The following is a 72,089-nucleotide window of genomic DNA, read 5'->3' on the forward strand; positions in this document are numbered from 1 at the left end:
GAAACATAGAAACATAGAAAATAGGTGCAGGAGTAGGCCATTCGGCCCTTCTAGCCTGCACCGCCATTCAATGAGTTCATGGCTGAACATGCAACTTCAGTACCCCATTCCTGCTTTCTCACCATACCCCTTTATTCCCCTAGTAGTAAGGACTTCATCTAACTCCTTTTTGAATATATTTAGTGAATTGGCCTCAACAACTTTCTGTGGTAGAGAATTCCACAGGTTCACCACTCTCTGGGTGAAGAAATTCCTCCTCATCTCGGTCCTAAATGGCTACCCCCTTATCCTTAGACTGTGTCCCCTGGTTCTGGATTTCCCCAACATTGGGAACATTCTTCCTGCATCTAACCTGTCTAACCCCGTCAGAATTTTAAACGTTTCTATGATGTCCCCTCTCATTCTTCTGAACTCCAGTGAATACAAGCCCAGTTGATCCAGTCTTTCTTGATAGGTCAGTCCCGCCATCCCGGGAATCAGTCTGGTGAACCTTCGCTGCACTCCCTCAATAGCAAGAATGTCCTTCCTCAGGTTAGGAGACCAAAACTGTACACAATACTCCAGGTGTGGCCTCACCAAGGCCCTGTACAATTGTAGCAACACCTCCCTGCCCTTGTACTCAAATCCCCTCGCTATGAAGGCCAACATGAAAACGTTACTGCCCGTCACACCAGGGATGCCCTCATGCATGCCAACTTCAACTAGCTTTGTGGAGGTCAAACAATTGACTGCCACAGACGTCCGCATGTTGGCATGGCCCCACAGCAACAACATAAACCAGAGAATCGCTTACTTGTCCCCTGTTTTCATCCTCACCACCACTGCTGGATGTCAAATGAGCCCTGACTGTCCACTCTTCCACCTCCATTCCATCTCACACATTTGTCTACGACTGCAAAGTGTGATAAATAAATGATTTACTCACATTGGTACATAAAGTACAAACATCATAGTGACAATGAGAAAAGCACCCGAGTAACTACCCTTGTGACTACTTGTGTGGGATCATTCTTTCCTGGATGCTTCTACATGGCGCTACCCCTGTGGCTTCAGCAGACATAGAAGCAGCCTCCTCAACTCCCTGCTGTACTTGCTTAGACACCTTTGGCAGACATCCTCTGGGTTTTGGGGCCTGTGATGGCCCCGTCAAAGTCTGCTCCTCCTGCGACAGTGCAGGGGCAGACTTGGCCATCAGAGTCCGGGGAGGCATCTTGGGCTCTGACTGAGGGGTTGGCAAAGGGGAAGAATTGTGAGCACAATGTAACGGAGCCCCGACTTCCATGTCCCCTCTCACCATCATCCTTCTCATGGGCCTCCCACACTTTCCTGCGAGCAAGGAGCTGGAGAGCACCTTGCTGCACTTCAGTGGGGCCACGAGGGTCCACATCTATACTGACATCCCTGAGCCTCTGGTTTGTCTCCTCCATAGAAGCCCATCTATTTAGAAGTGAAACCATGTTGTCATTGCACTGGCAATATAATTCCTCCTTGCAGGTGGCCATCCTATCCACGGAGGAAGCGACAGCTGCCAGTTACTGTGCCATGGTGGTGCTCCTGTTGGAGAAAGACTCCTCCATTCTCTGCACACTCGCAGTCACCCCGGTTGCAACACCAGCCAGAGGCTCCTGCACTTGTTGCTGCAGCTCCAGGATCGCCCTATTCCTGGATGGCCCCCCCGAGACTCAGTGTCTACCTGCAGCTGAGCAGAGCTGGGTGCGTCCTGCACCCTCCAGCGAGGAGTCTCCACTGCTGTCCCTGTCTCCACCATCTCCTCTTGCTCACTTGTGAGTTGTGAGACACCAGCTGACAACACGACTCTATCTCGCATGGGACCCACCGAGGTCTGCATATCTGCGCTGGCGCTGGGTTGCAATGTCTGAGGTAACGTTGCGCCCTCAGAGGCAGAAGGCCCCTCTGAGGAGTCTTGTTGCTATTGCGCCTGGACAGTGAGGGTGGGGGGGTTCCTGATGGACCTGTGGGAGTGTAAAGACCTGAGTTACATAAATGTGATGTCAAGTGCAGGCACCTACCATTATATACATCATGACCATTCCTTTTCAGTTCACATCACACCCCATGTGAGTGACTGATGAAAGACATGCAACTATATGAAAAATAATTCTGTCACCAGCTTCTGTTGAGCCCCTCTATCCATCTCCCACTTCAAGAAGCTCCACCATTCCAGCTATGTCGAGTGCTACCTCCTCCGTGTGGGTCAAATAATACATGGCTTGAGGGCCTCCTCCAATTCTCTCCCTCTCCCTCTTATTGTGCGCAATCTTTTGTGCAAGGAGGGCAAGAAGAGAAGGTTGAATGAGAGTCATTATAGAATGGGATACAGCTTTACACGGCGATTTTGATAGAGTCGCTTGGCGATACCAAGTTGCCTCTTTTTGTGCTGTTACTTGCTGTCCTTGCAATACAATGAGGCTGAGGATGGGTGGTAGAAAGTAAGATGGGGACCTGATGATGTCAATGGAGATAGAGGGATGGATGTAGAGGGATCTTGGGGTGAGTAAAGTTGGGTGGGAGTATGGTTGGCAATGCACAGTGGTGGGCATGTGATGACAGGTACAGCAGCATCAAGGGAAGTGCAGTTTTATTCTCACTTTTCCAGAGCTCAGAAGATCATTGAGCCTTTTGCAGCACTGGACCCAGGAGCGAGGCACCACTGACGTCATGTAGCCACGCTGCCTTTGTCTGCTGGGGAGGCCTCATGCTGCTGTCAACAGGGAGAGAACCTCCCTATGTCCTCTCACACCCTCCACAAGATGATGGGGGTACTCGTTGCAGAAGTGATGATATGGTGCACTCCCTCACACCAGTTTAACACCTGGAAACTGAACCGACAGCAAATGGGGCCATGGCCCCTTTAAATATACCGGCAACAATCGCGCCATCCGGTGGCGTCACCAGACACGCTCCCATTAATTGAGCCGCAAAATGCGCAGGGCGGGCCTAACAAGGTCTAACATGGGAAGATAGCATTTTTGGTTGAGAGCGCCGCAGGAAGGGGTTCGTCCCAAGCTGCCGCCGTCTCCCGCCTTCATCCTGCCCAGGTTGGTGAAATCTCAGCCTTTGTGCATAGAAGTGTTTCCAAATTTCACTCCCAAAGGTCTGGCTCAAATTTTTAGACTATGCCCGCTAGTCCTAGACTCCCCAACCAACAGAAATAGTTTCATTCCGTCTACCCTCTCTGTTCCCTATTATACCTTGAAAACTTTGATCAGATGAGCCCTTAAACTTTTAAATTCTAGGGAATACAACCATAATTTGTGTAATCTCTTGTTGCAATTTAACCCTTGGGGTCCGGAGGGGGGGGAGAAATTGGGGCCATTTGTACCTCCCGTTAGCACCACGGGCGAGGTGACACCCACGACTCCCGTTAAATTCGGCGGGCGTTCAGCAGCGATGCTATGCCATTGCACCCTGATCTCCTGCGCCCAGAGATCGTGACGTCATCGCCATGCCCAGCACCCCGTTAGCACCCAAATGGGAATCGGCCCCTGAATCTGCGCCGGGCGATAACAGCGACAGCTTCAGGGAACGCGTGGTCGGCCACTAGCGGGACGAAAGTTAAAGCGGAGGTGGCCGCACCGTTGCCACTTTGGACGCCGGGTTGGTCCAGCGACCGTTCAGCCCTGCTCCCTAACTGTGCACCCCACTATCACCCCAGATAGAAAGTGCAGCTCTTGATTTAGCGCTCCACTTTCTTTCGGGGGCGGTAACACCAATTTCTCGTGAGAGGCGACACTTCTGCATCTAGCGCAAAATCTCGCACCACGTGTTACCCCCCAAACCGAGCGCTCCTGAATTTCTACGCCTGGGTATCATTCTAGTAAATCTACACTGCACTACCTCAATGGCAAATATATCCTTCCAAAGGTGCGGTGCCCAGAATTGCTCATGTTACTCCAGGTGTGGTCTAACTAGGGCTTTGCACACCTGCAGCATAACCTCTACCCCCTTGTATTCTCGTCCTCTCGATATAAAGGCCAGCATTCCATTAGCCTTTTTGATTATTTTCTGTAGCTGTCCATGACTCCTAAGTCTCTTTGGACCTCCACTGCTTTTCACCATTTAGAAAGTGCTCTGTTCTATCCATTTTAGATCCAAAGTGAATTACCTCGCATTTTCCGACACTGAAATCCATTTGCCACAGTTTTTCTCACTCTTTTAATCTATTGACCTCCCTTTGTAATTTTATGTATTCATCTACGCTACCCACAATGCCGCCTATCTTTATGTTATCGGGAAATTTGGAGTTTCGATGCCATCATCTAAGTCATTAATAAACACTGTCAATGTTTGAGGCCCCAACATAGATCCCTGAGGGAGACCACTAGTCACATTATAAGAACATAAGATCATAAGAAATAGGAACAGGAGTAGGCCATTTGGCATCTCGAGTCTGCCGCCATTCAATAAGTTCAGGACTGATCTGATACCTGCTCGCTCCCCATAACCCTTTACTCTCTTCTCACTCAAAAATCTCTCTATCTCCGCCTTAAATATATTCAATGACCCAGCTTCCACTGCTCTCTAGGGCAGAGAATTCCACAGATTTGTAACACTCTGAGAGAAGAAATTTCTCCTCATCTCAGTTTTCAATGGGTGGCCCCTTATTCTAAGACTATGTTCCCTAGTTTTGGTTTCCCCTATGAGTGGAAATATCCTCTCTGCATCCACCTTGTCGAGCCCCCTCATTATCCAATAAGTTCCAATAAGATCACCTCTCACCACCTCTGAACTCCAATGTGTAGAGGCCCAACCTACTCAACCTATCCTCTAAGTCAACCCCCTCACCTCAGCAATCATCCTAGTGAACCTTCTCTGAACAGCCTCCAATGCAAGTATATCCTTCCTTAAATACGGAGACCAAAACTGTAGGCAGTACTCCAGGTGTGGCCTCACCAATACTCGGTACAGTTGTAGCAGGACTTCTCTGCTTTTATACTCTATCCTCCTTGCAATAAAGGCCAACATTCCATTTGCCTTCCTGATTATTTGCTGTACCCGCATACTAACTTTTTTTGATTCATGCACAAGGACTCCAAAGTCTTTCTGTACTGTAGCACTTTGCAATTTTTCTCCATTTAAATTATAATTTGCTTTTCTATTTTTTCTGCCAAAGTGGATAACCTCACATTTTTCCACATTATACTCCATCTGCCAATGTTTTGCCCACACTTAGCCTGTCTATATCCCTTTGCAGATTTTTTGTGTCCTCCTCACAATTTGCTTTCCCACCCATCTTTGTATCATCAGCCAACTTGGCTACATTATACACGGTCCCTTCATCCGAATCATTAATATAGATTGTAAATAGTTGAGGCCCCAGCACAGATTCCCACTAGTTACAGTTTGCCAATCGGAAAAGGACTCATTTATCCGGACTCTGTGTTTTCTGTTAGTTAGCCAATCCTCTATCCACGCTAATATATTACCCCCAACCTCTTGAGCTTTTATCTTGTGCAGTAACCTCTATTATGGCACCTTATCAAATTAGAATATCGATCCCTGCTCTCTGGGGGCGAAATTGCCCTTTTTTATAGTCCCATCGGCGCGTCCGGCACAACTAGGTTATCGCCCAGGGGAAGGGGTCGATAGTGCCTCTGGGGAAATTGCCCCAGAGGTTTGGGGGTGGGGGGGGCGGTGTGCCGGTAGCGGAGCGTCCCGCGATTTGCACCTCAGGTTACGAGCATGCACACTGATGACATAATCGCCATGCCCGCTAGCACCTAGCCGCCCTGCACGACCACTTTGTGCCCTGTGAGTTGCGAGGATGGTGCTGGCCGATGTCACTGTTAGCTTCGCGTGTCGGCTAACATCCGCCGCCGGGATGCCCCTTAAAGTGGAGACCGTTTGCGCCATTGGCCGCCATATTTTTCTGTCAGTCGACGCTTCTGTCGGCCCGTCAATGGCAGTCCTCGTCATAACTGGGGTCATAACACATCCTCCAGCCCGGTACTCCATCTTGGGTGCGGGGCTGTTGACCCGGTCGAGGACATCCCTGGTGGCTCAGTGGTGGTTGCCAAAGGGACTGCAGAGCGTGCAACGGCCCTCCCCTTTAATTGAAGAGGAGGGGCATTCTTCCGCGTCAAAGCTACGTGGACCATCCGCGTACTACTGATGTTGCCGACGGGGCGCTGAGTTCAGCAGCGCCATTCTACTACCTCGGGAGACGCCTCCATGGTTGCAGAGCACCTCCAATATCGCTCCGCCTCCGTTGAGGGGTGGAAGAGCTGAATTCTGTGCCGGAGGTGGAACTTCCGGGCCAGGTGATAAATATCCCGGCCCCGGAAGGTTGCCGCCTCCAAACAGGACGTGGGGTAATTCCACCCCCTCTATCTCCTGCCGCTCAGCCAATTTCCTAACCAGGTCAGTAAGTCAGTAATTTGCCTTCAATTCCATGGCTTCTGCCTTAGATAACAGTCTCTTATGTGAGGCATTATCAAATGTCTTCTGGAATTCCATGTAAATGAGACCACAGGCATTCCTCTATCCATATTTTACTCACTTCCTCAAAAAATTCAATCAGGTTTTTCAGGCTTAACCTACCTTTCACAAATCCATGCTGGCTCTCTGTGACCAGCTGAAAATTTGCAAGGTGTTCAGTCACCCTATCCTTAATTAGAGATTCTAGTAATTTCCTGACAACAGATGTTTGGCTAACTGGACTATAATTCCCTGATTTCCTTCTCTCGCCATTCTTAAATAGCGCAGTGACATGCGCTATTTTCCAATCTAAAGGAATGATTCCTAAATCGAGATAACTTTGGACGATTATAGTTAGGGCATCTGCAATGTGTTCACCTACTTCCTTTAAACCCCTGGGATGGAAACCATCTGGCCCTGAGGATTTGTCTCTCTATTGTGCCATTAATTTCTTCATTGCTAATATTAATTTTATTGAGTCCCTCTCCCTGATTCAATATTAGTTTCCTCGGGATATCCGGCATGCTATGCACTTCCTCTATGGAAATACTGACGCAAAGTAATTATTCAACATGACCGCCATTTCCTTATTATTATTGACAATATCACCAATATCAGTTTTTAAGAGGCCAAAATTACTCCTGACTACCCTCTTTTTCTTAATATAACTGTTTAAAAAAAAAAAATTCCTGAACCTTCTCTGCCAGCAATTCCTGCACATCCTTGCAAATACATTGTGATTCAGCTGGTCTTCTTCAGGCTCATAATCGGCGCTCTGCATTCTCCAAGCTACGACTCACTATGCTGGTGCTTGTCAGTGCTGGTGAGAATGACACAGGATGTTGTAAGGCTCTCATTATGGAGGGCTCCTGCCAGTACTGACAGGCTGATCTTCAGACCCTGCAGCAGCACGAGGTTTATACTTTACAATCAGTTTATACTTTACAATCAATTTACGCCAAGGGAACCTTCAAACAGAGCTCTCCTTGCAATTTGCATGTTCTGACTTTTGTGTGTGTGCATGCCTATGTGTCAATGAGTAAGCAGAGGGATTAAACACAAGTGCAGAATGGCACTGAGCTCAGGAAGGCTTTTGACTTCACATTCCTCTATTTGCTCTAATCTCTTGCAAGCAAAGCTGGAAATAACTTGTAACTTCCACGTCTGCCTCCAGCTAGGGTTATTCCCTTTTACTATGTGGCAAATTAAAAAGTGAGGGGCAATTTCGAACATGGTCTTGCAGCAGTGCAGCTTGGAAATTAAGACACTTACTGTGCAAAGTTGAAAAATGACCTCTGTAGTTTAACAAAAATGTAGTGGCAGACTTGCAACTCCCATCTTATTTTCCTGAACATGCACCATACAGTTAGGGTGTGTCGGAAAGATTTAAGGACTGATGCCTCCTTCAGTGTGATAAAACCCTCATGTCTGTGTGATATGGTACTACAGATACAACCTCTCAAGTCCGGCTGTCTGAAAATCGGACTTGTCCAAAAACCCCATTCGATAATCAGTAAATTAAAATCCGGAATTATTGTCCAAAAGCCGGCGGGCCGGACTAGTTATCGGCTTCGTTGCTATGTTTTAAATGGCGTGTGATCGGTCTGAGCCTTGCCGAGCCTTGCTGAATGACCCTCGACCCGGCCTGACCCGACCTGACCCACGCCACCATTCGTACTTTGGCTGCCTCGGTAGCATATGTACGCTCCTGATTTTCTTGTCCGAAATCCAGAAAAATCTGAAAATTGGCATGGTCTCGGTCCCGCGGTTGCCGGATTTGAAACACTATACCTGTAAATGACATTGTATGTGAAGCATGCAAAGGACTAGAGGGGAAATCAGTAAAATAGTAACAGAATCTGAGGACGCAGTTTGTGATCGGTATACTTGGGACAGATAGCTGCTGTAGGAAACCCCTTGGTAGCATTAACTTGGCAGCTTTCCTTCGGTCTGCCATCTTTTTCTACATTAGGAACCACGTCCTACCAAAGCTGCAGAGAGTAATCACCCTGTGAGATGACTTCTTCCAGGCGTTCTGTGTGTCTCTTCTCTCGGGAGGATGCCCTTGACTACAAATACAACCACCCTGCTTTGCCTCATTACATGCAGCAGGAACTCAAAGACACATGGCTGTGTGAAGTTTGGACTAAATTACTCTGTGTGAAGTTTGGACTAAGTTACTGTTAAACTTTTTTCTGTGTCCTTTCCGTTTCTGTAAATTGGGAACTATGAAAAATGGCTGCTGCAGCTCTTTAAGTAGCTGTTGACATGTTTTAAATATCTTGCTCCGTGTCACAAGCTCCCAGATGCACCCTGCTGTGAGGAAGGGAACGCACCACGAGGAAGTTCAAACCCGAATATTCTGCCAGGATTGGTCATGTACTGCATGTCAATGGGATCTCTCAGAGCAATGAACACAAACAGGAACCTTGAACTTAAAACATATTGCTGCAGTATTGTGTCATTTAAATTGAGCAGCTAAATGCAAATACTGATTAGAAACTTTCAATTTGCTCAAGTTCTATATATGGTGCAAGTCTACAGTTCATTCAGCATTAACTCTCAAAGGAATGTTATGCCAGATTAATCAAATTACCTTCATTTTTTTCTTCCTTCGTGCCTCTGAATCACCTTGGGATCTGTTCTGACATTAAAGGAACTGTATAAGTGCATGTTGTTGCAGTTATTATTATTTGTTCATTCAAGCAGATTTCAAAGCAGAGATGGTCTCAAACCATCATCAGCCCAGTCATCTGCAGCTTTTTTTAAATTACTTTTGCTCTGTGTTCACATTTGCACAATGTCAGTGAAAGGATGCAGCTCAGGATTTGGACTGAAGCCAATGTGGCATTTAAGTGGAACTTTCAAGAGCTAACCCTTTCAACAGGATTTTTCAGAGCAGTGCATAATTGACCTGTAATCTGACAATGAGAGAATATTAATGCAGGGTACATTTTAACCCTTTGAATGCTAGTTGCATTTATTACGCAATACTTCTGCATGTTTTCTTCATACAGGAAAACGATTAACAACGATATCCCAAATAAAACACATGTGGATACAAACGGGTCTCATCTGTCTTCTATTTTGAGCTCAGCTGTAAAGCTGAGCACAATGGCAAAGATTTCCGAATGTTTGGACTTGCCACTTGCTGATTGAAACCACAGTCAAGAAAATTAAGGGCAAGTCCAGTGGTCCCATGCATCCAGCTGGGAGCTGCACTCATGGGAAGCACAGGTTGGAGAATTGGTGCTACACATTCCCTTTTGAACATGGTTCCCTGAGAATTTGTGAATTTACCATTTAAAGCAGTGGGATAAAGCCCACGGGCCATGTCCGGCCTGCCAAATCATTCTATCCAGACCGCTGGATGGGACAGAAATAGAACACAAGCCGGAACTCACGCTGCACATTCGTCTATCCACTTTCCCTTTTCATGGGTCAGAGACAGACCCGAACTGCAGGCAAGGAAAAACCATAGTAATACTTCATTCAAATTAATCATTTTCTCTCTGGCCTGAATTTAAAAGGACCAGTTCCTTGATTCTGGGCCCCAATGGCGGACATCCGCACCCAGAATGCACTGCATGCTCGATTACGCCCTATGCATTTTAGAGTGGAGTCATGGCTGCTCATCTCCACAACTCTTTTACTGAAGAATGTGACCGACGCTGAATCTTTATTCTCCCCCAGAGTACGAGGGCAGGGGAGTTTTCATCTGGCACCAATTGGGACGGCATAAGGAAGTTTTGCAGAGGGGCATAAGGATGACTGAGGTGGGAAATTGATGCTGACACAGGCTTTAAAGTGGTGTCAGTTCTATTTCACAGCGCTGATTTACAGAGACCAGAAGATACCACAACATATTCAACGTTTATCTTTGATTCATTTCTAAGCAGTATGGAATACATGCTGAGTATGTAAGATAGCAGCTGATTGGAGCGTGGGCAGGAACAGCAGGAGCGGCGTGGTTGGGGTGAAGGAGCAGCGAGATAATGTAGAAACATAGAAACATAGAAAATAGGAGCAGGAGTAGGCCATTTGGCCGTTCAAGCCTGTACCACCATTCAATAAGATCATGGCTGATCATTCCCTCAGTACCCTTTCCTGCTTTCTCTCCATACCCCTTGATCCCTTTAGCCGTAAGGGCCATATCCAACTCCCTCTTGAATATATCCAATGAACTGGCATCAACAACTCTCTGCAGCAGGGAATTCCACAGGTTAACAACTCTCTGAGTGAAGAAGTTTCTCCTCATCTCAGTCCTAAATGGCCTACCCCTTATCCTAAGACTGTGTCCCCTGGTTCTGGACTTTCCCAACATCGGGAGCATTCTTCCCGCATCTAACCTGTCTAGTCCCGTCAGAATCTTATATGGTTCTATGAGATCCCCTCTCATCCTTCTAAACTCCAGTGTATAAAGGTCCAGTTGATCCAGTCTCTCCTCATATATCAGTCCAGCCATCCCTGGAATCAGTCTGGTGAACCTTCGCTGCACTCCCTCAATAGCAAGAACATCCTTCCTCAGATTAGGAGACCAAAACTGAACACAATATTCAAGATGAGGCCTCACTAAGGCCCTGTACAACTGCAGTAAGCCCTCCCTGCTCCTATACTCAAATCCCCTAGGTATGAAGGCCAACATACCATTTGCCTTCTTCACCGCCTGCTGTACCTGCATGCCAACTTTCAATGACTAATGAACCATGACACCGAGGTCTCGTTGCACCTCCCCTTTTCCTAATCTGCCGCCATTCAGATAATATTCTGTCTTCGTGTTTTTGCCACCAAAGTGGATAACCTCACATTTATCCACATTATACTGCATCTGCCATGCATTTGCCCACTCACCTAACCTGTCCAAGTCACCCTGCAGCCTCTTAGCATCCTCCTCACAGCTCACACCACCACCTATCTTAGTGTCATCTGCAATCTTGGAGATATTACACTCAATTCCTTCATCTAAATCATTAACGTATATTGTAAAGAGCTGGGATACCAGCACTGAGCCCTACGGCACTCCACTAGTCACTGCCTGCCATTCTGAAAAGGACCCATTTATCCCGACTCTCTGCTTCCTGTCTGCCAACTAGTTCTCTATCCATGTCAGTACATTACCCCCAATACCATGTGCTTTGATTTTGCACACCAATCTCTTGTGTGGGACCTTGTCAAAAGCCTTTTGAATGTCCAAATACACCACATCCACTGGTTCTCCCTTGTCCACTCTGCTCGGTACATCCTCAAAAAATTCCAGAAGATTTGTCAAGCATGACTTCCCTTTCATAAATCCATGCTGTCACTGCTTTCCAAATGCGCTGCTATTTCATACTTAATAATTAATTCCAACATTTTCCCCACTACTAATGTCAGGCTAACCGGTCTATAATTACCCGTTTTCTCTATCCCTCCTTTTTTAAAAAGTGGTGTTACATTAGCTACCCTCCAGCCCATGGGAACTGATCCAAAGTCGATAGACTGTTGGAAAATGTTCACCGATGCATCCACTATTTCTAGGGCAACTTCCTTAAGTACTCTGGGATACAAACTATCATGCCCCAGGGATTTATCAGCCTTCAATCCCATCAATTTCTCTAACACAATTTCCCGCCTAATAAGGATATCCTTCAGTTCCTCCTTCTCACTAGTCCCTTGGTCCCCTAATACATCCGGAAGGTTAATTGTGTCTTCCTTCGTGAAGACAGAACCAAAGTATTTTTTCAATTGATCTGCCATTTCTTTGTTTGCCAATATAAATTCACCTGAATCTGTCTGCAAGGGACCTATGTTTGTCTTCACTAATATTTTTCTCTTCCCATATCTATAGAAGCTTTTGCAGTCAGTTTTTATGTTCCCGGCAAGCTTCCTCTCATACTCTATTTTACCCCTCTTAATTAAACCCTTATTCCTCCTCTGCTGAATTCTAAATTTCTCCCAGTCCTCAGGTTAGCTGCTTTTTCTGGCCAATTTATATGCCACTTCCTTGGATTTAACACTATCCTTAATTTCCCTTGTTCGCCACCGTTGAGCCACCTTCCCCATTTTATTTTTACTCCAGACAGGGATGTTGAAGTTCATCCATGTGATCTTTAAATGGTTGCCATTGCCTATCCACCATCAACCCTTTAAATATCATTTGCCAGTCTATTCTAGCCAATTCACGCCTCATACCATCGAAGTTACCTTTCCTTAAGTTCAGTACCCTAGTTTCTGAATTAACTGTGTCACTCTCCACCTTAAGAAATATTTCTACCATATTTTGGTCACTCTTCCCCAAGGGACCTCTCACAACAAGATTGCCAATTAGTCCCTTCTCATTACACATCACCCAATCTATGATGGCCAGCTCTCTATTTGGTTCCTCGACATATTGGTCTAGAAAACCATCTCTACTGCACTCCTCCTCCTCTGCATTTCTACCAGTTTGGTTAGCCCAATCAATATTTAGATTAAAGTTTCCCATGATAACTGCTGTACCTTTATTACACACGTCCCTTATTTCTTGTTTGATGCTGTCCCTGACCTCACTACTACTAGAGGGAGGTGATTGGGGCCCAGAAGAGCCGAGGGTCCAGGGGCAACACGGGCCTGCCCACACTGCAATATGTGCGCGTACTAGGTCCGTGCAGCAGAGCTGGTCTCCAGTCGTCTTGGGTAAGCCTTGCCGCTGGACTAAGACCTAGCTCTGAGAAGCCCGTGTGGTGGCTGGTGTGCAACGACCACCACACTTTAAAAAGATCCACGCACAGGCATCTTCCACCCTTCAAGATTTAGTTTGGGACCTGGAATATTAGGTCCTTCATTGATACACCTGTGAACTTTTTGGTGTTGAAGCTAGTCATCCTCGACATGAGGGACTGCCTTTGATGATGATGATTATCTGAGTTGTGATTATGCAATGTATTTGTTTACGCAATGATCATTCTAATTTTTTTTTGTGCACTGTCCCTTTAAATTTGCTGTGCAGCCAGCTGCTATACAGCTGCGCATGCGCAGTATCTCTTCCAGCGGCAGAAGCTGGGGAGCGCCCTGCCACAGGACCGCGAGATTGTTGCGTGATCGTGCCTTCGGGGAAACATTGGTGGGCGGTCCTCAACAGCTTGCCAAAACTTGTTCAGTGGCCCTCCAGCCCAAATAATTGCCCACCCCTGCTTTGAAGTAAATACATTAATGCCTCAATCAACACAGAACATTTCTTACTGTTGTACATCAATATTAAATAGCATTAATTTCTATTCTGATATTCTTGAAAGTCCATTTAGCAATTGCCAACTTTCACAATTTTATTCAAGATTTATCAATTTTATTCTGTATGCAGTGTTGACTAGAATTGGCTCTACTGAATGATTTATTCATTGTGTTTTTGTTTTATTCGACATGATACATGGTGATAGAGGGAGTCTCTATTCTGCTTTTTTTTTAAATCACTCTTTACAAAGAATTGCAGTTGCCATCATTTTGTTGTGTTCTTTCTATTTTTGCCATTTAACAAATACTTTTAATAGTAACTTTTAACAGTGGTTACATCATTGAGACATTATTGCCTTGAAATAGTCACTTAGCCTGACAGTGTGTGGGAGCTGAACTGACAATCACGGGTGATGCTGACTTATTTTTCTATTGATGTTAATTCTGCTCCCTTGCAGTCAGACTCAGTGGAACCAATTTTTGTGTCCTTGAAACTGGCAGGAGGTGGAAATAGCACCTGCCTGAGACAAGGAGCACTGAGTACTGCTGTGTTCCTGGTTTAAGCCAGTTATCATATTATAGGTGTGCTTTAGGATTCACTCCTTGAGAGCAGGAAATCACACGCAGCTTAAAGGGGAACTAAACATTTTCTCGCCAAAATGGGAAAACTATTTTCAGATGCTTTGCTAACATGTCCTTCAGCAGTTGAAGGAGTGGCACGGAGCCTTGACTTTCTGGCAGCCTATAACGAGTCAGTTAGCTGCTTTATACTACTGACTGGCTGATGTTATGTATGCCCCCTTCAGTCACCTTGAAGGAACCAAAGGCAAAATAGTTCAGACTTGCAGTGATCTCCCCTGCAACAGGCAGTACTGAGTTTGACTCCGGGTTGACTGCAGATTATCCATGCAACCCAAGTCTCTCACTGCTTTCGTGGTGAAACACAGGCCTCGATTTTATTGGGGGAATGGGAACTGTAAGGGCGTGCGCAAGCCCAGTTGTGGGCGATTAACGCGGCCAGGTCGGAGACATTTAAATAACAGTTCCTGAACTACCGCCTGACAACTGACCAGACCCGCAACTTAGCCGACAGGCAGGAGCAGAAATTTGGCCACAGAAGGCCATAGTTCGAGACCCATGGGAATGGTCCCTGGCAGCCAGTGGGTGGAGGAGATTCCTTCACATTGCGATGGGATGGTGAGGCCGGGGTTCAAAAATCGGGAGGATGCCCTGAGTGGGGACAAATTTCCTAATGACACATTGCTTTTCCAACACTGCTTTACTTGTGTTAGGGACTAAAAGTATTTATCTATTGGAACATTAACACAAATCCTTCACCTTCATTGAGATAAAGGACAAAACCCCTAAGGGCCTATTTTGCGCACCCCACCCCACATTCCCATCCCCTCCTCCCGCCCACCCACCCCAACCCCTCATTCTTTGGCACAAGTCAGGTGGAGCACACCCAAATTGCACACTGCTGCATTGACCATCTAGATTCCGTGTTCAGGTCATTAACCTAGCCCAGATGCTCTCTACGTGTAGGTCCCCTCTCAGCAAAGCTTTGTGCCTGGAAACGTGAGCAGAAATTTTACTGTTGCTGCAAACATGAGAGCCCGACAGCAGCAGAAATGGTTGCTGGCAAGCGAGACCTTCTGGCCACGATCTGAAAGCAGCAGTCAGAAGGATTCCAGGCTCATCAATGGTGACCGCATGCCCCTTTCAAATTCTCCACCTGTCTGTCCATGCTGCTAATCTGGCTGTGGTCCTCCTGAAGTCTTTTTCAGTCCTTCTTGCTGATTTATTAACTCTCTACTTTCCTCTGTCTCACTCACAGATGGTTCCACGGCTGGTCCTTCGGAGGTTTTGAGGTACAAATTCCATGCAGTCATGGCAGAATTCAACGCTTAGAGAATGGTTACAGGTAGGTAATCCTGATGGAGGGATTCCAATACCTCAGAGATAGCCACCGCTCTATGCTCACAGATATCAGTGAGCATTGTGAGGAGATGCCCTCCCTCAGTGGTACCTGATTGACTCTCATCAGTGCCAGTTCTGTGCCTTCAGAAGTTACAGTAAATGCCACCTCAAATAACACCGAGCCAACAATGACTACAGCAACATGGCAGTCTTGCATTCAGTCCCACAAGGGTTAGTTGCCTTCTGTATCCCTGCAGCCTGCCAGTTGGCTGTACAATTATACAGCCCAGGCTAACATCCCCAGCAATGAAGCACTGACCACACTCGATCAGCTTCGCTGGGCAGGCCACATAGTTCACATGCCAGATACAAGACTCCTGAAGCAAGTGCTTTATGCAGAGTTCCTTCATGGTAAATGTCATGTATCTTACATTATTATATATAACTATATCCTAACATGCTATACATGACTGTAATAAGATATGGCCTGTAACCACCAGCATACCTTACCACCGGGGGTGCACTTGCAAGAGACAGGTATATAAGGACAGGTCTCAGGCAAGTGCACCATTCCAGAGCTGTGAAATAAAGTTGCAAGTCCAGAGTGACCTTGACTTCACTACATGCCTCATGTGAATCTGTACTGAGGGGACAGGACTTTACAGTGGCGATGAGTTACGGGATTACAGAATCCACAGAATGGCGAACAACGGATCAGATGAAAAGTACAATGCGGGAGACAATTGGGAGGACTTTATAGAAAGGCTCCAGCAAAGCTTTGTAACCAAGGACTGGTTAGACGATGATAAGGCAGACAAGAGAAGAACCCATCTCTTGACCAGCTGTGGCTCGAAAACATACGCTTTAATGAAGGATCTGTTGGCACCCGAGAAACCAGCAAGCAAGTCGTTTGAAGAATTGAGCACACTGGTAAGAGACCACCTGAAGCCAGCGAGCAACCTACACATGGCCAGACACAGGTTCTACAACTACAGACGTTGTGTGGGCCAGAGCATACCCGACTTCGTGGCGGAACTTCGGAGGTTGGCTAGTTTATGTGAGTTCTCCGATGAACTGAGGAGAGAAATGCTGAGAGACTTTTTCATTGAAGGAATAGGCCATGCAGGCATATTCCGAAAGCTCATAGAGACCAAGAACCTGACCTTAGAGGCAGCAGCACTGGTTGCACAGACATTCTTGGTAGGGGAAGAAGAAACGAGCTTGATTTACAATGCAGGTACGACAACTAACGAAATATCGGAACAAGAAGTTCACAGCATTAAACAAGCTGCTACCCCCACACACAGACAAAACCGGGAGAACAGGCTCTCAACAGCAGGCAGAAGCCATCAAGGGCCACAGGAACGGTCGTTCACACCTCATCAAACCACAATGCGAGCAATCAACAACAAACTGAGAGAAGCTCAAGAGAGATCAGCCAGATGCAGCTCATTCTTTGGGAACACTTTGAACAATAGAACAGGTCTGTGCTGGAGGTGTGGGGGTGGGCACTCGTCAAGGGGATGTCGATTTCAGCAGACTGTTTGCAGAAATTGTGAATATACAGGTCATTTGGCCCGCATATGCAAAAAAACGGCAGCTCGGCTGGTATACGAATCGGATGGGTCGGAAAGCGGACCAGAAGATGGTGGGGACAGTACCAGGGACACCAATGTACAGCGGGTCAACACGATCAATGGCCGCTGCTCCTACAACAGGACGCCTCCTATAATGATGAGGATCCTACTCAATGGGATATCTGTCAACATGGAGCTGGATACGGGAGTGAGTCAATCTCTCATGGGCGCTCAACAATTTGAACAACTGTGGCCGCATAAAAGAGACAGACCAAAACTCACAAGGGTCGACACCAAACTAAGGACCTATACCAAAGAAATCGTACCAGTCCTCGGCAGCGCCATGCTCTCTGTCACACACAAAGAGACAGTGAACCGACTTCCCCTCTGGATTGTCCCCGGAGACCCCCCAGCACTGCTGGGGAGAAGCTGGCTGGCAAAACTAAACTGGAAATACGATGATGTCCATGCCATGTCATTAGAGGAATTGACCTGCTGCTCAACAGTTATAAAGCGATTTGAACATCTCTTTCAGCCAGGTGTGGGCACTTTCAAAGGGGCCAAAGTCAAAATCTACATCACACAGGATGCTAGACCGGTCCATCACAAGGCCAGAGCTGTACCCTATGTGATGAAGGAAAAGATTGAACACGAAGTAGACAGGCTTCTGCGGGAAGGCATTATATCACCTGTGGAATTTAGCGACTGGGCAAGTCCCATCGTCCCAGTCATGAAACCTGATGGATCCGTACGAATCTGTGGGGACTACAAATCAATGGCTTTGAGTCCACAGGTTCGCCCATGACGGCTCGCCAAATCAGAGCCTGGATGGCCAGCGACCCCACGTTATCCTTAGTAAAAAGATGTGTCCTAACCGGTGACTGGGCAGAGGCTCACGATGCCTGCCCCGAGGAATTAAAACCCTTTCACAGGCGCATGCATGAGCTATCACTACAAGCAGACTGCCTGATGTGGCGCAGCTGTATAGTCATGCCTCTGCGAGGCAGAGAGGCATTTGTCCGGGAGCTCCACCGTGATCACCCGGGGATCGTTCTCATGAAGGCCATAGCCAGATCCCACGTCTGGTGGCCTGGTATTGATGCAGACTTGGAGCTCTGCTTCCGAAGGTGCGCCATTTGTGCCCAACTCAGCAATGCCCCCAGGGAGGCTCCACTGAGCGCCTGGCCATGGCCTACCAAACCGTGGTCGCGGGTGTACGTTGGCTATGCGGGCCCATTCATGGGCAAAATGTTCCTCGTAGTTGTAGATGCATTTTCAAAGTGGATCGAATGCACCATTTTAAATTTGAGCACAACCTCCTCCACTGTGGAGAGCCTCGCAACCATGTTTGCAACGCACGGAATCCCTGAAATATTGGTCAGTGACAATGGTCCATGCTTCACCAGCGCAGAATTCCAAGACTTTATAATTGACCACGGCATAAATCACGTCAAGACGGCACCGTTCAAGCTGGCCTCCAATGGTCAGGCGGAGAGAGCAGTGCAAATCATTAAACAAGGCATGCTTAAAATCCAAGGTCCCACGCTGCAGGGTCGCCTGTTGCGACTGCTGCTGGCATACAGATCTCGTCCGCACTCATTGACTGGGATCCCACCCTGCGCAATTGTTGATGAAAAGGACTTTAAAAACAAGGCTCTCATTAATCCTCCCAGTCATGCACGAAATCGGTGAGGCAAAGCGCCATAAGCTAACTGAATACCATGACAGAAATTCGAGGGGGAGATGGAATGAGATAGGGGACAAAGTGTTTGTACTAAACTATGGCAGGGGTCCCAACTGGCTTGCAGGGATAATGGACAATGGCAAAACCTGCCGGAGGCATGTAGACCAAGTCAAAAGCAGATTTACCAACAACACTGCAGAACCAGAGGCAGACTACAATGTGGAACTTGCACCACACCTGGTGGACAGATAGAGGGAACAACCTGAGGAAAGGGCAATCCCAACAGACAGCCCAGGCGAGTCAACAATAATCACACCAATCAAAACAGCCCAGGCGAGATACCAGCAACCACACCCAAAGTAAAACAGACACCAAGGCAAACAACTGAACCAAAACTCAGACGCTCCATGCGAGAGCGTAGACCACCTAAGAGACTGAACCTATAAAGACAATAAGACCTTGGGGGAGGGTGATGTCATGTATCTTACATTATTATATATAACTGTCTCCTAACATGCTATACATGACTGTAATAAGATATGACCTGTAACCACCAACATACCTTACCACCAGGGGTGCACTTCCAAGAGACAGGTATATAAGGACAGGTCTCAGTCAAGTGCAGCATTCCAGAGCTGTGAAATAAAGGTGCAGGTCCAGAGTGACCTTGACTTCACTACGTGCCTCGTGTGAATCTGTACTGAGGGGACAGGACTTTACAGTAAACAAGCCAAAGCTGGGCAGTAGAAACGTTACAACGACACTCTCAAAGCCTCCCTGATAAAGTGCGACATCACCACTGACACCAGGGAGACCCTGGCTGAAGACCGCCCGAGGTGGAGAAAGTGCATCCGGGAGGGCGTTGAGCTCCTCGAGTCTCAACGCAAAGAGCATGAAGAGGTCAAGCGCAGGCAGCGGAAGGAGCGCGCGGCAAACCAGCTCCACCGACCCCTTCACTCGACGAATGTCTGTCCCACCTGTAACAGGGTCTGTGGCTCTCGTATCGGACTGTTCAGCCATCAGAGAACTCACTTTGGGAGTGGAAGCAAGTCTTCCTCGATTCTGAGGAACTGTCTATGATGATTATACAGCAGTACGACTCCCTCAATTAAATAAGCAATTTGGAGCAGGGCACAGAGGAGTTCACAACACAAAAGGAGTAATTGCGGCACCAAAACACATTGAACATGTACGCTACCGGCACTGTGCAACTCATTAATTCACTTTTAATGTTTCTTCAGCCTGTCATTCCTGCAAACGTCAAAAATTAAGTACCAGTTGTCCAAAAATAACAAAAACACCTGCATCAAAAAATAAAGTGGGATATAAATGGCAGGTCTGTGATTTTAAGAATGCTCAAAATAAAACTTGGGCCGGAACTTGCTGGAAAAATAACTAGGTGTTAACGACATACACCGTTATTAGTGTGCAAATCAGCCAGCAAGTTCGGGGGATTAAGGGACACGCCATGATTTACGAATTTCGAGAGCTTGCTGGTCGATTTACGCCGCTCCACTATTTGCTTCACACAAACAGCCTCTCACCCTCGGTCTCCTCTTTGTTTTTAAGAACTTGCTGGATTTGCATATTAATTGTCCATTAAACTCATGGCAGAAAATTAGGTCTGGTAATTCAGAGTGTCAGTACCTTTTTTAACAATGTTAATAATTGTTAATGCAACTCCAATCAACCTCTCCCACTCTAAAAGGAAACAATTTAAACTGTTCACTCTCAATCTTGAAGTTACTCAATTGTTGCTGGAGAGTTTACAAACGTCAAATTGAAATGTTTTTCTTAACTTGTCCTTTCTGTCTCTTCTCTCTCTCTTAATCCAATATTTATTTCCCTCTCTTTATTTCTCTTTCTGCACCTGATTTGATTCTGACAGACCCTCCTTCTCTGTGGTTCCTCTTGTTTCTTTCTCAATCCTTAAAATCTCATTGGTTAAGGAGATACTCTGTGGTCCCGCCACTCACTAAGGCCCCAGATGTCCCATTACCCTCACGGTGGCATTATTAGCTCACACTTCCAGCAAGTTACGGGCCAAAGGTTTCTGAGTTGAAGGCTGTAGAAAATGTCTAACTGACAGTCAGATGCCCTGCCCCATATATATATATTTAAGGCGGAGATGGACAGATTTTTGAATGACACGGGTGTCAAGGGTTTTGGGGAACAGGCAGAGAAGTGGAGTTGAGGTCAAGACCAGATCAGCCATGATCTTATTAAACAGTGGAGCAGGCTCAAGGGACCAAATGGCCTACTCCTGCTCCTATTTCTTATGTTCTTATGTTGCCCCAGCAAGATCTGGCCGAATAGTTATTTAGTCTTGCTGTTTAGTAAGGTATGTGATGATACAAGGCTTAAGTAAAATTTAGCTGGGCTATTTTTCAGGCGGCAACCTAAAACAGGCCTTAGGTCCTTTAGGTATGTAAATGAGGGGCCGAAAGCCTGTTTTAGGCAAGCTTCTCAAAATGCATCTGCAATGAGTGGGGCAGGAGTCAAGAGTAATTTATCAACAAAAGGGAAGTATTGCTTAAAATGTTAAAAAACATTCTGCTGGAGCCTGGAGGATCAGGAAGGCCCTTCCCAGATCCACAGCCCTCTCTTGGGTAGTGGCAGACCCACATTCCACTCTCAATCCCCTCCCTCTCCCCAGCATTTGCTTCAGGGCCAGTGCCGGCAAGCCAGTGAAATATGACCCAGCAAAAAATATAACTGGCTGTGGAGGAACAACAGACGCTAGCAGCTCGTCCAGTTTATTCAGATGCGGCCCACGGGTCAATTTCAAGCCAGTCTCAGGTCTCCCGGCCTGGGTGCATGTTGCAACCTTCGTACCAGAAACCAGGAGCCAGCCAACTTCCTCCCCTTTGGCTCTCAACACGTTAAGTAATGCGACCTTTTCAGCATTTAAGAGCCAAAGCATCACTTTTGAAGCACCTGCTTCAACATTCACTCCCTCCACCACCGGCGCACCGTGGCTGCAGTGTGTACCATCTACAAGATGCACGGCAGCAACTCACCAAGGCTTCTTCGACAGCACCTCCCAAACCCGCGACCTCTATCACCTAGAAGAACAAGGACAGAAGTTCCACTCCAAGTCACACACCATCCTGACTTGGAAATGTACCAGCATTCCTTCATTGTTGCTTGGGTCAAGATCCTGGCACACCCTCCCTAACAGTATTGTGGGAGTACCTTCACCACACGGACTACAGCGGCTCGAGAAGATGGCTCACCACCACCTTCTCAAGGGCAATTAAGGGTGGGCAATAAATGCTGGCCTTGCCAGCGACACCCACATCCCAGAAACAAATTTTAAAGAGTGAAACATAAGCATTATTTACCTTTGCAGAGTCTTATTGTTTTGTGTTTCATGGGTGGTAATTCTTCCAATACTGACTCAGCTGTATGTTCAGTCGGCAAGCTCAGAGTGGGTGTTGCAGAGAACACCTTGTTCATTGTAACTGTCAGTCGAGCATTGAAATCATTGTAGATCAGGTCAATACTGTGAGCTTGAGTCCTCTCTTCCTTTCATATCTAAGATAACTTTTGCAATATTTAGCAGACATTATTGAGTAGGATTAGCAGTACACATGGCATGAGTGTTCAGAACAACTGCGAGAATAATAGGCCTGGCCCCTTAATGCTGTGAATCCAGACTGTATTAACCCCCTACAGTGCTCCGTCCCGGCTGACTGGAGCCCCACAATTTTACTATTATTCCCAACTTCCCTTTGCCACACATTCTGATTGACCTTCTCCAGGCCTATGCCAATGTCAGACTGTAACAATATGCTTGAACCTCCCTTATCCAGAACCCTCGGGACCTGGCTTGTTCTGGATAAGGGATTTTTCTGGACAAGGGGTGGTCACGTTAAATTGGATGGTACTGAGCGAGGGGATATCGGGGCCAGCTGGTTTGGGGCTGGGAGTGCGGCAGAGAGATCATGGGGGGGTCGGTAGATCGTGGGGTCAGGCCAGCGAATGCGGGAGTCGGCAGCTTGGAAGGACTTCAATTTGTTCAATATGTTCATGTCCGAGTTCTGTGCATGCGCCACCCGGTGGCCGGGAATGGTTCTGGTTGAGTTGGAGTTGTCCATGAGGGTCCTGACCTTCCAGGTCCCGAACTTCATGTTAGAGGCCTTTCGGTGAGATGGTAAGTGATCCGAGGTCAGCCTGGGGGCAGGCATGGGGAAGGTCAGAGGTCCATTTTGTGGAAGGAGGAGAGGTCAGGGTGTTCAGAGTGGAAGGAGGAGATGTCAGAGAGGTCAGAGTGAACACAGCCATTGTGCTCACCGTGTATTGGAGAAAGGGGGCCATCTTTAAGATGGCAGATGGGACAGCAGCTCCCTAGGGAGCTCTCCCCAAACAAGTCCTCATCTGACCATCTTCCACCTCTCTCTCCCTCAAATCTCCTCCCCACCCCCCCCCGTACTCACTGTCTAAGCCCCCTCTGGTCCGAACTCCAACACTCAAAGTATTCTACCTCCCCTTAAACCCCTTAAACCATGCTGCAAGGGCACACTGCCCGCCCCCCACCCCCCAACTGTGGCCTACCATCCAGGCTGACCTCCTTGCTGCCAAGTCCCTCCAGTTGGACCCTCGTTTACCGCACCGCACTGGCCCCTGGCAATCTCAACAGTGGTGAGCCTTCGACCAGCCTGAAAAACAGGTTTGGGTCTACCTCACGCATGAGCCTTCCCTCCGGGCCTCGCTTCATCCATCAACGACCTGGCTTCTCTTCCTCCAGTGGCGACCTGGCCTCTCTTCTGGATGAGAGGTGGTTCTGGGTAAGGGAGTTCTGGATAAGGGAGGTTCAACCTGTACAACAGAACATAAAACAACTCTTTCTATCCAGTTCCTTCCCTCTCTCAGGGTCAGAGCATAACCTTAAGTCAGTAACTCTTCACACGAAAATAGCTCAGATCAGAAACCCATTTTGGAGAGAATTCATGGGTCCTAAACTGTGCCCTGCCACCACATTGTGCAGAAAGTTGTAGCTCCAATGGGACATTGACTAAAAAGATGAACGACTGAGAATGCTGCATCATAAAAATACTGTGAAGGCAAGAGGCAGCTGAACGGTGAAGAGAAGAGAATTCAAGCGACAGCGGTGATAAAACAAAACGAAACGTCAGGAAGATGGATAAAGAACAATAAAACCAAAGAACACTAAAGAAGAACCAAGGGAAAGGGGAAAAAAACCACATTTAGAGCAGAGACATAGCACAGAGGCAAGAAGGGAACGAAAGAGACAGAGAAAAACGAGAAAGGAAATAAATAATGGACACCAGAAAAGGTTGATTTTCCAAGTTCTCACCTGTAACAAGATACTTCACCTGTTGCCAATACGTATCAGAAAATCATTTTGTGTCTATTCATTTCAGTACACCCACAATTTCCTGATATGCCCTGGAGGCAGGAAAGTTGTTACACTATCCAAAAATTTATCATAGATGTCCGTGCGTGAGTTCTTCCAATGCGGGGTGCCGGTTGCACACCGGCTACCACACGGGCTTAGCAGAGCAAGGCCTTGGTCCAGTGGCAAGGGGGTCCAGGACGACTGGAGACCAGGCACTATTGTATGGGCCGAGGGTGGGATGTGAGCCGTAAGCTCGGAGCTGAGCAGCGCCCTTCGGTGAGTTGGTGAGAAAACCGAGGCCTGGCTGGGGGCAGGCATTGGGATGGTCAGAGGTTCAGTTTGTGGAAGAAGGAGCGGTCAGAGAGGTCAGAGTGACCACAGCCACTGTGCTCACCGCGTGCTCGACAGAGACTCCGCCGTTTAGTGGGGCCAGCGATCGGGGGGAGGCCAGAGCATTGCTGAAGGGGAGAAGGCCCGGACGCCGCCGGTGGAGTGAAGGCCCGAACGTCACCGTAGTGTACGAAAGGCAGATACAACAACAACATAACAACAACATCAACAACAGCACAACACCACAGTGAAGAAGGTAACAGAAAAAGTAAAATAACACTGTGTTTTAAATATTAAATGTTGCTTTTAATAATGCCTGAAATTGTATTCTAGTAGAATAAAGAGCTGATGGGGAAATCAGCTCTTTAGCTCATCTGAAGCGAAACAGTCGGTTTATGACAGAAAGCTTAACCAAAAATGCCATTTGAATATACTCTGAGGGTGCGTCAAATCTATACATGTATATAACTCCTGAACATAATGAAAACAATTTAAAGATGAATCATAGAAGGCACTTGCTTGGTGTATATTTATACTTTTATCATTCTGAATGAGTTGGGGAATTGGGATTATTCTGTTGTTACCCTATTTCTGATCTGCACACCCTATGAACGTGGCTTCTCAGTGGGAGCACAGGATTGCAGAATTTACCATTTATTGTTTTAAGTTTAATTTTAGATTTTAGGTTTTTGAAATAAATGGACAGAATTATGGACTATGTTCCAACGATTTCCTGAGAGGCATTCCATTGCAAGCATTTCTTCCAGATGTGAGAACCAGCTCGCAAAATCACGCCATAAAGAATTCTTTCTATTTTACCTTTCTTTTCAGTGTATAAAACATTGCACCTACTGATTTCCCTCTGCTCCTGGTTCCCACAGTTCATTTTGGAAGGGAGAGCAACTTTGACTAAGGTTGGCTCAAAGGGGCCAAGTTTCGGCCTGAGTTGCTCCTGTTTTTTTTGGAACAACTGGTTTAGAATGGAGTATCTTAGAAATTGCAATTCTCGGCATTTAGTTTGTTCCAGTCTAGTCAGTTAGAACAGTTTCAGTTTGGAACAGATTTTTTTTTTTCAAAAGGGGGCGTGTCCGGCCACTTACGCCCATTTTGAAAGTTTTGGCAGTGAAAACTTACTCCAAACTAACTTAGAATGGAGTAAGTGTAGATTTTTGTACGCTCAGAAAAACCTTGTCTACACTTAGAAAATCAGGCGTAGGTTACAAATCAGGCATAGGGAATGGGGCGGGGGGGTTTAAAGGGAAGTTTACAAATATTAAACACTTCAGTTTTACAAATGAAGAGCCATCAATCAATAATAAATGATAAAAACATCAATAAATCAGCCAATAAATCAATCCAAAAAAATTAATAAGGAATAATTTGTTTTTAAAAAATCAATAAATAAAAAATTTTCTACTTACGGACTGCAGAACCGGGAGCCCTCCAACAGCGTGCTGGGATGCCCCCCCCCCCCCCCCCCCCAGTGTGTCTCTGTCAGTGTCTCTATCTCTCTGTCTGTCTGTGTGTCTCTCATTCTCTGTCTGTCAGTGTCTGTGTTTCTGACAGCGAGGGGAGGGGGAGGAGGGGGGTAGAGGGAGAGAGCGGGGGAGCAGAGGGAGGGAAGGGGGAGGGATGGGGGAGAAGGGGGGCGAAGGGTGGGGTGGGGGGGGAGAAGGGGGCGGGGAAGGGGGAGAGGGTGGGGGAAGGAGAAGGAGAAGGGAGAGGGAGGCTGAACGGGCCGGGTCCGGCCGGGCCCAAGACTTCGGGCGGGACCCATCCCCAGCAGAGGATTTACAAGTAGGTGGCGTTGGGTCTGGTCGGGTCCGGGGTCCGGGGACGGGAGCGCGGGTCGGGTCGGGGGGAGCGCGGGTCGGGTCGGGTCGGGGGGGTGGAGGGAGGTCGGATCAGGTCCGGGGGGGTGGGGGGGGCAGTCGGGAGCACGGGTCGAGGGTGGGGGTGGAGGAGGGAGGTCGGGTCGGTTCGGGTCGGGTCCGGGGGTGGGAGGGAGGTTGGGTCGGTTTTGTTCGGTTCGGGTCGGGGGGGGAGCAGAGGGAGGTCGGGTCACGGTTCGTGTCGGGGGCGGGGGGGAGGGAGGTCAGGTTGGGTCAGGTCCGGTCCGGCTGGTCGGGGGGGGGGCGTCGGGAGCGCGGGTCGGGTCGGGGGGGTGGTGGGAGGGAGGTCGGGTCGGGTCCGGGGGTTGGGGGGGGCAGTCGGGAGCACGGGTCGGGGGTGGGGGGGGAGGAGGGAGGTCGGGTCAGTTCGGGTCGGGTCCGGGGGTGGGAGGGAGGTCGGGTCGGTTCGGTTCGGGGGGGGAGCAGAGGGAGGTCGGGTCAGGTTGGTTCGTGTCGGGGGCGGGGGGAGGGAGGTCAGGTTGGGTCGGGTCCGGTCCGGCTGGTGGGGGGGGGTCGGGAGCGCGGGTCGGGTCGGGAGGGTGGTGGGAGGGAGGTCGGGTCGGTTCGGTTCGGGTCGGTGGGTGAGGGAGAGGGAGGTCAGGTCGGGTGGGGGTGGCGAGGGAGCGCGGGTCGCGTCCAGTCCGGGGGGTCGGGTCGGGTCCGGGGGCGGGGGAGGGGGGGGAAGCGGGAGTCGGGTCGGTGTCGGGAGGAATCAGGAGCTGGGCGTGGGAGGCAGCCTTATGCACGCAGCCCCAGTGAGGACATTCAGCCAGGGCTAGGGGCTGCATGCTTCAGGCCCCTCCCACACAGTTTTGGGCACCTGGAGCTACTGCACATGCGCGCATGTGCAGAGGTCCCGGCACTGTTTTCAGCGCAGGAACCTGGCTCCGCCCCCTACAGCTCATGCTGCACCGCGCTCAGCTCCAGAGGGCCTGCAGGGTGCCGGAGAATAGGTAAATTTTTTTTAGGCGCACTTTGTGGCGCGGAAAATGGGTGTCCAGGTCGGGGCTGCGCCATTCTAGGCGCGGCCCGAAACTTGGGTCCAAAATATGTTTGATTAGCCTCTTAGAACATAATAACATAAGAAATACGAGCAGGAGTAGGTCATTTGGCCCCTCGAGCGTTCTCCGCCATTTAATAAGCTCAAGGCCGATCTTCTTCCTCAACTCAACCTTCCCGCACTATCCCCATATCCCCTGGTTCCCTTAATAACCAAAAATCTATCGATCTCCATTTTGAATATACTCAATGACTGAGCATCCTCAGCTCTCTGGGGTGAAGAATGCCAAAGATTCACAACCCTTTGAGTGATGAAATGTCTCCTCAACTCAGTCCTAAATGGCCGACCCCTTATTCTGAGATTTTTACCCCTAGTTCTAGACTCCCAAGCCAGGGAAAACCTTCCCTCAGCATCTACCCAGTAAAATCCTTTAAGAATTGTATACAGTTCAATGAGATCACCTTTCATTCTTCTAAACTCACAGCAATATAGGCCTAGTCTACCCAGTCTCTCCTCATAGGACCGTCCTCCTATTCCAGGAATCAGTCTGGTAAACCTTCATTGAACTACCTCTAAGGCAGGTAGGATCCTTCCGTAGGTAAGGAGACCAGAAGTGTTTAACATTACTGCGATTGCTTCAATCAAGGAGCTCACTTGGGTGCACACATTAAATTTGTACAATGTTAACAAATATCTGATTGGATTGCTTGATTTTTCCTCAGTATAAATGCAGAGGCCTTGAAAAGACGCATTAACTGGTTCAATGTAAACTGAGTGGAAATAATACTGAGCAGCTATCTAACATTTATATACATCTGGCAGCTTGAACACTCCCCCTCCACCCATTGAGTTTGTATGCAATATAGAGGATTATTTCCTCTGGTTACTGTTTGCAGCACAACGGCTAACACATGTCTAAAGGTCACTTTGACAATATCTCCACAAATAACAGAGGAAACCTTCCTAATAGTTGTTAACATTTTTCCATCTGTAATAACTTGCAGTTTTGATTTGTGTTCTGTTTTTAACCTGGGCACCTGATAGCTCCCCCGAGGACAATCTTATTGAGCAGCAAGAATTCCCTTGCAACATTAATGTCCGTTGGAGAAAGGGGCAGCATATCTGAAATATTTCAAGAATAATAAAAGGAGCCAGAGTTGGACAAAATGATTAATTTCATCATTGACTGTGGTAGAGTTACATGTTGGAGTTTAAAATTATTAATGAGGCTGCTCTGTTATCACAGTAATGATAACAAGATGTGGGAATTAGTGTTGATGAGCTGTATCAAAGCATTTTAATTCCAGGACAGAGCTGGGAGATGGAGAGGACAAAGCAACAAGGACAGGAAAGAGCTGGGATTCTGTGAGGGGAGAGGTATGAGCTGCATGCTTTCTGATAGGATTTTTCCCGATGTCATCATCATCATAGGCAGTCCCGCGGAATCGAGGAAGACTTGCTTCTACTCCTGAAGTGAGTCCTTTGGTGGCCGAACAATCCAATACGAGAGCCACAGACTCTGTCACAGTTGGGACAGATAGTCATTGAAGGAAAGGGTGGGTGGGACTGGTTTGCCGCACGCTCCTTCCGCTGCCTGCGCTAGATTTCTGCATGCTCTCGGCGTTGAGACTCGAGGTGCTCAGCGCCCTCCCGGATGCACTTCCTCCACTTGGGGCGGTCTTTGGCCAGGGACTCCCAGGTGTCGGTGGGGATGTCGCAATTTATCAGGGAGGCTTTGAGGCTGTCCTTGTAACGTTTCCGCTGCCCACCTTTGGCTCGTTTGCCGTGAAGGGGTTCCGCATGGAGCACTTGCTTTGGAAGTCTCGTGTCTGGCATGCGAACTATGTAGAAAGCTGAAGTAACCACTTTTATCCGACCTGCCTGTAAAGCAACTTGAAGCCATCACGCAGCATCTCCAATTCCCTGGGGTTTACTCTCTCTCATAGATGGAGACATCCTGATATTAAACAAAAACAATCATGTTTTTGCTAAAATAATTGGCTGTGCTATTATCATGATTAACAACGCTCTGTCATGTTGATAATTATTTAGTGCGCAATAAAGTGCATTAACCATAAGCAATTTAATTATTCAAAATCCAGATGGATGACAGGTTTTTCTGATACCTTCATTTATAATTATCCACATGGCTTAACTCAAGAAATAATTGTCTGTCATGTCTGCACTGTTTGTATTATTGTAAATCATTTTTCTTTAGTTGGTTCTTTCCTATAGAACAACGTTTCCCATGAGCAGATAAGCTTTCAATCTTTAATTTTTTAATTTTTTTTGTCTTTTCCTATTACAGATTATCTGCTCATCAAAGCTGGGGATGTTGGTGCTGGGGATTGGAATCTTCCATTTTGAGCACCAGGTAGCAGAATCTAGCATTCCCAGGTCAGGTATTGTTAAATATGTGCACTATAGATATACTCTCTGTGTAGTCACTGTCTAGTTACATAAGATGGAGACTTGTTTACCGGAGGTACCATCAACAAGGTTCACATTGTATACACTATGCTGGCACCACCAGAGGGTGCAACTGGTGGAGGCGCAGGGGTCACCTGTACACCACAGGTATCCAGGTATAAAAGGGAGTCCACCATATGGTAACCTCACTGTGGAGTTACATTAAATGGACTAAGGTCACTACAGTTCAAGTGCAATACTTTGCCTTCTGGAGTCATTATCAGAGCATCTAAAGACATAACAATTGGCGACAAGATTACGGACTTTCACGCGAAAATGGCTAACCTTGGTACGTTGCAGCAATTCACCAATGGGGATGATTGAGACGCCTTTGTGGAGAGGCTCGACCATTTCTTCACAGCAAACGACCTGGCAGTGATGATCCGGCCACACTGGCTGATAAGCGCAGAGCTAACCTGCTCACCAGTTGTGGGCCCACCATCTATGGCCTTGTCAGGGTCTTGCTGGCACCAGCAAAGATAATGACCAAGACGTATGAGAAGCTTGTAACATTGATGCAAAAACAACTCAAGCCCAAAGAGAGCTTCCTCACAGCCAGACACCGGTTTTATACGCGGCGACGGCCGGAAGGCCAGGAAATTACAAAATATGCTGCAGACCTCAGGAGGCTGGCGACACTGTTGATTTCGGCGAACACCTCACCGAAGCGCTGCGAGATATCTTTGTCATCGGAATCGGCACGAGGGCCTTCTTCACAGGCTACTATCTGCGGCTACCACAGTCAAACTGCAGAAGGCCATCACCGTGAGCCACGCATTCATGGCCTCGACCTGCGGCTCTAGGCGGATGACTCATCCTCAGGACTCAAACCCGGCAAGTACTGGCAACTTTTAGAAGCAGGACTGTAGAACGTGAATCTCCTCAGGGGAGAGAGAACAGGCCCCCAAGTCCCTTAACTCTGAGTCTGCCAAGGGGGGCTAATCGGTTAGCACCATGCTGGCGTTACAAAGGAAATCACCGGGCTCACCAGTGCCGTTTTAAGGACTATGTGTGCAAAGAGTGCAGCACAAAGGGCCACCTCCAGCGAATGTGTAAAAGAAATAGGACTCACCATGTTGATGAAGAGTCTGCAGATAGCCATGAATCCAACGCGGATTATGAAGAAGTGATCGGAGAGGCAGCTCAGCCCCATGATGAGGTGTACAGAATGTTTACCTGCACCACAGAATGTTCCCCGTTGAGAATGGAAGTTGAGATAAACGACGCTCCAGTCTTCATGGAAGTGGACACGGGGGCGAGCCAGTCAGTAATGAATCAAGAAACCTTTGAGAGTCTATGGGACAATCAGGCTGAGCGACCCAAGTTGGTCCAGGTTCAGGCAAATCTGTGCACCTACATCAATTAACTTATCCCAGTTATTGGTAGTGCGGATGTTAAGGTACTCCATGATGGCACAGTGCACAAGTTACCCTTGTGGATTGTTGCAGGTGATGGACCAACGCTACTCGGAAGAAGGTGGCTGGAAAAGATCCATTGCAGCTGGGAAGATTTCACCCTTCCAGCGATCGATGTCCCCCATACTCAGAGGCAAAGCAAGCCCCCACCTAAGGTTGGATCTGGCACCAGAGAGCAGACCAGCACAGCACCCGAGGCACAGACTATTCAGCATGACTGCGCAGAAATGATCCAGCTGAGATGACCCAAACGCATCTTCCAGGCCCCAGTGGCAGGACTCCAGAGGAAGAAAATCGGATCCAAAGGCGACTTCCCAGCCTCGGTGGCAGAAACCGGGGAGAAGACAATCACTGCAGTTAACATCGTGGATGGAAGAAAGATGGCGCCCAAACCACGAGGTGAAGCACTGAAGGAAAAGATGGCGGCTGCCGGACCACGAGGTGCAGCATTGATGGAGCAACACGTGGTACCAAGCGAAGAAGGGGATTGGGGTAAAGATAGCAAGACTCTCTTAAAGGAGGCCAGCAACCCACCACACTTAAAGGGACAGTCCCACATTCTCAATCAATGTAATAACAAATATGAGCTAAATATAAAGCTTGCAATTGATGATCAGAGTTTTATACATGTAATAAGCAAAGAAAAGTCAGGTGATTGCAATCGGAGCTACAGTTTATCTACAATAAGCAATGAAATGTTGTGCGATGCAGGATTTCAACTGTATTCTGATAATGTAGCGGGCAAACACTCATCGGAAACACACAGGTCCAGCGTGCTACCTGATGCTGTAGCCTGCACCCCTGGGACCAGAGTGATGCACCATGGAGTGTGGCCACATGCAGCTAAAATAGACAAGCTGCAGAGCAACTGACCTCAGGAGGGCAATGGCACCGGTATCGATACTCTGTCCCTGATCGGCTCCACCTCTCAGGCACCCGATGGCACCAACCGCCACGAGCCAGAAAGAGCAAACTGTGCTAAGGCGCAGCCCCCAGACCCTATCGCCATCAAGGCTACACCCGGGAACGAAGGGTCACCCGCAACGGTTCTCCCAATTAGGACCAGGACCAGCCAGGATCCCAAACCAAATAACATCCAGGCAAGCGAGTCAGTGGTTCCCTGTGCACTGCTAGACGACTGCTCCCTGGGAGCAGCAGTGACCCGTGGCGCAAGGAGCGGGCAGGGAGTTCACAGGCATCTGTGAACCTGCTCGACGCTAGGAGCAACAGCAAACGCCCTGAGAGCGGGCAACTCGAGCCAACCAGGTTCCCACTGCCAGCACCGGGCAACGCTCTGCCACCAGGCTACCTGGACACCATCCAGCAGCTCTGGAATTAGCTTGTCCTCATGCACCAGTGCTGACCCCAGCACTGATCCCAAATATGTACCATCAATGTATCTCACCAATCAAATGTACTTGCCTCACAACTGTGCCACAAATGCAATGATGTAATTGCAAATTTCCTTTTCTGGACTTGACTGTATGTGAATGTATATGAATGTGTTGAGCCACCGGCATGATCTACATGTGCGGGCGAAAATGGATGTATGTAGCCATGGACACCCACATGGATCACACCCAGAACCCACTGAAGCCTCATTGCATCATCAAACCATCCCAACTGGTAACCACTACCCAAAGTTGTGGCAATAAGGACTTGGGGGTTAACAGGGAGAGAGCCTCGCCAAAGTACAGCCAATGTGCAAGGGCTATTGGCACTTAAGTCTGGGGAGAGCTAAGCCAGAGCAAATAGTGCAAAGATATTGGCACAAAAGATTTCGGGGAGAGTGATGTTTTATATGTATACTATAGACATTCTCTCTGTGTAGTCACTGTATAGTTGCGTAAGATGGAGACTTGTTTACCGGAGGTACCATCAACAAGGTTCACCTGTATGCTGGCACCACCAGAGGGTGCAACTGGTGAAGGCCCAGGGGTCACCTGTACACCACAGGTACCCAGGTATAAAATGGAATCTACCATGTGATATCCTCACTCTGGAGTTATATTAAATGGACTAAGATCACGACAGTTCAAGTACAATACTTTGCCTTGTAGAGTCATTATCAGAGTATCGAAAGACATGACAGGTATAGCGCCGTTAGATGTTAAATAAATGCTCCCTCTATTCTACCCTGTTAACGAGTTACAGCGTCAAACTCCACACCTCAGGGGTAGATATTCTCTGCAGGTTCTCCTGCCGGTCAAGTCATAATTTTGGCGGAAGAACGAGCCACAGAAGTGGCAGATGAATATAGTAATCCACATTCGCATCATTTCTCTGAAGGTTCTTCGGCTCTTCTGCCAAAGTTACACCGGGTGGGAGAAGTCATGCTGCAGCAACTCAGCCCAGCACCTCCTCCTGCACCCGAGTGACATCCTTCCATTTGCCACTGCAGTTATTGTGCTGTGCTCCTATGCTTACTGAATTGAGGTTGCTCAAATTAATGCAATGCATTATACGATGAATCAGCAAATTGCAAGATCTTCATCCCATCAAAGCAAGCTGAATTTGAACTCAAACTTCCCATGGTGAAAGTTTACATTTCAACGCTTGCCATCACTGAGTGTTTTTTTTTACTATTAAATCTTTCTGAGACTAGTCAACGCGCTATTTTCTGTCAAGTGCCTGCCCTGTATTACCTTTACGCAGGACTGAAGGCAAAAGCAGAAAGCGATTGCATGCAGCTGCTTTTTACACCACTGAGGAACTCCCCAGATATGTCGAGGAAATGACGTTTGTTGGTATGGTTGGCATGGGATTCTAAGGATCATTAAATGATCTAACTTTTAACGGTCTCTATACTCATTTTACATCTTATTGGCTCCCCTAGAGTATATGAATAGTTATGTTTTACTTTTATATATTTTATCTCTAATTTTCCCCAACTTCTCTTTGAACGGGTTATTTTATTTTTCTCGCTGGTCCACTTAAAGACATGTGATTACAAACTCAAAGCAGGAAGTTCTTAACGTTGTGTTAATGAACCCTGCTGTCTTGCTGCGATGATTCAATTTCTGACGCAGCTGCCTTCCATTTTAGAACCAGCTATTTCTTTCTGTTATACGCTCCCGCCATCCAAGGCTGCATCGTTCCCATGTGGCAGTTCATCGTAGCCAAGACTAACACCCACCCCCTTCCCCTGATGAATGTCTGTCCCATCTGTGACAGAGTCTGTGGCTTTCGCATTGGACTGTTCAGCCACCAAAGGACTTACTTTAGGAGTGGAAGCAAGTCTTCCTCGGATCCGAGGGACTGCCTATGATGATGCAGACTAACAACTCAGTAGTTTGTGGAACAAGGCTGATATTGTCCTCTGCTGGGGTGAGAAATGGTCAGCAGACATGTGGCGTCTGGGCTGCTTAATCTGGGAGGTTTTCAACGGACCGCTGCACAGAACATCCTCCCTCTGCTCCCTTGGAAAGGTCTGTATTTGGTCCTCTTAAATGCACGCACGTTCAAAACCGGAGTGGCGCTCCTCCGACCAACTGGACTTTATATACTCGGGAATAATGGAATTGTTTCCAGCTTGGTTCGATGGATAGCACACTCGCCTCTGTCAGAAAGTCGTGCTTTTTATTTTTAATTTGTTATTGGGATGTGCGCATCGCTGGCAAGGCCCAGCATTTATTGCCCGTCCCTAATCGCCCCCGAGGAGGCGGTGGTGAGCCACTGCTTTGAACCGCTGCAGTCCGTGTGGTGAAGGTGCTCTCACACAGTGCTGTTAGATGCGTGCGCTCTAGGTGCGTGCAGCAGAGCAGGTCTCCAGTCGTCCTGGTTCAACCCTTACCACTGGACCAAGACCTAGCTCTGTCAAGCCCATGTGGTGTCTGATGTGCAATGGCCACCCCACGTTAAAATAATCCACGCACAGGCATCTTCCACCCCTTTCAACTGGAGTTCAGGACTGGAATATCAGGTCCTTCATTGAAGCATCTGTGAACTCGAGTGAAAGCAAGTCATCCTCGTTCGAGGGACTGCCCATGATGATGATGATGATGATGGTGCCCAAACATGCCAAAATTGTGCCATTTCAAGTTAAGTTGTGAATTTTATCATTTGGATTATTTGCGGTTGAGGTTGGTGTGTCCACATTAGGGGGCATTTACACCATGACTTCAGCATCACGGTGAAGTGGCTTAACCTTCACACGGATGGTAAAGTTTTCATGTAAATCTGGAGGCTGGGCATTACCTGACTGCGAAGGGAAAGGGTATGAGACTCTTAAGTTAACACTACATTCAGTGTAAATCCCATGCAGTATCAAGTTGCGTTGTGAAAAATGCTCACCTGGGCAGAAGAATGACTGGCCCCGATTTTAACATACCCTACTTGGCGGTAAACGGTCAGTTAAAATAACGGGGGTGACGGTTCCCCCCCATGGCTCCCCCTTCCATCCCAGCGTGTCCCAATATTAATCTTCTCATTTTAAGCAGGCAAGCAGCTCACCCGCAGGAAGGAAGGAGGGTGCTGTTTTAAATATGCAGATCGGATCCGTCGATGACATCAGAACCCGATCTGCAATACCGACCAATGGCCTGACCCCCCCACCCTCTGCGCGGCAAGACATCCCTTCCCCCAATCCCACCCTTTTGGATGGGACATTAAACCGAGGCCCCGCCTGGTCCCAGCTGGATGTAAAAGATCCCATGGCACTATTTTGAAGAAGAGCAGGGGAGTTATCCCCGGTGTCCTGGCCAATATTTATCCCTCAGCCAACAGTACAAAAAACAGATTATCTGGTCATTATCACATTATTGTTTGTGGGAGCTTGCTTGTGCGCAAGTTGGCTGCCGCGTTTCCCATGTTACAACAGTGACTACACTTCTAAAAAGTTCTTCAATGGCTGTAAAGCGCTTTGCGACGCCTGGTGGTTGTGAAAGATGCTATATAAATGCAAATCTTTCTTGTTGTCCAGTTGCCGGGCGGGAGGCCTCCCAACAATATTCTAATGAGGCTTTGCCATTAAGATTGGCAGTGCTGCCTCATCCCCAGATATGGCGAGTTCGTCGGCTGATTACGTGCTCCACATGCTCTCTCCCCAGCTCCCCGTTAATACTGGGGCCAAAGCTCCAGCCAGTAACAGAAAGAATGTACTGTCAGCTGGTCAAGTGTGAGATAGGGCACACACAACCCCTCAGTATAGGGATATCTTATTTTTTCTTGCTGATGTGGTCATACAGAGGTGACTGCCTGTGCATCGAATGTCTTGAGGTGAGTATGGTTCCATTTTTTCCCTCCTTAAATATGTGCATCTGGATCCCTCAGTATTCTCGGCAGACGCATGCACCGGCAATTTGGAACGGTTAACATTTTGCAGGTTCAGAATTATATGTGTCCAAATCACTCCCCAGACACAGTGCTGAGGTTCTGATTTTTTTTCTGAAACAGAAATAGAGAAGCTGTTGGCTAAAAGAGAAGCAAGTGAATATGTTATGAATGGGAGATGTTAGTACATCTACAAAGGAAATGGTGGGCTTAGGCTTTGAACAGGGTATATTAGATTCAACAGTGACCTGGCATTGGTGGGCAGGATGGAGACACCTAGTAAAAGATGCTTGTCATTAGAGAACTAGTGGGGAATGTACAAAGGACATGGACTATGTACAGCAGGCACCTCAAAGCACTGGAGAAGTACCACCAACGCTGCCTCTGCAAAATCCTGCAAATCCATTGGCTGGATAGGCGCACCAACATCAGTGTCCTCTCTCAGGCCAACATCCCCAGCATCGAGGCCATGCTCGATCAGCTCCGATGGAAGGGCCACATAGTCCGCCTGCCCGACACTCGACTCCCAAAACAAGCGCACTACTCCAAGCTCCGTCACGGCAAGCGAGCCCCAGGACGGCAGAGAAAACACTTCAAAGACACCCTCAAAGCCTCCTTGAAAAAAATGTAACATCCCCACTGACTCTTGGGAATCCCTGGCCCCAAGACCACACAAAGTGGAGGGGAAGCATCCGAGAAGGCGCCGGACACGTCGAGTCTCTTCGTCGGGAGTACGCGGAAGCCAAGTACAAACAGCGGAAGGAGTGTACGGCAAATCAAGTACCCCACCTACTCGTCCCTCCAACCTGTGACAGAGACTAGATCCCGCATTGGTCTCGTCCGTCTCCTTGGAACTCTTATTGGTGTGGGAGTAAGTCATCCTCGACTCCGGGGGGCTGCCTAAGAAGAAGAAAAACATGGGGAAAGCTGTATGAGAATCCCGTGCAGACGGAGAACAATACGTAACATAAATGTCTATTAGTCGGCTGAGCTGAAGAGCAACAACAGGAAATTAGGAAATATATGAAGTTCAGGAGAAAGGACGAAAGCTGAAGAAAGCAGCACACGGATGCATAAAACATAGGGGTGTTGAAGGAATAAGCAGAGGAAAAAGCAACAATCAGAAATAGCATAAGAACCAGCTGGTGTAAATAGGAGAAATAAAGGAGTCACGAAGATGTAACAAAAAGACAATCCGTGTGAAAAATTAAAGGACAGCCACACGAGCCAGAAGCAAGGAAACAGAGGAAACCCATCAAGAACCTGAAGTAAACGTGATAAAGGAAGATGAAGACTGATTGGAGGCAAGACCCAACTGAAAGGAAAGATAAAGATCAAAAGATCTTGCTCTAGCCTGAAGAGAGGGACCACCAGAGTGGAAGAAGGAAATTTTCACTTCTGATTAAATCAGTTCCATTATGCGAACCTCTGTTTATCGACTCATGAAACATGTAATAACAAAGTAAAAGAGAACTTCCTCTGTGTTTCTGCCTTCTCTGTTCTCAGGATCCCATTTTCTAAACCTTCACAAATAGCTGCTCTATACCAGGTTAATATTAGCTCCTTGATAAAATGCAACATTCCCACCGACACCTGGGAGTCCCTGACCAAAGACCGCCCTAAATGGAGGAAGAGCATCCGGGAGGGCACTGTGCACCTCGAGTCTCGTCACCGAGAGCATGCAGAAAACAAGCGTAGACAGAGGAAGGAGCGTGCAGCAAACCAGATTCCCCACCCACCCTTTCCTTCAAGCACTGTCTGTTCCACCTGTGACAGAGAATGTAATTCCTGTATTGGACTGTACAATCAACTGAGAACTCACTTCCAGAGTGGAAGCTAGTCTTCCTCGATTTCGAGGGACTGCCTATGATGATGAATATTAGTTCTGTAATGTGCTATAATTGTATCAGATTTAGAAATAGTATGCAACACAATTAAACATAGAATTAAAAAGGGCCCCACGTGTTTTTTCTTGGTCTAATCGTGCTGAATTTGTGTGATTTTGAATGTTGAAACACGATCAGTTACGTCACATTCCCATTGCTTTTCCACTCATCAAACCATATGGGAATAATATCATTTTTACACTTGTGCTCTTAGCAATGGACAGCGCAAGGAACACCTGTGCAACTTTGACTTTCAACATTGCCATGGTATCACAGGTCGATAACATTGAAAAATCCCATGGGCCTGAATTTTTACCTTTCAGTGGGTTGGGGAGCTAGGGGTGGGGGTGTGGGGGGAATTGGGGAGGGAGAGAGGGTGCCGTGTGGCAGGCTGCCAACACGAATGGTCTGTTAGCGTGCTCTCCACTCCATGTTTAACTTCATTAGATCACCTGACTGACTCATGCGGGTTTCCAGACCAATTAAATGGAGCGGGTCTGATGACATCACGGATGACTCAACTTCAGCTCGTCTATTTAAAGGGACAGTGGGCAGATGAGAGTTGAAGTTTATTGGAGGTGGTCCAGAGGTGCTTGCAAGAGGTGCCTGTCGGTGTTGTAGACAATAGTTGACTTTGACTGTGAGGGTGCAATCGTTTAGAGGCAACGATGCAGCCTCAGCACCAGGAATCTGCGCCCAGCTTTTCACATTGCTCCCTGGACATCCTGCTCCAGAGGGTGAGAGCGAGGAAGGAGGTCGTCTTCCCTGGTGACGGCCGGAAAAGGCCATGAAACCAAGCGGGCTTGGCTGGAGATCACACAAGAAGTGGGCAACAGGAGTGTTGTCAGCCGTTACCTGGATTCAGTGCAAGTTGAGATTTAATGACCTCCTGAGGTCAGGAAAGGTGAGTGCAGTGCCACATTCAACTACATCCTGATGTGCATGTCAGTGCAACTGTATCACTCTGCCTTCCCAAACCTACTCCTGCACAACACTCCTCACACCAACCTACCTTGCAGGTGCTACCATCCCTCTCTGTCTATGCCCCCACTCGCATCTGACTATTCAGCACTGTCACTCACCCTCAACCTAATGCAATCATACAAAGTAATGCCACGGAAGGAAGCCATTTGTCAATGTCACGCCACTCTCTCGTAGTCAGCCTCTACAGATGTAGGTCACACATCGCCTACTCATTCCACCACTCTCAGTCAACGTTCTCTTCTTTGTCTCCGCACAGGAGAAGGGAGCACAGAACAGCAGAGAGAGACTGAGAACTGGAGGTGGCCCTCCAACTTAAACTTTATTGATGCCAGCAGAGGAGGAGGTGCTGGAATTAAGCGGAGTGGCAGAGCTGCTAGGCGACAGAGAGCGGGGGACCGCCCAGCAATCTGGTGACAGAATTATATCTCATACAGCCGCTTGACATAGAACAGTCACTCATGGTGACTGATGTCAGCAGCCAGAGAAATATCATGATGTGCATAATGGTGATGTTAAACATTCTTATCATAAGAGTTCTAACATGTCTCCTACAGGTCCATCAAGTAGTGATGATGTGCTCTTCCATGGAAAGGGTGCATGGAGCAGTGAATGTGCCAGTCAAACGAGAACATTCGTGCTGAGAACAACAGCTTGCAGACTCTTGTTGAACTCATCTCTCGAATGGGATACCAATGTAGACTTGGGTGCTCATCACCCCACTGACGTGCAGCACCAGCTCCTTGCAAGCAGGGAAGTGCAGGTGGCCCATGAAGAGGAATGATGGTGAGAGGGCACATGGGAAGTGGGGGCTCTGTTCAAAGCGCTCCCACTTTTGCCCCATGGCTTCCCCGTCAGTCAGAGCCCCGCCTGCTGCCTTGGATCCCGATGGCCAAGTCTGCCCCTGCTCAGTTGCAGGAGGAATAGTCTTTGGCGGGGCCCTCACAGGTTCCAAAACCCAGCAGACGTCCGCCAAACGTGTCTAAGCTGTCAGAGCAGGGAAGTGAGCAGCCTGCCTCTGCATCCTCTGAAGCCACAGGGAGTGCATGTCGTAAAAGCACTCGGAAATGGAATAAGACACAATCGTAGATGCACAAGGGTATGCACATGGGTGTTTTAAAAATGTAAGTGTTAAGTTTCAGTTCTATTTATGGCGCGCATACATTTATTTGCTTGCACCATCTTCCCAACTTGTCCTTTTTTGCCTGCTACCTGGGACGTAGCCTTGTCAGCTGGAGTGAATGGTGAGACATTAATAACCTCGAGCAATGGGTGTGTGTGTGTGACAGGAATGCTTTGGTTATTTTAGGACTGCTTTGTGGTGTTGGTGCGGGGTGGGGGGGTGGGGAAGTTACGACAGCATCTGGGAGCCAGATGAGTTCACTGGTGCAATTTAACTAAATCGGGCCATTGTGAGGTCATCCTGGGACTCCCAGACAGCAATGTGCTGGTGTCATCTCCATCTCAGGTTCCTCCTCCTGCTCATGCTTCACCTGCTCCTCCTCCTTCTCCAAAGAGGCTCTGCACTCTGTACCTTGCTCCTCCTGTAACTCCAACCCTCGCACTGCACTATTTTGTGTGCGACGATCATTCTGGACACCCTGACTTGTGCGTACTGAAGGGCTCCTCCAGATCTGTCAAGACATCTTCAGCATGCCTAGTACTTGCTCTATGACACATCTGGTCATCGTTTGGCTTTCTTTATAGCACTCCTCAGCCTCATTGCTTGGCCTCCTCAAGGTGGTCATCAGCCACGTCTTCGGTTGCTGTCCTTGTCACCAAGCAGCCAGTTTGTTCGAAGGTGTGAAGAGCTGAGGGAGGATGGACTGGCGCAGGACAAAAGAGTCATGACAGCACCCTGGAAAGCTGACACACACATGCATAATGATCTTTTAGTGGTTGCAGACAAGCTGCACGTTGATGGAGTGATCTGGGAGTGCCTTGATGGGCACGTATGCAGTCGATGATGCCCTGCACCTGTGGGAAGCCAGCCAGAGCTGCAATGTCGAACACCCGCTCAGTAACATTTGCTTCATCAGTGGCAATGTGTACATAAGTGCCTGACTTGTGAAACAGGGCATCGGTCACCTGGGTGAAGCATCTGTGGGCAGCCAACTGCGAGATCCTGCAAATGTCTGCTGCAGATCCCGGGAAGGAGCCAGAGGTGACGAAGAAGATGAGGGTAGCCACTGACTTTGACAGCCACTGGTATAGTATGTCCAACAGGTCCTCTGGGCAGCAGATCTTGCTCCAGCAAGTCTGCGATGACCTGGCGCGATGGCCTGAAGCACTGCTGCTCAGTCATGTTGAGAAAGCTCATTCCCTGCCTGTATATCCTGTGATGAGGGTATCGCCTCCAGCATGGTACAGCCCTGCACTGATTCCCTCTGTCCTGTGGAGTATCCGGTCATTGAGGAGAAGGTTGTTGGTGTTATTGCTGCTGCTGGGGTTGGTGTTGCTGTTATTGTTACTGGGGCTCAACTTGGCCCAAATCTAAAGTCCAAGGTGGGACTGCACCCATGCTGATCTGATAGATGCCAAGTAAAGGGAAAATCAGAGACACAATCCTCCAATGTAGTGAGAATGACTTCCGAAGTTACAGAAATCACCTGCAAACTCCTGAATGCAAAATCTCTGCATAAAATGGTGTGAGCACTTTCCTCTCGCAAGAAAGCAGGTGTAAGGTGTCTGTATTTATGTGCTTTTTCCAGCTGTCCCTGAACCAACTCGCACAATAGCCACTGAGCTCTCGCCTTGCCTTCAAAGGCGAGCTTCAGGAAGTCCGTGGATCCCGTACACAAGCAGTAAAAGCTCAAAACCCCATGTTAAAAAACCTCTTCAGGGTCTGTCAATGAGGTCTCCCGCCTCTCCCGAGCGGGTCCGTGGTGCGCTGGGAAATGCAGAAGACGGTGGGGTGAAGGCGGGTGTCCGACACACCATCAATTTCAGCGCTCTTTCTGCGTGGATTTTTTTTAGCGTGTGGTGGCCGTTGCACACCAGCCACCACACGGGCTTGACAGAGCCAGGTCTTGGTCCAGTGGCAAGGGTTAACCAAGATGACGGGAGACAGCTCTGCTGCACGGACCTAGTATGCAGACATATCGCAGTGTGGGCTGGCCCATGCTGCCCCTGGGCCCTCACCTCTTCTGGGCCCCAAACTCACGCCTCTCCTGTGCTCCGATCACATCCCTCTACGAACGCTTGCCGCTCCTTCACCCCAACCTCCCCGCTCCTGCTGTACCTGCTCGCACTGCAATCAGCGACCTGGATTTGGGTGACGTCAAATCGAGTCGCTTCCTTCGAAGCCATGGCCCTTCTGCAGCAGCACGCGCTGCTCCTGCAGTGGCATGCAGCCAGCCGCACATTACTCCCTCTCATGACCCCGGCCTGCTGATGGATAAACTAAAATACACATACGCTGCCTGACCTGCTGAGGTTTTCGTAAACGTTCTGGTCTTATTTAAAATTGAAAGCTATTTCTAACAGTGCATAATGAGCACAGTTACAATGGAACAGACAGTTGCTGAGAAAAAGCTGCATTTTCAACTGTATCATCAAAGATCTATCAGGATTGAACACTTCAACTGCCTGTTTAATCTCTTTCATTACGACTGCAACAATATTTAAAAGCAAAACAATGTATTCAATGATGCATTTTAAAAAGAATCTTGGAATCTGTTTGAGTGGATATTTATGAAAAAAACTCCTTCCCAAAAACGACATTATCTTTATCACATCTGCATAGAAGGCCACTCGAAATTATCGGCAACTTCACAAATTTGATGTGCTTCGATATGACGGTAACTAGGCACCTTTTGTTCTGCAACTTACTGGGTATGGAGCAGAAGCCATGGTTATCATTTCATACATTGCGTATTTGTTCTAAGCAATCAGCATGTAATATCATAGCATGGCTCACCGAATGCTGTCCAACTGTGACTGACATGCCTAAGATAGATGAAAAATCCCAATGGATTTGACAGAGCTGGCCTTACACAACAGTCTCTCTGTACATTTTACAGTCATTATCCTGGAGCTTCCCTTGCCCAAGACTTTATCAAGTGTGCTCAATGAAAAGAAAGAAAGACTTGCATTTATATAGCGCCTTTCACGACCACCGGACAATCAATGAAGTACTTTAGAAATGTAATCACGATTGTAATGTGGGAAACGCAGCAGCCAATTTGTGCACAGCAAGCTCCGACAAACAGCAATGTGATAATAACCAGATAATCTGTTTTTTTTGTTATGTTGATTGAGGGATAAATATTGGCTGGGACACCGGGGAGAACTCTCCTGCTCTTCTTTGAAATAGTGCCATGCGATCTTTTACATCCAGCTAAGAGGGCAGACAGGGCCTCGGTTTCATCATCATAGGCAGTCCTTCGGGGTCGAGGATGACTTGCTTCCACACTAAAAGTGAGCGCTCAGGTGACTGATTAGCTCATTTTAAACAGTGGAAGATGCCTGTGCATGTATTATTTTAATGTAGGATGGCCATTTTAGACCAGCCACCACAGTTTAATATCTCAGCTGAAAGATGGCACCTCCAACAGTGCAGCATTTCCTCAGCACTACCAGAGTGTCAGCCTGGATATTTTGTGCTGGGAGTGGGACTTGAACCCACAACCTTCTGATTTGTGAGACAAGTGTGCTGTCCACTGAGCCACGATACAATAACTTGAACCTCACAACCATCTGCAAACCATGTGTATCTGGCTGGTCCTCAGCTCTCGCACCGCCTCTCAAGATCTTATTCATTTCAATTTTTCCAAGATGCAAATATAAATTGACCTAACAGAAACAGGTATTTTGGAGATCTTTGATTGTGATCCTCTTGTCCATGATATACTTTACTGTCAAAAACACACCACCAAACTACCCACAGAAATTACAAGAATATATTTGCAATGTTTCTGGATACTTACAAGCACATACATAATATAAGCACAAATAAATAGTTTTATTAATAAAATGGGTTTGTCTCATTTTCTCACCACAATTTCTGAACTTCACACTGGAAAAGATGGTTGTAAATTACTCAAATTAAAGAGACTCTCGGCTGAGAACGAAGGTAGGATTAGGCTACCGCACTCAATTTTTTTTATTCGTTCATGGGATGTAGGCATCGCTGGCAAGCCCAACATTTATTGCCCATCACTAATTGCCCTGAGAAGGTAATGCTGAGTCGCCTTCTTGAACCGCTGCAGTCCGTGTGGTGAAGGGACTCCCACAGTGCTGTTGGGGAGGGAGTTGTAGGATTTTGACTCAGTGATGTTGAAGGAACGGCGAGATACTTGAAGTCAGGATGGTGAGTGACTTGCAGGGGAACTTGGAAGTGGTGGTGTTCCCATGCGCCTGCTGCCCTTGACCTTCTAGGTGGTAGAGGTCATGAGTTTGGGAGGTGTTGAAGAAGAAGCCTTGGCGACTTGCTGCAGTGCATCTTGTAGATGGTGCACACTGCAGCCACGGTGCGCCGGTGGTGGAGGGACTGAATGTTTAAGGTGGTGGATGGGGTGCCAATCAAGTGGGCTCCTTTGTCCTGGATGGTATCGAGCTTCTTGAGTGTTGTTGGAGCTGCACTCATCCAGGCACCTGGAGAGTATTCTATCACACTCCTGACTTGTGCCTTATAGATGGTGGAAAGGCTTTGGGGAATCAGGAAGTGAGACACTCGCCGCAGAATACCCAGCCTCTGACCTGCTCTTGTGGTTGGTCCAGGTAAGTTTCAATTCAATGTTGACCCCGCTGAATGGTACGGGATTTGGCAAAGCGAATGGCGTTGAATGTCAAGGGGAAGTGGTCAGACTCTCGCTTTTGGGTGGTAGTCATTGCCTGGCACTTGTTTGGCATGAATGTTACTTGCGACTTATCAGCCAAAGCCTGAATGTCATCCAGGTCTTACTGCATGTGGGCATGTACTGCTTCATTATCTGAGAAGTTGCGAATGGCACTGAACACCGTGCAATCATCAGTGAACATTCCCACTTCTGACCTTACAATGGAGGGAAGGTCATTGATGAAGCAGCTAAAGATGGTTGGGCCAAGGACATTGCCCTGAGGAACTTGCAGCGATGTCCTGGGGCTGTACTTAGACCTCCAACAAACACAGCCATTTTCCTTTGTGCTAGGTATGACTCCAGCCAGTGGAGAGTTTTTCTTCTGATTCCCATTGACTCCCACATTTGGACCAATGCTGTAATGAGGTCTTGGCAGAGGCCAAGCTGGGCATCGGTGAGCAGATTATTGGTGAGCACGATAGCACTGTCGATGACACCGTTCATCACTTTGCTGATGATAGCGAGTAGACTAATTATGCAGTAATTGGCCGGATTGGATTTGTTCTGCTTTTGTGCACAGGACATACCTGGGCAGTTTTCCACAATTTCGGATAGATGCCAGTGTTGTAGTTGTACTGGAACAGCTTGGCTAGAGGTACGGCTAGTTTTGGAGCACAAGTCTTCAGCACGACAGCCAGAATGTTTACGGGGCCCTTTGCCTTTGCTGTATCTAATACGCTCAGCTGTTTCTTAATGTCACGTGAAGTGAATCAAATTGGCTGAAGACTGGCTTGTGTGATGGTGGGGACCTCAGGAGGAGGCCGATATGGATCATCCACTCGGCATTTCTGGCTGAAGATGGTCGTAAACGCTAAAGCCTTTCCTTTTGCACTCCCGTGCGGGGCTCCGCCATCATTGAGGATAGGGATATTCATGGAGCTCCTCCTCAGTTAGTTGTTTAATGGTCCATCACCATTGACGACTGGATGTGGCAGTACTGTAGAGCTTTGATCTGATCCTTTAGTTGTGGGATCATTTAGCTCTGTCTATAGCATGCTGCTTTCGTTGCTTAGCATGCATGTAGTCCTGTGTTGCAGCTTCACCAGTTTGGTACCTCATTTTTAGGTACGCCTGGTGCTGCTCCTGGCATGTTCTTCTGCACTCCTCATTGACCCAGGGTTGGTCCTCTGGCTTGATGGTAATGGTAGAGTGAGGGATATAGCGGACCATGAAGTTACAGATTGTGGTGGAATACAATTCTGCTGCTGCTGATGGCCCACAGCGCCTCATAGATGCCCAGTTTTGAGCTGCTAGATCTGTTCTGAATCTATCCCATTTAGCACGGTGGTAGTGCCACACAACACAATGGAGATTGTTCTCAGTGTGAAGACAGGACTTCGTCTCCACAATGACTGTGTGGTGGTCACTGCTACCAATGCCATCATGAACAGGTACATCTGTGGCATGTAGACTGGCGAGGACGAGGTCAAGTACGTTTTCCCTCGTGTTGTTTCTCTCATCAACTACTGCAGGACAAGTCTGGCAGCTGTATCCTTCAGGACTCGGCCAGCTCAGTCAGTAGTGGTGCTACCAAGCCACTCTTGGTGATGGACAGTGAAGTTCCCCACCCAGAGTAAATTCTGTGCCCTTGCTACTCTCAATGCTTCTTCCAAGACGTGTTCAACATGCAGGAGTATTGATTCATCAGCTGAGGGAGGGTGGTCGGTGGTAAGAAGCTTTCCTTGCCCGTGCCTGACCTAAAGCCATGAGAGTTCATGGGGTCCAGAGTCAATGCTGAGGAATCCCAGGGCCACTCCCTCTCGACTATATACCACTGTGCTGCCACCCCTGGGAAGTCTGTCCTGCCGGGGATGGTGATGGAGAAGTTTGGCACATTGACTGAAAGGTATGATTCTGTGAGTATGACTATATCAGTTTGCTGCTTGACTAGTCTGTGGGCCAGCTCTCCCAACTTTGGCACAAGTCCCCAGATGTTGGTGAGAAGGACTTTGCCGGGCCGACTGAGCTGGGTGTGCCATTATCGTGTCCGTAGCCAGAGCCGAAGTCGATGCCGAGTGGTCCGTATGGTTTTATTCTCCTTATTGTTTCTTGTGACGGTTTTTTACAACTGAGTGGCTTGCTGGACCTTTTCAGAGGGCAGTTAAGAGTCAACTGTATTGCTGTGAGTCTGGAGTCACATATACGTCAGACAAGGTAAGGACGGCAGATTTCCTTCCCTAAAGAACTTAGTGAACCCGATGGGTTTTTATGACAATCCGATAGTTTCATAGTCACCATTAGTGACACTAGCTTTTTATTTCAGATTTTTAAAAATGTAATTAACTGAATTTAAATTCCACAGCTGCCGTGGTGAGATTTGAACTCACATCTCTGGATCATAAGTCCATGCCTCTGGATTACTACCCCAGTAACTTAACCATTTAAAAAAAAATGTTTTAACATTAATATTTATTGATCAATAAGAACATTTATTGTATCATGATCATTCCATTGTATGATACAAATCCATACCGTCCCTCTACACAGCCCTCCAACACATTAACATCAAAACCTGAAGTTTAATTTGTCTCCTGTAACATATAATAATTTATTGTACTTTACAAATTGATCATAAAATACTATCTTTAAAATCTTTTCTGAATAAGACATCCTCAGAGCCTTATAATGATCTTTAAATTTATATTTAAAATACTCGTTTAGGTTTATTCTCCTCCCCTTAAAAAACAGAGCATTCCTTCTTTGCATAATCACAAATCTAGCCAAACTGAACATTAAATTAATTGCCACTCCGCTAGACTCGGGCAGGCTCTCTTGCAATCTCCATCTCAAAATTGAGTCCCACGGGATTCCCATTCGTGCCCTTCGGTCCTCGCCCAGCAAGAAAACCTCACACAACGTAACCACTACGCTACCATTCCCTTAAAAGTACGCATGAGCAGCATTTGTGGCAGTGAAGGACTATATTTGCATTTTCTACTCACTTGCAAAGAAAAAAGTAGATGGTGGGATTAGTATCACTTTTGCAGTTGACAAACTTCTAATTTGAGATCCTATGCGGTTTCTGATGTGTGGATTGATCGTTTGAGGCAGTCTGTCGGTGAGATCTGCAATTCCACACCTCCAACATTGCAATATTTTTCAGCTCAAAAAGTAGCAGAATAAAGTGGAACAGTTGCATTGTGTTGATGTAGTAATGCGTTAATCATCAGAAGAGGGATGCAGGAATATTCACAATTCTTCACACGATGAGTTCCAGCCTTGACTGCAAACAACAGACATGCTAAGCAAAAGTTAGATGCCTCCTCACAGTAAGCAGGAAATAATGTGTCAGTGAATTACTGAGGGCCACTCCTGTACTCTTCCTAGGTAATGATTACAGCAGCAACTTCGAGCAGAGGCCTGAGATTAAGCGATTCTTTCTCCAGGGAACAGTATGTGATGCAGAGAGCCCCACAATAGATGATGAGTGAGAAGTTAAGAAAGAAAAAGAAAATACATACTCTGTGATCTATCTATTATTTCAACGTGAAGCTACAAATAATAAACGTCTAACTAACAGGCAAAAAACTAGAAATATCTAGACAAAGCTGGAGACTGGGATCATGCTATCATAGGCCTGTAGATATGAACCTGTGCCGTACCGCTCCATGAATCAGTACACAAAGGCTCTAAAATTCCATGGCGGGGGTTCTACTGGTCTTGTAACATTGACCGGTGACTGGTGGAACCCTCTAAAGAACCGGAGGAGACCTGGTTACTTTGGATCTCCGCTGTTTCTGACAGATTTCACATTGGCTTGCAAAGAGTTGAACTTCTGTTCACCCCTTACAAGGCAATTAGCACCTTGAGGAAGAGGCTAGGGAAGGGGACTCCTTAAACCAAGGGTTTTCTACTACTGAGCCTCAGTTGGGTCCCAGCATTTTAGCGGTGGTCAATGCAGTAAGAAGGAAGAGGCATACTTGCCTCCACAAGAGAGCAACTGGGCCCCTCCAGTGGTGTGCTGGTCTGGCAAGGGACATCTTTAAAACAAAAAAAATAGTTCCATGATTGGAGCCCTCACTCAGGGATCAACTAGCACCATGGCCAGAGTTGGGAGGGTCTGAATAAAGTTCCCCTCCCCTATAGGCAGCTAGTCACCCAGTTTACAAATGCAAGGGGCAGACAGGCACAAGAGAAGCACTCTAAGTAAATGTGGTTCCCTACCAGCTACTACGCAAATTCTGGCAGGGGGCAGGATTGGTGGCATTGCTGGGTGCAGACTAGGTACACATACTCTTTTAGGTTTATTCTCCTCCCCTTAAAGAACATAAGCTTTCCTTCTTTGCATAATCACAAATCTAGCCAAACTCGACATTACATTAATTGCCGCTCCGCTAGACTCAGGCAGACTCTCTTGTAATCCCCATCTCAAAATTGAGTCCCACGGGATTCCCATTCTTGCTCTTCGGTCCTCACCAGCAAGAACACCTCACACAACGTAACCACTATGCTACCATTCCCTTAACAGTACAACTACCAGAATCACAGCCTGTAGCATATTTGGGCCTGAGAGTCAGCTACCAAACATAGCAATAGATCTGAAGAGGAGCCCATATCTTATAATCTGTTATTTGGTGCATTTACAACCTTGATGAAAATGATTACAATTCCTGTTATTATAATTTATTTTTTAAGACTTTGAGCTGGAATTGTGAAAAGCTGTTCTGTGGAACGACAGACTAAATTATGTTGCATTGTCACTGAGAGCAACACCATAATGCTCTGAGTCAGTTGCCTTTTTACTAATATGCAATTGTGTTTTCATACAAAAGCTCTATACTTCTTGAGGAAGCACATGTATAATTCTGAATACTGGAGGGTGAAATGGGAAGGGGAGCTAATGAGCATCCTTTTCAAAAATACCAGTACAAGAGGTTAAACTTTTAATGCAGTAGATAGCAACCTTTTCATGGTAAAATAACGTGCTCGGTCCTGTTTTCAGAGGGACCTGTGACGGCCAGGATTGCTTGGAGCTTAATTTTGCCATGACACCTCAATGGAATCATCATAGGCAGTTCCTCGAAATCGAGGAAGACTTGCTTCCACTCTAAAAGTGAGTTCTCAGGTGACTGTACAGTCCAATACAGGAATTACAGTCTCTGTCACAGGTGGGACAGACAGTCATTGAAAGAAAGGGTGGGTGGGGAGGCTGGTTTGCTGCACGCTCCTTCCGCTGCCTGCGCTTGCTTTCTGCATGCTCTCGGTGATGAGACTCGAGGTGCCCAGCGCCCTCCCAGATGCTCTTCCTCCACTTAGGGTGGTCTTTGGCCAGGGACTCCCAGGTGTCGGTGGGGATGCGGTATTTTATCAAGGAGGCTTTGAGGATGTCCTTGAAACGTTTCCTCTGCCCACCTGGGGCTCGCTTGCCATGGAGGAGTGGAGCGCTTGCTCAGGGAGTTTCGTTTCGGGCATGCGGACGAAGTGGCCCGCCCAAGGGAATAGATGGTTGCTCAAAAACTAGCGTTACTGTTATAATGTGTCGTGTGCTGTTTGGTAACCTCAATCTGTGGTAGACAGAAGTAGCAGATTCCAAAGTACTGGGTCATAGGAACGCTTTGCATTATAGACATAGAAACATAGAAAATAGGTGCAGCAGTAGGCCATTCGGCCCTTCGAGCCTGCACCGCCATTCAATGAGTTCATGGCTGAACATGCACTTCAGTACCCCATTCCTGCTTTCTCGCCATACCCCTTGATCCCCCTATTAGTAAGGACTACATCTAACTCCTTTTTGAATATATTTAGTGAATTAGCCTCAACAACTTTCTGTGGTAGAGAATTCCACAGGTTCACCACTCTCTGGGTGAAGAAGTTTCTCCTCATCTCGGTCCGAAATGGCTTACCCCTTATCCTTAGACTGTGACCCCTGGTTCTGGACTTCCCCGACATTGGGAACATTCTTCCTGCATCTAACCTGTCTAAACCCATCAGAATTTTAAATGTTTCTATGAGATCCCCTCTCATTCTTCTGAACTCCAGTGAATACAAGCCCAGTTGATCCAGTCTTTCTTGATATGTCAGTCCCGCCATCCCAGGAATCAGTCTGGTGAACCTTCGCTGCACTCCCTCAATAGCAAGGATGTCCTTCCTCAAGTTAAGAGACCAAAACTGTACACAATACTCCAGGTGTGGCCTCACCAAGGCCCTGTACAACTGTAGTAACACCTCCCTGCCCCTGTACTCAAATCCCCTCGCTATGAAGGCCAACATGCCATTTGCTTTCTTAACCGCCTGCTGTACCTGCATGCCAACCTTCAATGACTGATGTACCATGACGCCCAGGTTTTGTTGCACCTCCCCTTTTCCTAATCTGTCACCATTCAGATAATAGTCTGTCTCTCTGTTTTTACCACCAAAGTGGATAACCTCACATTTATCCACATTATACTTCATCTGCGATGCAGTTGCCCACTCACCTAACCTATCCAAGTCACTCTGCAGCCTCATAGCATCCTCCTTGCAGCTCACACTACCACACAACTTAGTGTCATCCGCAAATTTGGAGATACTACATTTAATCCCTTCGTCTAAATCATTAATGTACAACGTAAACAGCTGGGGCCGCAGCACAGAACCTTGCGGTACCCCACTAGTCACTGCCTGCCATTCTGAAAAGTACCCATTTACTCCTACTCTTTGCTTCCTGTCTGACAACCAGTTCTCAATCCACGTCAGCACACTACCCCCAATCCCATGTGCTTTAACTTTGCACATTAATCTCTTGTGTGGGACCTTGTCGGAATTACTTAGATACCCACAAAAGGGATTCAGGTGAGCAATTTTAGCCAATGTTTGTTGCTAAATGCATGTCCATTTATCGTATAAGACAGAAGAATCATTTGACGAACATTTCTTAACTAAAACCCTTTTTTATTGGCACAGCAACAGGGCTAAAGATTTATTTATTTCACATGTTAGTATGACTACTATTTTAATGAAAATTGCCCATAAGGTATGTTATGTCCTTACATTCTACTGCAAATCAACACGAGGCACATACTGGAGACAAGATCACTCTGTGACCTGTACCTTTATTCACAGGACCAAGGAGTGCTGACCCCGCGTGGGACCTCCCTTTATATACCTGCATGACCAGGTGAGGAGTGTCTCTCACAAGTTCATCCCCTGTGGTCAAGGTGTGCATTTCTTGCAGGTATACAGTGTACAGTGTTGTTACATGAAGTTTACAGATACATGAAAGTTACATACATGACATCACTTCCCCCCCAACGTCTTTGGGTCAAAGATTGAGTCTTTCAGGCGGTCGATGCTCTCTCGTGGATCGCGGCAGTTGGGGCTGTGGTTGTTCAGCCTTGGCAAGCGTCTTTTTCACCTGTGGTGATTCTGGCTTGTCCGGGCTGACCGCAGGGACTGTGCATGCTGCTGGCGGTTCTTGTTGCTCATTCACTGGCGGTGGTGTGGGCAGCATCTGATGATTTTCCTCAGATTCCTCAGTGTCCAAGCTGAACCTTTTTTTTATTTGGTCCAGTTGCTTGCGGCATATCTGTCCATTGTTAAGTCAGACCACTATGACCCTACTCCCCTCTTTACCAATTATAGTACCCTCAAACCACTTGGGCCCCAAAGTGTGATTGAGAACAAATACAGGGTCATCAATTTCTGTACATCTCCCCTTTGAGTTACAATCATGGCACTCATTTTGGGACTGGCGCTTGCCCTCAACAATGTCTGACACGACTGGATGAATGAGAGACAGCCGAGTTTTAAGTATACATTTCATGAGTAGTTCCGCTGGCGGGACTCCCGTGAGCGAATGTGGTCGGAACCTATAGGCCAGCAGGAGGCGCGATAGGCGGCATTGAAGGGAGGGTCCTTGAATCCGGAGCATGCCTTGTTTTATGATTTGGACCGCACATTCCGTCTGGCCATTGGAAGCTGGCTTGAACGGTGCTGACCTGACATGAACTCCCAGAATTCATAGCTGGTGAAGCATGGGCCGTTGTCACTAACTAGGGTGTCTGGCAAGCCATGGGTCGCAAAGACCGCACACTGACTCTCCACTGTGGTGGATGTCGTGCACGAATTCAATATGATGCATCGATCCATTTCGAGTACGCATCAACGACGATGAGGAACATTTTCCCCATGTATGGGCCCACGTAGTCTACATGAATAGCTGGCCATGGCTTGGTGGGCCAGGGCCACGGGCTGAGTGGGGCCTCCCTGGTGGCATTGCCCAGCTGGGCACACGTCGTGCACACGCGAAACAGTGTTCCAGGTCTGCATCAGTTCCCGGCCACCATACATGTGACTGGGCAATGGCCTTCATTAGCACAATGCCTTGGTGCTCGCTGTGGAGTTCCCTGATGAATGCTTCCCTTCCCTTCTGGGGCATGACTACCTGGCTGCCCCATAGTAGGCTTGGATGGAGAGTTCATCCATCCGTCTGTGAAACGGTCTGACCTCTTCAGGGCATGCTTCGTGTGCGGGCGTCCAATCCCCAGTAAGGACACATTTCTTAATAAAGGATAGGAGGGGATCTCTGTTTGTCCAGGTTTTGATCTGGTGGGCTGTGATGGGGGAGCCTGTGCTGTCGAAAGCATCGACAGCCATGACCATCTCAGCGCTTTGCTCCGCTGCCCCTCAGTGGTGGCCAGTGGAAGCTTGCTGAGCGCGTCAGCACAATTTTCGGTGCCTGGCCGGTGCTATATGGTGTAGTCATACGCAGCCAGTGTGAGAGTCCATCGCTGTATGCGAGCTGACACATTGGCATTGACAGCTTTGTTGTTGGACAACAGGGATGTTAATGGCTTGTGGTCCGTTTCTAACTCGAACCTTCTGCCAAAAAGGTACTGGTGCATCTTTTTCACCCTGTAGACACATGCGAGTGCTTCCTTCTCAATCATCCCATATTCCCCTTCTGCATGAGAGGGCGACCTGGAAGCATAAGCCACAGGTAGGAGTTGGCCCTCATCATTACTCTGCTGCAACACGCACCCAACCCCATAGGATGATGCATCACATGTCAAAACCAATTTCTTACAGGGGTTGTACAGAGTCAACAGCTTGTTAGAGCAAAGCAGGTTCCACGCCCGATTGAAAGCCCGTTCCTGACAGTCCCACCAAAGCAATCACAACCCTTATGCAGGAGAACATGTTGCGGCTCCAACAATGTGCATAAGTTCGGCAGAAAGTTCCTGAAATAGTTCAATAGTCCCAGAAATGAACACAACTCTGATGTGTTGCCGGGCCTGGGTGCGCGATGGATCGCTTCCGTTTTGGAATTGGTAGGCCGGATCCTGTCTGCAACAACCCTCCTGCCCCAAAACTCAACCTGTGGGGCCAAAAACACACACTTAAACTTCTTTAGTCGCAGGCCTACCCGGTCCAGTCGACGTAGCACCTCCTCCAGGTCGTGGAGGTTTTCCTCGGTGTCTCGACCCGTGATAAGGATATCGTCCTGAAATACGATTGTTCCGGGGATGGATTTGAGCAGGCTTTCCATGTTCCTTTGCAAGATAGCGGCTGCTGAACGAATGCCAAACGGACACCTGTTGTAGACAAACAGCCGCTTGTGGGTGGTGATGGTGGTCAGTAGCTTGGATTCTTCGGCCAGTTCTTGGGTCATGTAGGCCGAAGTGAGGTCCAACTTGGTGAACAGCTTACCGACTACCAGCGTGGCAAAAAGATACTCCGCTCTCGGAAGCGGGTATTGATCTTGTAGTGACACTCGGTTGATGGTGGCCTTGCAGTCGCCACAAACCCTGACCGAGCCATCCGTTTTTAGGACAGGGACGATGTCGCTGAATTCAATGGGCGAAATTATGCCCTCTCTTAGCAACCTATCTAACTCACTCTCCTGCATCACATACGGCACACCTCTGGTTTTGTGGTGCACTGGTGTGGTGTCCGGGGTGATGCGTATCACTACTTTGGTACCTTTGAAAGTACTGACACCCGGTTGAAATAGTGACTCAAACTTTTGTAGGACCTGTGAGCATGAACTTCGCTCCACAGATGAAATGGCGTGCACATCCCCCCATTTCCAGTTTATCTCGGCTAGCCAGCTCCTCCCCAAAAGAGCAGGATCATTTCCCGGGACAATCCAGAGTGGCAGCCGGTTCTCTGATCCATTATGTGTGACCACCAATATTGCAGTGCCATGCACTGGGATGATCTCTTTGGTGTATGTCCATAATTGAGTGACAATGCGTTCTAGTTTGGGTCTGCTAGCTCTGAGTGGCCATAGTTTCTCGAATTGATGGACACTCATAAGTGACTGGCTGGCCCCTGTGTCCAGCTCCATGCATACCGGGATGACGTTTAATAGGACTTTCATCATCATAGGTGACGTTTTGGTATATGAGCTGTGGATGTTTGCCACATAAACCCGCTGAACTTCAGCGTCCATTGCTGTGTCCCAAGCATAACCCTGCCTTGCAGGCCCCTATTGTGGTAGATCCGCTTCGTAAACCAACCTTGCTGTGGGCTTCCTGCACATTCTGGCCAAATGTCCACTGAAGTTGCAATTTCTGCAGATAAATTGTTGAAACCTGCAGGTTTTCGCCGCATGTCAGCCCCCGCACCTCCAACATGAGCTGAGATTGTCGTGAACAAAAGAGCTGTTACCAGGCATTCCTCTCTGATTGTCTCTTTGATTACACTTGAGCACTCTGTTAGTGGGTGTCAATGGCCCCATCCCGGGACGTATTGTCCCTTGTGATGGTGTAATTGTCCGTTCGACCCGCCATTGTCTCTGTTGAGGACCCACCCTAGAGTCTGTTACTTCCTGGTTGATGTTGAATTGCCCTTGCCTGTCTGCGGGGTTCTGAGTCGCATTTACCATGTTAACTCTCTGCTCCATCGCCACGTTGGGAGCAGAATTGCGTGCGTATATGATCTTGGTTTCCTCCTTCCCCACCATGAAGTTTTGAGCCATCAACGACGCTGCTTCCAAGGTCAAGTACTTGGTCTCAATTAGCATCCTAAAGATCCTGGCATGACCAATGCCCTCAATGAAGAAATCCCACAACATCTCCCCACTGCAGGCGTCTGTGAACTTACAGAGGCTGGCCAAGCGCCGAAGGTCCGCAACAAAGTCCGGTATGCTCTGCCCTTCCCAACGTCGGTGCATATAGAATCGGTGTTGGGCCATGTGTATACTGCTCACCGGTTTGAGGTGCTCACCGATCAGTTTGCTGAGCTCCTCAAAGGTCTTGTCCGCCGGCTTCTCGGGTGCGAGCAGGTCTTTCATCAGCGCATACGTCTTTGGTCCACAACTGGTCAGTAGATGTGCCCTTCGCTTGTCGGTTGCTGCCTCTCCCAGCCAGTCCTTCATGACAAAGCTCTGCTGGAGCCTCTCTATGAAATCGTCCCAGCCCTCACCAACACAGTACCATTCCTCTGTGCTACCGGTGACCATCCTCGTGGGTCGTTGATTCCCGTTTCTCGTCGCCAAATGTTATGTCCTTACACTCTACTGCAAATCAACACGAGGCACATACTGGAGACAAGGTCACTCTGTGACCTGTACCTTTGTTCACAGGACCAAGGAGTGCTGACCCTGCGTGGGACCTCCCTTTATATACCTGGGTGACCAGGTGAGGAGTGTCTCCCACAATTTCACTGCCTGTGGTCAAGGTGTGCATTTCTTGGGCGTATACAGTGTACAGTGTTGTTAGATGAAGGTTGCAGCTACATGAAGGTTACATACATGACAAGGTACACAAAGAAAATCTGTTCCCATTTGCTGATGGTACAAGGACGAGGGGACACAGAGTTAAGGTCTCAGGCAAGAGATACAGGGGGGATGTGAGGAAGAATCTTTTTTGACACAGCAAGTGGTAATGACCTGGAACTCGCTGCCTATGAGGTGGTGGAAGCGGAGACGATCAATTATTTCAAAAGAAAATTAGATAAGCACTCGAGGGAAATAAACTTGCAGGGCTTGAGATAGAGCGGGGGAATGGGACTGACTGGAATGCTCTTCAGAGAGCTGGCATGGACTCGATGGGCCAAATGTTCTCCTTCTGTGCTGCAATGACTCTATCGGCTAGATTTTTAGTTGTCGGTGAAAATGGTAGTTTTACATCAAAATTACCATTTTCGCTGTGCTACCGTTTTTAGGCCTAAATTTCGGCCTTTACGTCTGTGGTAATGTCAGCGTTGCACGAGGTTTTGCGGCGCAAACCGCGAATTTCGGCAACTTTAGTCCGATGCCTTGGGAGGGAGGGAAAAAAAATTGCAAAAAACATTCACAAAACATTCACAATACCCTTACCTACTAAATCGCTGAAAAATAATTTAAAAATAAAAACTTTAACTTACCTTTTTTTGCAGGTCTTCATACTTACCGCTGCTGGCAGGGCTGCACCGACAGGTTTGACCCCGTTGGTATTCTGAGCGTAATGGACAGAGCCGAAAGTACGACGGTAACGCAATCCGCGGCGTTGCACGTCGTTTCACATCGGCGCACCTCTTCCCGGCTGTACGCGGGCCGCATAAAGGTGCCCGAGGATCCCGCCAACCCGGTTTTCACCGCGGAGGGTCAAATCGCGGCAAAATCCCAGTCGCAAAGTCGGCGAAAATCTAGCGCATTGGCTGTATTTTATGTGTTTTTTTTAATGAGCCAAAATCTTTGCAGAATTCCCTAATGCAATGTGGAAGCTAGAATTTAGCTGAGAGAAGCAGAATGTTGTTCAGAGATCTCGACCGACCAGTTGAATAATTATTGAATGAGTCACCTTCGAAGTTCTTTTTCAAGCACCAAGGTGCCGAACAGAGGTCATTTTCTCAGTTTGTGCTTCTGGCTGACAGGCACATCCGTTGGTTTTTGCATATTGTAGGATTTTCATCGATTTCGAATGGAAAATCAGTGCCTCTCCCTTTCCCAACACGCATGGCTGACAGGCCAAGCTTCCTGCCTGAAGCACAAATCAGGAAACCTGCACTCTCACATAAAGCGCCATCTAGTGGACTAATGCTCCACCTAGTGGACTACTGTGGTAATGCAGCCATTGCTGTAAATTCAATGCAGGCATCAGGTGACAGGTCACCTGACAAGTTCCTGTGTTAAGAGCCATCTTGTAAAGTCTGTGTGTTGTGATGTCGTGGGGAATATGCCGCACTCACCATCACATCAATTTTTGCTCTGCAAGCATCAAGTAAATTGAGAAAAGTTCAAAGAGACAACTGCTTCATGATCAGCTAATGATATTGCACCCCTTATACACAGCACCTGTTTTGATCCACCATGCAGAGAATGCAGCACCACAATGAAGCCCGTCCTTGGTGCATCTATTCGCAGCAATTATGTGCAGGAAATGTTTTCAATTAATGTAGTTTCCAAATTCTACCAATTCTATGTTACCATAAAAATGGAGTCATCTGAAAACGCCTATAAACTATGATGAAAGGAGTTTTAAATTTATACTTGGATTCTGGAAAAATGGACGTCTGAAACTGGAGTGTAATTTAGATTTAATTGACTTTCCTCACCTTCAATGTAAGAACATCCAGCAAATTACGTCTCAACACCAATCTCTTTCTAGTAGGCACACCTCCTTATCGTCCAAAAGCCCATTTAGCTTCATAATGACAAAGGACAAGCAAAGGGAGATAATATTTTACAGAGAAGATTTGGTGAGTACTTTACAAAATGGTCAAATATGATATATTTGTCGTTGTCTCGAGACACTTCACCTTCATTAATGCCATTCACACCAAACAATTCAGCACTCTAGGATGAGGAGAATTTCTAAAATACATTTTAATGATGACTAATGTAAGAATTCAAGTTTAACTTGGCTTTGAGTTCAGGACAAAACTATCTAGCATTGCCGTCCATTGAATCTAACATCCCAATCATAAAACAATACGCATATATATCAAAACCTCTGCAATTTATCCCCATGCTTATAATCAATGGAAGCACGCTATAAAGGTTATAGAGTGATTGCTCCTATTCATAAGCAACAAGGGGATAGAATTTGAATGTGTAAAGTTGGCATAGCGCATTGGCTGTCCATTATAGAAAATGCCATCTTTAAATTAATGGGAATAAAAATCAGGTGATTTCTATAACACGCGGCTGCTCTGTAATGCCAGATTTATGCCTGGGTGGTATGTTGAAAATCTAGCCCCGGGTTTCTCTGGTACAAGTGAGGCCTTCATCAGACAGGAAGTTACTCTCAAGCTTACCAGAACACAGTTGCACTTATAAAACGGAGTGGAATACAAGCACAGTTTTAAGCAATTACTAGCATTCTTACATCTGAGTCACAAGGTTAAGGGCTTGGGTTTGACTTCAGAATTTGACATTTCAGTGTAGCATTAAGTGCATCCTGTGTTGTCAGAGAGGCCATCCATTGGTTAAACTGAAGTCCTCTTTCAAGTGGTTCAGCTGAATTTTTAAACACCCAAGACACTACTTGAAGAACAGAGAATTCTTCGGGTATCCTGGCAAATACTCATCCCTCACTCCAACATATTAAAACAAAATTTAACTGATCATTTATCTCATTGCTGTTCATGGGATCTTGCCATGTACAAAGTTGCTTCTGCATTTATCCAGAAAACAACATTCACTGTAGTTCAGTAATTTACAAGTAAATGTAATTTCATGTGACCATTGAGGTTTACAGCATAGCCTAGCAGAGCACATGAGGAGGCTATTGGGCACATTGGGGGTAGAATTTTGTTTCACCCCCATGGGGTAATCTGGTGAAATGGATCACCTGCTTTTTATAGAACCCACCCGATTTTCCCTCAATTGAACTAAGATCAGTTGAATGGTCTTCGCCATCCATAATTAATATGTGATCTTCTAAAATGGATAGCACAATGGACTAGGAATCCAGAATCCTGGAGAAATAATCCACAGAATGTGAGTTCATACCCCGCCATTGCAGGTGGAGATTTTGAATTGTGTGCTTTTTTAAAAGCTGTATATAAAAAGCCAGTATCAGTCAAAATGAAGCTGTTGAGTTATTGTTAAAACCCAACTGGTTCACTATTGTCCTTTTCTGGTCGGGCCTATATATGACTCCAATGCCACATCAACATGGTTGACTCTTAACTGCCCTATGACGTGACCCAGCAAGGCATTGAGTTGTATAAACCTTTCCAGTGCAAATAGGAATGGGCAATAAATGCTGCCCTTGCTATTGACACCCACATCCCAAGAATGAATTAAAAAACACTACCCACTTGACCCAGTGACCCCACTTATGTATGTCATACTATTTTTTATAAAAGAGTTATGCTAATCCAAAACCAATATTTATGAATTGGGACCAAATTCCCATCCCATTAGTTTGATAGAGGTTGAACCTTCCAGATCCGGATCCCTCGAGACCTGGCCTGTGACGGATAAGGGATTTTTCCGGATGAGGGATGGTCACATTAAATCATCATAGGCAGTCCCTCTGAGTCGAGGAAGACTTGCTTTCACTCTTAAAATGAGTCCTCAGGTGGCTGAACAGTCCAATACGAGAACCACAGTCCCTGTCACAGGTGGGTCAGATAGTCGTTGAGGGTAAGGAAGGGTGGGACAGGTTTGCCACACGCTCTTTCCGCTGCCTGCGCTTGATTTCTGCATGCTCTCGGCGATGAGACTCGAGGTGCTCAGTGCCCTCCGGGATGCACTTCCTCCACTTAGGACGATCTTTGGCCAGGGACACCCAGGTGTCAATGGGGATGTTGCACTTTTTCAGGGAAGCTTTGAGGGTGTCCCTGTAACATTGCCTCAGCCCACCTTTGGCTTGTTTGTCGTGAAGGAGTTCCGAGTAGAGCGTTTGCTTTGGGAGTCTTGTGTCTGGCATGCGAACGATGGTACAGGTACTGAGCAAGGGGATATCGGGGGGCTGGCTGGCTGGCTTGGGGCTGGGAGTGCAGCAGAGAGATCATGGCGGGGGGGGCGGTGTTGGTTCAAGGGGTCAGGCCAGTGGTTTCAGGAGTCGACAGCGAAGAAGGACTTCAATTTGTTCAATTTGTCCATGTCGGAGATCTGCACATGCGCCACCCGGTGGCCGGGAATGGTTCCGGCTCGAGGGGTGGTTCTTGATAAAGGGAGTTCTGGATAAGGGAGGTCTGAATAAGGGAATTCTGGATAAGGGAATTCTGAATAAGGGAGTTCTGGATAAGGGAGGTTCAACTTGTAGTAAATTTGTTGCTCAGTGACGGAAAACTAATGGAAGTTATTTCTTTTCTACTTTCCTGTTCACTTCATGTTTTGTGAGTGTCCTGTAAAAGATGCTAATGAATGATAGTGAGGTCTCTGTGTGTGGATGGATTATCTCTTGTATGTAAATAATGATAATGACAGATAGGTATCACCTTCATTGAAGGAAATCTTGGACAGTGTTTAAATTTGTTTATTTATTTTAAACTGAATAATATTGCACCATAGGAAAAAAACACAGAAATTTACAGTATGGAAGGAGGCCATTTCGGTCCCATCATGTCCGTGCTGGCCAACAAAGAGCGATCCAGCCTAATCCCACTTTCCAGCTCTTGGCCCGTAGCCTTGTAGGATGGTCTGTAGCACTGTACCAATAGTTTTATTGAAGTTGAAATACAGTAGTTTAATGACTTAATGAATACATGTAAAATCACAACTTGATATATTCAAAAAATGATCACCTGTTTGACTTGAGATTTTAATCTAAACCACACAACTGTTCAGAATAAATATTAATGATATCAACATTCCAAATGGTATCTCATTACTGAAGATGAAACTCTATTGCAGCCAATCCACTGCCTTTAACTTCATTATTGATAAAGAATCTAAACAATTTTCTGAGTTTGGCCATTGCACTTATAGTTATTTCATTGGCCGATTTCTAATTTCGAGCTATTGGGTTAGAGAGTTCTCATAATTCAATGCAGTTAAGAATGCTTGTAAAAAAAAACAGGATAAACCAATTATTCAATTGCACTTTATGCATTTCATTTTGGAATACAACCACTTTGTCTGCTACCCTCACAAAAGTATCAATGTCAAGAAATTGGAGTTAGCTCAGAAATCTGCCTCCAGGCATCCATCAAAACAGGAATCTTCCGTATTAATCTCTTGTGTTTATGGATATGGAACAAGTCCATTTTTGTGTAAAACCAGCAAATGGTATGTGATTAAGCTTCATTTTCCCCCAGACCCAATCAGTTTCTCAGATTTGTATCCCTTATTCAACCCTGTTTTGTAAGGGCTGCAGCACACTACAAGGCTGACTTTCACTGCCTCTGCCAGATTGGGAACATAAGAACATAAGAAATAGGAGCAGGAATCGGCCATTTGGCCCCTCGAGCCTGCTCCGCCATTCAATAAGATCATGGCTGATCAGATCATGGACTCAGCTTCACTTCCCTGCCAGCTCCCCATAACCCTTTACTCCCTTACTGCTCAAAAGGGATGGTAGCACTCCGGAAATGACAGTGCTGAATTTGTTACTTCATTCCCATTCCTGGTCTGCCTGCTGCCATTTTGTCAGGTGTCTCGAGAAGGGCGCCCATAGTGACTGCCTGTTTCAGATGGGTGCCTTATTAAGGAACTTAAATCATTGCCTGATGAGGTGAATAGGACCCCAACACAATTTTCAGGTCCCAATGTGCAGGGTGTTGATGCGTATGTTCAACCCATTAGTACTGGGTCTGGAGTGGCTTAACGAGTGATCCCCAACCCACTGCAATCTGCACTCACATTTCCGAAAAGAAGCATTGCCACTGATTTTGATCTGCCTGCTGCCAGAACTTCCGTTCTCTCCTGCCCTGCAGTTGCCTCCCCATCATCATCATAGGCAGTCCCTCGGAATCGAGGAAGACTTGCTTCCACTCTAAAAGTGAGTTCTCAGGTGACTGTACAGTACAATACGGGAATTACAGTCTCTGTCACAGGTGGGACAGACAGTGGTTGCAGGAAAGGGTGGGTAGGGAGTTTGGTTTGCCGCACGCTCCTTCCGCTGCCTGCACTTGCTTTCTGAGTGCTCTCGGCAACTCGAGGTGCTCAGCGCCCTCCCGGATGCTCTTCTTCCATTTAGGGCGGTCTTTGGCCAGGGACTCCCAGGTGATGGTGGGGATGTTGCATGTTATCAGGGAGGCTTTGAGGGTGTCCTTGAAACATTTCCTCTGCCCACCTGGGGCTCGCTTGCCGTGTAGGAGTTCCAAGTAGAGTGTTTGATTTGGGAGTCTTGTGTCGGGCATGCGGACAATGTGGCCCACCCAACGGAGCTGGTTGAGTGTGGTCAGCCCCTCCTTAACCTCCAACTTCTGTCCCATTTGCACTGGATTACCTCAGCCCTTTGGTGAATACTCTGTGAGTGTTAGTTCAGCATTCACACCTCGCCAATCCCATGTAAATCAGGCCTGGCCATTACAATGGCTGGGCTCTCTCACCAAAGACATTGGGCAGACGATGCAAGCCTGTCGATTGTCACAAAAAGTTGGAATCGGCCCAAGTGTTTTTCTGTTGTAATTACTGTTTCTATGTGATGCTATTGAGCTGCTTTTAAAGACATTTATGACTATTTAAAATATTAGCAATTATAGTTTGCACGTAATTCTATATATTCAGTTACTCTATTTCACTTTGACTCAGTTGATAGAACTGTTATCTCTAAGTCAGAAGGTTCTGAGCTCAAATCCTGCTCCAGAGATAACATAAGCTGAAGTTTCAATGCGCTACTGAGATAATGCTGCCTCAGAGTTTGGAAGCTGTCATTTGGAAGAGGTGTTAAACTAGAGACCTGTTTCTGTACTTCAGGTAGATGTTAAAAATCCTTTGGCACTGTTCCAAAGAAAGCCTGTCATTTTTCCAGTGTCCTGGCCAAATCCACCATCAAACAAAAGGGAATTAACTGGTCATTCATCACGTTGCTCTTTGTAGGATCTTCCTGTGAGTAAAATTGAGTATATAGAAAAAGTCACTACACTTCAAAGCAATTCCTAGTATGTGGCCTGCTTTGATATGTTTCTGAAGGATGTGATAAGGTGCTATAAAAATGATTTATTTCTTTTCCAATATTTCTGTATTAATGCTCTTTGCACTGTAATAATTATTGTATGTGTTCCTGGTCAGCAGCTATATTGCAAAAGGGTTGGCTTACGTCCAGGGCAGGCTTACATAGAAACATAGAAATTTACAGCGCAGAAGAAGGCTATTTCAGTCCATCGTGGCCGCACGGTCTTTGGTCAGCAGCCCTGAAGGCTACATATAAAGCTATGAACAATGAACAATGGCGGAAAGGCAAAGAGCACCCAGCCCAACCAGCCCGCCCCACTCAACTGCGACACCCCTTACACTGAAACTTGAATTACATAAATCAGCCTTACGATCATCATACCTCTTTCCATCTTAATTACCAAGTTCAGTTAGAAGATCAGGCAAATTTCTTAAAATTAAAATAAAGTATGTAATGTTATTTATTTTGGTTAACAGTCTGGGCCAGATATTGTGCTTCATACTAGTCAAATACTCTTAACCACATGCAGTGTTAAGCATGTTTTATCTCATTCCATTTTGGTAATAAAATGTAGCATACCACTGACAATTTATTGATCCTCAGTTTAGTCCATAATTGTAGTAACATATGTGATGCCTTTAACACATGGCTACATATTCCTTTGCCTTTTATAACTCAAGGATACCGCGCTAATTCCACACTTCATTGATGTAAGTTAGCACAGCTAATAACATCATTACCTACACACAACGCAAAGCACGTAATTCGCTATTAAATAAAAATAGAAAATGCTGGAAATACTCAGCGGGATCAAGCAGCATCTGTGGAGAGAGAAACAGAGTTAACGTTTCAGGTCGATGACCCTTCTTCAGAACTGGAAAAAGTCAGAGATGTGACAGGTTTTTAAGCAAGTGCAGGAACAGGGAAAGCAGGGAGGGGAGGGAAGAATAAAAAGGAAAGTCGCTGATAAGGTGGATGGCAGGAGAGATTAAAAGACATAAGGTATGATTGTAGAAAGGAAAAGGAGATGGTAATGGGGGAAGTAACAAAACATAAGTTGGGTCTAGAAGAGATGCAAATGGGAATAGCAGAATTATCAACAGCTATCGTCTGAAAAAATAGGGTCAGAGGTTATTCAGCATCATTTTTCTACACACTTATGCTATTCTGAACACGAATTCATTTTACAATGTGGGTCCATTATTTTCCGTTTCATGAAATACAAAATGTAATTATCCTCATTCACAGTTACTTATGAAAAGATGTGACAAATTACATTAGAAATTATAGAAAGCTGTCGGTCAGTCAGCTCAGCATTGGGCTCAGGATTGGAAGATCTTGGATTCCAATCTCAGTTGAGCATTCAGCCTTTAAATGTACGCAAGATGAACATCATGGCTTAGAAAGTGGATTGTGCCTGAATCGGGAGGCGATTCCGATGCTGGGCATATACTGCTGGCACCAGCTGCATTTTGCCGATCGCAATAGGGGAGCCAATTCAGCCAGCCGAGGTTCTCAGCAGAGTCCAGGGCAGGGAGGCGATAGTGGGGGTGTGGGGGTGTGGGCGCGGTGCGTGTGGGCGAGCAGTGGCTGGCAGAGTCCCACGGATTTAATTCGGGACTGAGAGATGCACTCCTGCTAGGCATGTGAAGAAACTGACCACATCGTGCATGGCACATACTGCGGGCATTCATTGTTGAATTTTGCGAGGGGGCATGAATCGGGCATTTGATCCCCGATTTTATACGCAAAGAGCCAGCACCAGTTTCAGATGCGCACTCTAGACGCCTATGAAAGAACCCTAACCAGTATGGTGGATATCAAGCCTTTGGTGCAGAATGAGTGTGCGCACACACTGCCCGCCATATTGGGCCCGTAGGCATCAGTTTTATGCCTGTAAAACAGGCTCAGCACAATCCAATTTGGTTTATAATATTGGGAGAAAGGCGGAGACTGTACACAGGGCTAAACTGTTGCACTATCTTTTTTAAGACATTCTTGGTGTTTGATAATGGAAACATGAATCAGCGCTACACTGAAATGTATGTCTGAAGGAAACATATCCCTGTTGGTTTACTGATCTCTCTATATTGCTAAACCATTGCTATCACAGTCCCATTTATATTGTTGCACCTATCAACAACGCATTTAACAACGCTTGTGGCTCAGGCGACAGGACCCAAGTCTCACGACTGCAAAAAGAAAAACAGTGACGTCAACGCTAAGGTAAGTTAAAAGAGACAGATTTTGTGAATGTTTTTCCAATTATACCTGATTCCTCCCAAAGGCTTTATCTGAACACAGGCCATCAACCCTCTCTGTGCACAGTGCCAATCAAACTTTGTGCGAGCAGACATTGCAAAGAATTACAATTCCTCCACCGCCAGTAGTATAAGTCAATCACTATGGTAATAATGAAGGTCAGGGTTTCATTCTTTCTGGATAATTCTTCTATTAGCCATTCAGCAATTAGCTGCCTCTTCGGGAAAACGGTGCTTCTCGCAGAATAAGCTTGAATAATTTTTAACTTAACATTTTGAAATATTACATTTCTCTTTGCCTTAACACTTACATCTAATCTAGTTCACATTCACCGCTTGTCCTCAATCCTTATTAACCGCTGGGTTCATTATTACTGCCTTTTCCCCGATGACTTTTACTATACTGACATTGAATAAAGTTTCAAAGTTCTACGGCTGGGTCTTACTTTCACAAATCATGTTGGCATTAATGCAGGTGCTAAAAACTGTCGAGAGTACTACCAGATTAAAACAAATCAATTTATTTGGCAGCTCTAAAGTGGGTATTCATGGTGTCCATTAGATGCTATGATTTGTTTCGCCACTGGAGTACAACGTGAATTTGTGCGATAGTGTAAAATGGGTGACAGCGATCACTGCAATGCAAATAAAAATCGGGAAAGATGTAAAACGGTCTGCCAACTCGCTGTCACCTGTCTTTCACTGTCGTACAAAGTCGAAATCTACCCCTGTGTTTTATTCCTTTGCAGCACATCTACCATGCACAAACACACATATATATAATTTAACTCTTTAAATTGTGCTACCCGGTGGAGGGGTTGACACAATTCACTCACGCAGGGGGTTAATTTTGACTTTGTGCACTCGAGTAAAACAGATAATAGTGAATCGGGAGTGTTGTCAAATGGGCTGACGACTCCCTGTCACCCATTTTACAGTACCGCACAAAGTCAAAATCTACCCGATTATATTCTGAGCAAACGTCAACAAAATCTCAACAGCAAACCAGCTTTGTAGTGTATGTAATCTGTCAGCTCCAATTGTGTTCCAGAATGTGGAATAAAGAGAATGTGGTCCAAGTGTGCCTCTTTTTTGGTGAATTAATTTGTATTCTTCATACCATTAGAAGAACTCATCATCATCATCATCATAGCCGGTCCCTCGAATCGAGGATGACTTGCTTCCATGCCAAAAAAGGATGAGTTCACAGGTGTTTCAATGAAGGACCTAATATTCCAGGTCCTGAACAATCATGTTGAATGATTTTTTTAACGTGTGGTGACCATTGCAGACCAGCCACCACACGGGCTTGACAGAGCTAGGGGTCTTGGTCCAGTGGCAAGGGTTAACCAAGACTAACTGGAGACCAGCTTTGCTGCACGGACCCAGTGCGCAGTGTGGGCTGGCCCGTGCTGCCCCTGGGCCCCTGGCCCTGAACTCACGTCTCTCCTGGGCCCTGATCACGTCCCTCTACAGCAGATACAGCTTCTGCTGTACCTGCCCACGCTCCAATCACCGACCTGGACCTTGATGACGTCACTCTTTGCTGCCATCGCAGCTCGTGCTGCTTCCCGAAGTGTCATGCCTCCACACTGCTTTCAGGTGCCGCACCTCTGTTCCTTTTATGGTCCCGACCTGCTGCTGGTGTTCTCATGCAGGTCGGGGCCTCCACGCGAATTACTAATCTTCATATGTATGATACTTCCTTGCCTTGATCTTTTTACTCCCATTATGTAAAATTTCTGTTCGAAAACAGGCTTAAGCAGATGCAGGTGTAAAATGTCTTACCAGTAAACAGTACCGCATTGCTTACTGCAAAATATTGGCAGCCAAGAAGACGAGAAGATCAGTCATACTCTTCACATAAGCTTCTTTTAGACAATCTTATTTTACTTGATGTGCAGTACGAGGAATTAAATAGTCAGAAGTATTCGGATTGCAGACTGTTCCTTTGTGTAAGTGGTGTAATGAAATCCTGATATGACCATCACATTTAATGGGAATCTCGGCCTTCCTTTATCGGGGTTCATCAATATGCATGTTCTAATTTACATTCATTTGCCTGTCTGAATTTTTTTTGAATTCCACCAACAACTTCTTAATCTTTGAGTTTAAGTTTGTAAGAGGATATTTCTGCTCTTTGCATTAATCATCATGGTTTAAAATGTAAAAATGCATACATATGAGAGAAGGGGATGTATTTAACTTTCTCATATCAAATTCATCTTACTATCTTCCATAATGATATGTTCGACGAAGAGAATATTTAAAACTGCGATGGGAGTTGGCTAGAGGCCTCCTGCTAGCAGCGATGAAGTTGCAGAATGTATTACTTAATTAATTCAGTGATGTTTTTATCAAAAGCAGATTTGTTTTAATAGGAGAATTTGGATATAATCTTAAGCTCCCCCGCCCAAAAAATGGAAAGGTTGGGGTCGGGTGGGATGTTAACTCTGGTAAGGCTTGTTTTTACCACCGTAAGAGTTTTAAAAAATAGAAAATGAAAATGTTATCACACATTCATTATTAAAAACCCGAGTGCCCGAAATTGATGAAAGCCCCCGCCCACCCAAGTGCTGCCCAAAGGATCGCCGATGGCCGCCGAGGTTCCTGACGGTACGTTCGGAGGGATTTCATCGGAGAGGCCACTCGAAAGTTGGCGGGCGGCAAATGGACGACATACACCCCCAATCTGGGCGGCAGTGGGTGGGAGCTCTCATTAGAAACAGAGAAACATAGAAAATAGGTGCAGGAGTAGGCCATTCGGCCCCTCTAGCCTGCACCGCCATTCAATGAGTTCATGGCTGAACATGAAACTTCAGTACCCCATTCCTGCTTTCTCACCATACCCCTTGATCCCCCTAGTAGTAAGGGCTACATCTAACTCCTTTTTTGAACATACTTAGTGAATTGGCTTCAACAACTTTCTGTGGTAGAGAATTCCACAGGTTCACCACTCTCTGGGTGAAGAAGTTTCTCCTCATCTCGGTCCTAAATGGTTTACCCCTTATCCTTAGATTGTGACCCCTGGTTCTGGACTTCCACAACATTGGGAACATTCTTCCTGCATCTAACCTGTCTAAACCCGTCAGAATTTTAAACGTTTCTATGAGATCCCCTCTCATTCATCTGAACTCCAGTGAATACAAGCCCAGTTGATCCAGTCTTTCTTGATATGTCAGTCCCGCCATCCCGGGAATCAGTCTGGTGAACCTTCGCTGCACTCCCTCAATAGCAAGAATGTCCTTCCTCAGGTTAGGAGACCAAAACTGTACACAATACTCCAGGTGTGGCCTCACCAAGGCTCTGTAAAACTGTAGTAACACCTCCCTGCCCCTGTACTCAAATCCCCTCGCTATGAAGGCCAACATGCCATTTGCTTTCTTAACCGCCTGCTGAACCTGCATGCCAACCTTCAATGACTGATGTATCATGACACCCAGGTCTCGTTGCACCTCCCCTTTTCCTAATCTGTCATCATTCAGATAATAGTCTGTCTCTCTGTTTTTACCACCAAAGTGGATAACCTCACGTTTATCCACATTATACTTCATCTGCCATGCATTTGCCCACTCACCTAACCTATCCAAGTCACTCTGCAGCCTCATAGCATCCTCCTCGCAGCTCACACTGCCACCCAACTTAGTGTCATCCACAAATTTGGAGATTCTACATTTAATCCCCTCCTCTAAATCATTAATGTACAAAGTAAACAGCTGGGGCCCCAGCACAGAAACTTGCGGTACCCCACTAGTCACTCTGAAAAGTACCCATTTACTCCTACTCTTTGCTTCCTGTCTGCCAACCAGTTCTCAATCCACTTCAGCATACTACCCCCAATCCCATGTGCTTTAAATTTGCACACCAATCTCTTGTGTGGGACCTTGTCGAAAGCCTTCTGAAAGTCCAAATATAGCACATCAACTGGTTCTCCCTTGTCCACTCTACTGGAAACATCCTCAAAAAATTCCAAAAGATTTGTCAAGCATGATTTCCCTTTCACAAATCCATACTGACTTGGACCTATCATGTCACCTCTTTCCAAATGCGCTGCTATGACATCCTTAATAATTGATTCTATCATTTTACCCACTACTGAGGTCAGGCTGACCAGTCTATAATTCCCTGTTTTCTCTCTCCCTCCTTTTTTAAAAAGTGGGGTTACATTGGCTACACTCCATTCCATAGGAACTGATCCAGAATCAATGGAATGTTGGAAAATGAATGTCAATGCATCCGCGATTTCCAAGGCCACCTCCTTAAGTACTCTGGGATGCAGTCCATCAGGCCCTGGGGATTTATCGGCTTTCAATCCCATCAATTTCCCCAACACAATTTCGCGCCAAATAAGGATTTCCCTCAGATCCTCCTCCTTACTAGACCCTCTGACCCCTTTTATATCCGGAAGGTTGTTTGTGTCCTCCTTCGTGAATACCGAACCAAAGTACTTGTTCAATTGGTCTGCCATTTCTTTGTTCCCCGTTATGACTTCCCCTGATTCTGACTGCAGGGGACCTACGTTTGTCTTTACTAACCTTTTTCTCTTTACATATCTACAGAAGCTTTTGCAATCCGTCTTAATGTTCCCTGCAAGCTTCCTCTCGTACTTCATTTTCCCTGCCCTAATCAAACCCTTTGTCCTCCTCTGCCGAGTTCTAAATTTCTCCCAGTCCCCGGGTTCGCTGCTATTCCTGGCCAATTTGTATGCCACTTCCTTGGCTTTAATACTATCCCTGATTTCCCTTGATAGCCACGGTTGAGCCACCTTCCCTTTTTTATTTTTATGCCAGACACCCAAAGATGGACTCGGACCCACGGAGGGTCGAAGAGTTGAAAAGCAAAAGCATTCAAGAAAATTTTTTTTAAACCGTCTGAACACCTTCAGGGGATCCCATCCAGGTAAGTCCCTGTAAAGAAAAGAAATTATAAAAAGTGTACTAACCTTTTTTCACCATCTTCCGACCGACCGTCGGGGACAGACCAGCCTCCAGCCAGCAGTCCACTCCCGTGCTGCCACCGAGTCCCGCCGACTCCCGCCCACAGGAATCGGCGAGCTCGGCGGGCGGGACCTCAGCTGCGCCACTCGGCCGTCCGCTGACGTCGTCGGGCGCTTCCTGGTGGCTCTCCATTCCCACCCACTCCAGGCCACGTCGAAAGTGGCACTGGGCAGTTCTACCAGAGGAATATCGGCGGTAGTGGGCGACTGTGGGTGGTAATTTCTTCAATTTCGGGCCCCTTGTCCATTAAGGTAATTTATTTTTAACCGTGTTAAAACATATTGAAAAAAATTCTAAAAAATACAGTTTTATGTAAATTATTTAATTAAATTGCATTTTAATTCATTTTAAATATGTAATGTTTTTTTTAATTTATTAAATGTGTTTGCCTGTTTTTGGGGCTATTCCTATTCAAACTTATGGCAGCTCCATAGAAACGGAACTCACCATATGTATGAATGGGCATACCCGGACGTACATTGTTTGGGCCGGCTAACGTGACCCCAGTGACGCGTACAAAGCTCATATGTCCCTGGGATACATGGGCCGCTACGCAGGCCTTCGCTTAGAGGCCCAGGACCACAAGTCTCCAAACCTCCAGGACCACCAGCGACTTACTGTCATGTTTGTACTTTTGGGATCAATAGCCACTAGAAGGTGT

The 72,089-nt window shown here is 46.9% G+C and overlaps 1 long non-coding RNA gene across 1 annotated transcript; it reads left to right on the forward strand.

Annotated features, from left to right (window-relative positions):
- Window positions 1-2,982: 2,982 nt before the first annotated feature.
- On the forward strand, window positions 2,983-52,340 carry LOC139274691 (uncharacterized). The gene is made up of 4 exons (XR_011595565.1): window positions 2,983-3,059; window positions 15,464-15,550; window positions 29,700-29,788; window positions 52,295-52,340. It is a non-coding gene; the product is annotated as an uncharacterized lncRNA (long non-coding RNA).
- Window positions 52,341-72,089: the final 19,749 nt, after the last annotated feature.

The sequence above is a fragment of the Pristiophorus japonicus genome, chromosome 10 (genome assembly GCF_044704955.1).
Source record: "Pristiophorus japonicus isolate sPriJap1 chromosome 10, sPriJap1.hap1, whole genome shotgun sequence".
Taxonomy (NCBI): domain Eukaryota; kingdom Metazoa; phylum Chordata; class Chondrichthyes; family Pristiophoridae; genus Pristiophorus; species Pristiophorus japonicus.